General features: G+C 33.0%; 4 protein-coding genes and 2 pseudogenes across 7 annotated transcripts; 4 read left to right on the top strand and 2 right to left on the bottom strand.

The window, feature by feature from the left end:
• Positions 1-8,475: 8,475 nt before the first annotated feature.
• On the bottom strand, positions 8,476-10,251 carry LOC111310071 (basic leucine zipper 23 pseudogene; annotated as a pseudogene). Its single transcript, XR_016330223.1, has 2 exons — positions 9,969-10,251; positions 8,476-9,606 (listed from the first exon to the last, which is right to left on the bottom strand). The product of XR_016330223.1 is annotated as a basic leucine zipper 23 pseudogene (transcript).
• Positions 10,252-13,915: 3,664 nt separating this feature from the next.
• On the top strand, positions 13,916-18,246 carry LOC111310069 (phragmoplastin DRP1E-like). Its single transcript, XM_089748219.1, has 15 exons — positions 13,916-14,205; positions 14,326-14,389; positions 14,473-14,580; positions 14,734-14,835; positions 14,920-14,970; positions 15,064-15,125; positions 15,300-15,390; positions 15,506-15,570; positions 15,699-15,893; positions 15,977-16,096; positions 16,177-16,247; positions 16,665-16,890; positions 16,998-17,048; positions 17,142-17,510; positions 17,863-18,246. The coding sequence occupies exons 1-15, from the start codon at positions 14,065-14,067 to the stop codon at positions 17,989-17,991; spliced, it is 1,845 nt and encodes a 614-aa protein (XP_089604345.1). The 5' UTR covers positions 13,916-14,064; the 3' UTR covers positions 17,992-18,246.
• A 47-nt stretch (positions 18,247-18,293) lies between these two features.
• LOC111310070 (UMP-CMP kinase 3-like) lies at positions 18,294-22,602 on the top strand. 3 transcript variants are annotated; one of them, XM_089748221.1, is made up of 11 exons: positions 18,294-18,432; positions 18,928-19,021; positions 19,387-19,436; positions 19,585-19,636; positions 19,775-19,892; positions 20,458-20,614; positions 20,742-20,822; positions 20,997-21,104; positions 21,186-21,257; positions 22,240-22,294; positions 22,434-22,602. In XM_089748221.1, the coding sequence occupies exons 3-10, from the start codon at positions 19,410-19,412 to the stop codon at positions 22,249-22,251; spliced, it is 627 nt and encodes a 208-aa protein (XP_089604347.1). In that variant the 5' UTR covers positions 18,294-18,432; positions 18,928-19,021; positions 19,387-19,409; the 3' UTR covers positions 22,252-22,294; positions 22,434-22,602. The 3 variants fall into 3 exon arrangements, with proteins under 3 accessions (XP_089604347.1, XP_089604348.1, XP_022764916.2); XM_089748222.1 differs by lacking the exon at positions 18,928-19,021 and having other exon boundaries at positions 18,315-18,432; XM_022909181.2 differs by lacking the exon at positions 18,294-18,432 and having other exon boundaries at positions 18,883-19,021.
• A 1,860-nt stretch (positions 22,603-24,462) lies between these two features.
• On the top strand, positions 24,463-26,683 carry LOC149513280 (putative RING-H2 finger protein ATL49). Its single transcript, XM_089748976.1, has one exon. It carries the CDS (start codon positions 24,627-24,629, stop codon positions 25,095-25,097), a length of 471 nt encoding a protein of 156 aa, XP_089605102.1. The 5' UTR covers positions 24,463-24,626; the 3' UTR covers positions 25,098-26,683.
• Positions 26,684-27,232: 549 nt separating this feature from the next.
• Positions 27,233-43,404, bottom strand: LOC111309702 (very-long-chain aldehyde decarbonylase CER1-like; annotated as a pseudogene).
• Positions 43,405-60,449: 17,045 nt separating this feature from the next.
• Positions 60,450-62,874, top strand: LOC111309701 (endoglucanase 14-like). Its single transcript, XM_089749016.1, is given in 6 exon segments — positions 60,450-60,725; positions 60,847-61,260; positions 61,529-61,615; positions 61,782-61,934; positions 62,175-62,459; positions 62,548-62,874. Coding segments are annotated over 6 exon segments (1,470 nt in total). The 5' UTR covers positions 60,450-60,521.
• The last annotated feature ends 6,255 nt before the right edge of the window (positions 62,875-69,129 follow it).

The raw sequence follows: 69,129 nt of genomic DNA, 5'->3' as shown, positions 1-69,129 counted from the left end.
GGGGCAAAGTGTGAGAGCTCAAAATGATTTTTAAAATCAATGAAACGGATTTTTGAAAAAAAATCCTGGATTAATGTTAAAAATTTGTCTGAATATCCACTATTTGGATATTATTATACCATTCAAACACTTATCCTAGTGACATGCTTTGAATTTGTTCCTTGATCTATTTATTTTTGTACCAGACTTGTTCTTGTATTGATTTTTTTTTTCTCAATTCACCTTACCCTCACTCATTTTTGCATCCCCAAAATAAATCAAAAAAATATATGATTGCATTATGCTTATCATGAATTGAAATGATAATCAATGAATGATTATATTCATAAAAGATTCATGTATTCCTTGGAAAAGAAATCCAAGATGACAAGGGTAAAAAAGTGAAAAAGATGATTTAAAAAGGCAAATGTGGTACCCAGGTGGTGAATATGGTGATGGATTAACCAATATAATATGTGAATTGTGACCAATGCTGGAAATAACATGGATCAGTTAGCGAAATTGGTGAATTGATTTTGAAAATGTTACTATTGAGAAGTTAAAAAAGAAATGGGAAATGGTGGAGTCTTAAGAACCTTATTATCATAATCAATTAGAATGTCATGGTGTTGATTTTAGTGACATTTGCATTACATTGCATTTGCATTATGATTTAATCATGCATTTGCATCATGTAGTGAACATGTGAATCATAGTTTAGAGTTTAGCATTTGCATTGTTGTGAGAATTTGGGTTGTTGCATTCGTATTATTGAGAAAGCATTTGCATCATTATCATACAAAGTTTTGACTTTGATAAGGGAATTTGAACTTTAAAACTTCAAAATTTTTCATGATGAGATTTTCAACAAGGAAAATGTCCCAATTTTTAAAGTTGTGAAACCTTTTAAAGAAACCTTTTCAATGATGAGGATGATTTGTAAAACCTCTAAAAATAATCTCTAATAATTCAAATGAAAATCTTTGAGTTTGAATTTTTTTTTTTTATGAATACCTAGAGTTTTTGAACCAGAATCCTAGAAATTTAGGATGGAATTCTAAAATTTTTGAATGAGAACTTTTGAAATTCTAGTTGTGAATCTCTAGAAGATTTTTCAATTCTTACGAATTTGAAAACTTTACGAATCTCTAATTCTTGCAAATCTGAAAGCCTTACGAATTTTTAATTCTTGCGAATCTAAAAACTTTGTGAGTCTCCAATTCTTGCGAATCTAAAAAGTTTTTACGAATCTTCAATTATTACGAATCTGAAAGCCTTACGAATCTTTAATTTTTATGAATCTAAAAATCTTACGAATCTAAAATTTTTGTGAATATCCAATTGTTACGAATATGAAATTCTTATGAATTTTTGAATCCTATGAATCTTTTAATTGCAAACCTTTGAATTCCAAATTTTTGATTTTTTTTTAACTCAATTGTGAATCTTTGAGTTTCAACTTGCATTGTGAATCTTTGATTATGAAAATTTTGAATGCTTTGAATCGTAAACCTTTGAAGTTTTGAAGTTTCGTAATTATTGTAAAGTCAGACTTTGGTTCTATCCAGGTTATTTTGTTTTGGATTTCAACCTATGCCAGATCCTTCTTTGGTTTAATCCAAGTTAATTATTTCAGACTTCAGTTTAGTTCAAGTTATTTTGTTTTAAATTTTGGCCTATGCTAGATCCTTCTTCAATTCAGTCTAAGTTACTTATCTTAGACTTCGGTTCCATCCAGATTATTTTGTTTTAGATTTTGACCTATGCCAGATTCATCTTTGGGTCATCCTATTTTTAAACTCGATTCAATCTACACCAAAGTGTTTTCTTTCTTGAATAAGGTTATGATGGGTGTTTACGTCTTTGCATAATCTCTATTTCACAAAAAATATACAAAGAGGGGCAACTATAAATATCTACTCTGAAAGTAAATAAAAGGATAAAATAATTTAAAAAAACAAAAAAGATAAAATAGGTGATAAGATTTGGTTTAAAATTCGATTGCTTTTTGAAATTAAAATCCAAATTGAATGGGATAGAATGCTCAGTTTCAAATTGAGATCCTATCCTCATCACCATTATTTAATCTATGGGTAAAGCACCAAAAATGGGGGCACTTGACAAAAGAAAGAAAGGGGAGGAAGAGCCAAACCTAGCTCTCTCGATCATCCTCAAGCTTTAATCGAAAATGTCTCCATCAAGAATAGCCTTCATTTTTCATAGTCTCTTACACCTAAAAATCACCCATAACAGAACTTAAAAACACCACCTCCGCCTCTCTCTATCTCAACCGAATACACTGCCTCCACCACCATCATCTAAACCTCTTTTTTTATTGACCATCATCACCATTTTTTAAAGCTAATACCTAAACTGAATCACTACTCTACACAGCTATTGAAACCACTCTAGCCACAAAGTCTTGATAACAGGAATCGAAACCTGTTGTGAACCCCATTTTCATCTTCACCATCTTGCCCGAAACCCACGCCTGCAAACAGAGAACAAGGAAACCAAGCATCAACCCGCATGCTGACGATGGAAGCACCAATCCTCATTGATGGACGATCTTGTCTTCATCATCAGCCTTTTGTCAAACAGCCATCTCCTGTAAAAAAAAAATCAAAAACAAAAAAAAAAGTTAGAAACATAAAAGTGAAAGGAAGAAAAAGGTTTTTTGAGGTGTCAGTTTAACAATCTTCCTAGAGGCTTCAGCGTTCCAAATTCAACAAAAAGATAGACAAGAGCAAGTGTAAGACCATAGCTTAAAGCAGCGGCCATTGAAACAGTAAAACAAAGATAGAGGTTACGATTTTTGAATGCAGATATACAATGATCTAGACAGTTTTAGAAGAAATCAACTATAGTACAAGACAAAAGAGATCGAGACGAGTTTGTGGTAAAATTTTGGAGTAGTTTTGGTGCCAGTGAATGGTAGTATACGACAACGACGACGGCGATCTTCACCAGATTCTGGGTTTTAAATGGCAGTGTTCATGGTTGTAGATAGAGAGAAAAAACTAGCAAAATGAAAAGAAAAGCTTAAGAGAAGGCTTTTATAGGATCAATAAATTGGTGTCGTTTTGGTTAAAGAAATCGGGTTCCCTTTGACCCATTTCAAGGATCCACACATCAAGCATTAAGTGATCCGATCCTGTCATTCAACCTGACCCAGTCCAACTCCTAGCCACTTTAGCGACTAGTCGAGCCACCCAGCTTTTGAGCTAATCCTGAGTGTGGAACCAAGCTATCTTTCTTGAGTTAAGCCACAAACTTCGGTATATATATATTTTTGCCTTGCTGTTTATTTTCTTTTTCTTGAATAATCCTTATTCTAAAAATAATAACAAAAAAAATAATTTCAAAATTTCAAGGAAAGCTAAAGAATTAATTTTTCTCAAAAACAAAAATTAAAAAAAAAAAGTTTAAGAAAAAGTTAAAAGTATCAAATTTCCTTGAAAATGAAATTTTCAAAAAAATTATTTTTTTAAAAAAGTTGAAAGTGTCAATTTTTCTTAAAAATAAAAACTTCAAAAAAAATATTTTTAAGGAAAAGTTGAAAGTATCAATTTTTCTTAAAAATGAAATTTTCAAAAAGGATATTTTTCAGAAAAGTTGAAGGTATTAATTTTTCTTAAAAATAAAAACTTCAAAAAAAATATTTTTTGAGGAAAAGTTGAAAGTATCAATTTTCCTTAAAAATAAAAACTTCAAAAAATATTTTTTTGAGGAAAAGTTGAAAATATCAATTTTTCTTAAAAATAAAAATTTCAAAAAGAATATTTTCGAGAAAAAGTTGAAAGTATCAATTTTTTTTGAAAATAAAAATTTCAAAAAATACATTTCAAGGAAAAGTTGAAAGTATCAATTTTTCTTGAATAAAGGCATGAATTAAAAAAAAAAACAAAAAATAAGAAAAGTGATATTCGGAATAAGTTGAAGCATTATTTTTTTCCTTTTTCGGAATTCTTTTTTAATGTTAAATAATCCGACAATGGAGCCTTTGCAAGAGAAACAATAGTTTTCTTGAATACTCTTGAGGTGAGAAAATTTTCTTAATTTTCTGCCCAAAGTATTGGAATCAATTAAGAATAATTTTTAATAATTAATTACTTAGTAAGTTTTTTTTAGGCTAATAGGTAACACGAAATCAAGCTGGTACCATCTTTCGATAGGTGTTGTGGGGGTATTATTACCTTCTTCACACGTAATCATACTCCTGGACCTAGTTTTGATTTTGCAGACGTTGAATGTATCTTACAAAGATACCTAAGTCAAACTTAAAATTTCTCTTTAAAAAGAGACAAATTCAATCAGGTGACTAATCGTACATAAATAAAAAAGATTAATAATGACTTCTCAAGTCAATATCTAACGATAAATCTTCATATCTAGATGTTATGACAAGCACCTTTGAAGATTTGGTGGTTAAAATATGGAGTATATTTTGATACTGTTGCTAGCTATGTAGATTAATTGAGAGATCGATATATCTCCTAATTATTCTCTTCCCTTTCCTTTCCTCTTACACTGAAGCAAGTGCGTGCAGTCAAAATGAACATGATCATTGATCATTTGCAACTTTTACAGATATATAGATGCTGTTCCTTTCCCAACTGGGGTCCAAAGCCATAAATGATCATGATTGATCTTACCTGAACTAATCAGGTGGAAATCTGGTGAGAAATATATAGATATATATTTGTATAATTTATAATGACAAAATCGTATTGAACCATGAAATTAATTAAGGAAATATCGTTTCCACTCTTCCCTGCTGAAATCGATCAACTCTAGTTCTAAACTCACTAATTACTAATTAGCATGAAGATGTATTTCACTAACAAAAGAGCAGCACCAATGCACCATACATACTGCTCCTAGCTAGCTAGTAGAAATTTATATACGGGGGACTTTAACCAAACAAAACGAAATCATAAATATTTGGAAGGTTATATTGATTTCCGACAATCGTTGGCTTCCTTTGACTAAAAAATTATAAGGCATTCTTTAATGTTAGTTATCATATTATTTATATAAATATTTTTGTATTAAATGCATAGTTAATAGTTAATGTAATAATTTTAATGCATTGAAAAAAGATATTTTTTAGCTAACATGATTATTATCTTTTAAAGAATGAGCAAAATCTTTAAATCAATAAAGCAAAATTTGCTAGATATTCATACAATAATATGCTTGAAAATAGCTTGTGAAATTAGGACTTGATATTATTCAAGCTATAATGTTATAAACAATTACATGTTGCATCGGATAATTCACATGTTAATTAAGGCATACATTGCTGATTGCTAATGATTTATTAAGCAGTGTTTTCTAAGAAGAGGTAAATTCTAATTATAGAAATAACTTAGCAAAAGGATATTCATGGTTGCTACAGCATTTTAAGATAAGAAGCTTACCTACAAAATTTGATCAATTATGAGAAGGATGAAAAACAACACCCTCAAAATTATGATGCATTAATGCCAGTCACCGACCCCAGAGACAGAGAGAGAGAGAGAGGTAGGTTAATAATTGAAAAATGAAATAGAGAGAAGAGACATGAAATTTTGTGTTCCCTAACTTTGTGCAAATTAAGATGCATTTGGTTGGTTTTGCAACAACTCTATAAATATGGAGATGGGTTAGTGCATGTTGGCCCTGGTCTGCCCCTTACTAATCAATTAATCACCATGCATATATATATATATATATATATATATATATATATCAAGTGCAACCCAAGAAACTAACCTTTTTAATTTGAATTTTCAGGCTTACTCTTACTGCTTGTTTCATTAATTGTTTCCCTGCATGCCTTAATTTCTACGAACTCTATTTTCTAACCTTAATTTGTTTATTGCATTTCTCTCTCACAAGTGATTGATGAAATGAAGAGTTAACAGTGTTGTCTTTCATGCGCTATCAAGATTTCATGGTTTCCAATACCTTCCCGTTGTTGTATCCTCACTTCCCATGTGATGTTAGAAACAGATCATCTCTTTTCTTTCTTTCTTTTTTTTTTTTTTTTTTTTTTTGTTTTATCTGTTCGAAGAAGAAAAAGATCATTTCACACATGCATAAAAGGCACCTTTTTTTTTTTTTTTTTGGTGATTGTAATGAAGTTTTAGTATAATAAGTAGCATAAAATATAAAAAAGCATGTCCTTTAATTAATTACCTTGCTATTTTAATTTGTTTGACTTTTTTTTTTTTTTAGAATGATCAATTATGTATGCATAAAGGTATTGACCCAAATTAAGGTCACGGCTAAACCGTTGCGGATAAACAATAGGTGCTGAATTACTAATGCAGCATGTACAAATGCTAATCATAGACATATAATAAAATGTAAACGTTTTTTTCTTTATTAATTTTTTCCTCCTCCTGAATTCTTATTGAGAGAAATCAGTTACACTTAATTTGCATACCTATTCATATATTATGACATTTTTTAAAATGAATTATCTGTCATTGTAATTCGTAAATATTAGTGTAGAGCAAAACAACAAATAAGTGACGTTTGGGACCCTAAACCCTAAAACATTAAAAAGTTAAAAATTTTTAAAAAAAAACAGTTAATGAAAAAAAATTAAAAAATCGACAGAAAAAAAAAAAAAAACCGACGCATGACCACAGTTCAAACCGTACATATGCAACATTAACATTATAAATATAAATAGCATTTCTCTATTTTAATCGATGATCTTAATTTCATTTTATATAAAAAAGGGGTTTAGGAGTTGGTATCCATCTTCGGAACAATTAAGAGTTAATTACTATACTATTTTCTACTATGATTATACATAGTATATGTATATGTTTATAATTTGAAACTATCCGAAATAAGAGAGGGGAGGGCAGGAAAGGAAAGGAAACATCAAACAACCATACAGCATTGGTTGGAGGGCTAGAGGAATCTTGTCTCTGAATCATGAAAGAATGGTACTAATAATCAAAGCCAATAATCAAGATGTTAAAAATGAGTGAATTGGAATAAAAATAGGGTAAACTAAAGAGAGAGAGAGAGAGAGGAGGTGGAGACCCATGCGGGCCTCTGTGCTGCGTGATTTGTCTGAAACGAAAAGCGAAGAACCAATATTTATTTGTCTTATCTCTCCTACGGGAGCAATGGCGGGAGCAGGGGCAAGCATGAATCATTTGGCATTGCATAGGGTCCTCATTCATCCTCACTCCTGACAGACAGCTCCTTTGCCCAAATTACCCATTCAATATTTATTTGAAGTCACAAAGAGAGAGAGAGAGAGAGAGAGAGAGAGCGGTCGGGACGTGGGGCTGGCTGGGTTGGCTATTCGCTAAGCTTTCCTTTCTCGATGTGACTTTGCACTGTTCAACCTGTCTGCTAACATGCTAGCTCCTTTTGTCTTTCATTTATGTCAATTTTTTTTTCTTTTTAGATATCCTTTATATCATTTTTTTTATCTTTCTTTTATATAGTTTTTTTTATATCCTTTATATTAATTATTTTTTACAAAAAATCAGAATAAATAAATTTTTTAGTTCTAGATCAAAATAAAATATAGTTAAAATAAATGATTATAAATCATATATTTAAAATGATCTTAACAAATAATTATTAATAAAATTTATATCTAAAAACTTTTTATTAAAAAAAATAAATTTTAATTAATTAAATTAATCACTTATTTATTTTTATATCGTATTTTTACATCTTATTATATATTGCTTGTAGGATTATTTTTTATTAAACACTACTCTACTAACAACTAAGAGTTTTTAGGAAGAAATTTGGATTTGGGTCCATATTTTGCCAAAAATAACTTAACTCCAATTTTTTAGGTCTGAAACTTCATTTTAGCCGAAAGCATCTACTGCCATATTTCCTTGATTAAGCTTGAAAGCCAGAGAGTGTTTCGTCCTCCTGATTATTGAGTATTGACTACTGCTCAAGCCCAAGCGATTGATTTCTTTGAATAGGCCTATATAAAAGGTCCAAATACGTTTGCAATTGTAAGGCTCTATCCAAATCCTGCTGCATTTAATGAGGAAAGCTAGGCCTGTATCTATTTTGCGCTACAAAGTAAAAGATGAGATTTTATTGACAGTTTATAATGTGTATCCCACTATAAACTCTTCCCTCTGTTAGTTTATTTATCCATATATATATATATATATATATATATATTGCATGCCCTGTTCTTGACAAAAAGGAAAAATTATCAATTTCATTTGCTAGTAAAAGAACTGTTATTGAATCTTGAATCTTATATGACCTCTGCTTTTACCATCAATTTCCATGCAAGAGGCAGCGTACAATAAGACCTGGTAACAACAACCATCCAGCAAGCAGCCTTATATAAGATAATATTTAACTGTATCATGCTATTCCATTTGATTTCAAAGCAGCAGCACTTGAACCATCTTGAGTATTAACACAAATAAAATAGCAGTAAAGATGCAAATGGGAGATTCTATTTACATACATGCTAGTACTAGCGTACTATATAAGCAGTTAGACGAAAACAAGATGTTATATATGTTCTTGAGTACTTGGTTCTTTCAGACTATAGTTTGTATTCAGGTATATGACATACATATGCATTTACAGTGGCCAACAAAACCTAATAAACACTCTTCGCATCATCATTATTCTATATATACCAGAGCATATAATTTTATGTTTGCATATTAAGCATACTGACATAGACTCGGATAGACTTTTTTAATCGACAAAAGATCAAATATTGGGCGACTTAACAAATAAGTTCTTTCCTTGCAGTTAATCACCATCTTGAGATGCACAAGACACCAAGGTTTCAACTGTGTTCACTTGGTGTCCTTCAACACTTGCCATCTGATTTATGTTAGCTTGGCAATTTACAATGGCAGGCTGGCAGTTTGCTTCCGAGGATATGTTCATTTTCTCACTTCCATCAACGCTAGCCTGTGATGATGAAGCAGCATGTGAATGGAAGCATGGCAAATCCGTCTGACATTGTAGACCGATTGCCTCACCAGTGGACTGCACCCCACAATCGCCTTCCTTCATAATAGTGGCATTGTTACACTGCTTTTGGAAGGGAAAAACACCCAATTCACCATCAATCTTTGCTCTAAGGTCTACTAAAAGGCTTCTCAGCCTCAAAACCTCTGCTTCCAGTATTGTCTGTCCTTGTAATTTTCTGTCAAGTTGCTGGTTCAGTAGGCGCAGTTTCTTTACTTCCTCTTCCAAATCAGCAGTATGTGCCTTCTTTTTCTCTCTATATTTCCGAACTGCTTCTCTATTCCCCAAAGGCCTTCTTGGTTTCAAACTAGAGCTCTCTTTATTAATCTGGTGGTCATCCTCTTCAGATGTAAGAACTAGGGTATGTGTATGGTAGCATGTATGGGAATGTGCCGCATCAGGGCCAGGTGGATTGCAAGTGTGAGTATGGGTACATGTTCTGGTATTTTTTAAGAATTCATCAAGTATTAAATCGACTGATGTTGAATCCAGAAAATTGATAGATGAATCAGAGTTTGATAGTAGAACATGGTCAGAAAGCTCTATCTCCCCATCATCCATGTTTTCTTTCATCGCTTTGCTTGCTCTTAACAGAAGCTATTTACAGCTAAGCATCAGAATTCACAAGCAAGCGCACATCTGCAAGACACAGGTCTAACTTTTCATAAAGAAGCACCACAAATCCAACAAAGCAGCGATCTTTATATGAATTGAAGCTAATTAAAAGTAGTTTATAGAATGATACTACTCATTTGTTGAATCAATTCATAACAAAATTAATTAGTAATCCACATGAAATGAAGGATTCCCCTAATACAATTGATATGACAATTCAAGAATATATGCAAAGACACAAAAGGATTCCAACAAGTTAGATCAATGAATTGGGTCCAGAGCATCAAATGTCACGATAAAGAATATTAAGTGGGAAACAGCTTGAGAGTGAAAAGCAGAGGGAAAACCCTAAACTCTTCCAAAAACTGGGTTTTCAAAAAACATACCAATTAAAACAGCATGCTTTGTTAGCAATGAAAAGAAAACCCAGATAGAAACTCGTCTAGATTAAGTTGTAGTCTAGTAGAAGAGAAAAAAGAAGTTTCGTGCAGAATCAGAGTGGAGGAAAAAAGCAGGGAGATATTTGTGTGGCATCAAAAAAAAAAGAATGGTTTAGCTGATAGAGGATGATTGGTAAGATTTTAGGTGGATGATAGCATTGTGTCAGGTTGTTGTCAACCGAAAGAAGCAATCAGCTTATGTTGTGTGTCAGCCTAGCCTGCCTCAGGTGTAGTTTTCTATGCTTTAATTTTTTTTTTATCTGGGATCGAGTGTACCATAAGCTAATGTCAACCTGCCTGCGTCACGCCTCACACTATCAGACATTCTAGCCTTTTCAAGTTGCCTTTCTTGTCTCGTTCACCTTGTTAAGGAGGTAGCTGTGACCTGTGATTATCATTTCATAACAATTAATAACAGTATAGGTTATATAAAATTTAAGTTATCGTTATATTTTGAAGGTTTATATAAAGTCAAACAAAGAAAAAAAAAGTTAAAGGTGAAATATGGAGAGGGACATTGAATGGTATTTTTGAAACATTCATTCATTTCCCACTTAAATTGGGCGCAAAGGAATGCGTGATTAGCATTTCACATTATAATAATAAAATAATGAGATGAAGAAATTTGGTAATTCACAATCACAATCACAATTCACAAAGGGATCAGAAAAAGCTTAGTATGTAAAAACCAACCGCCTTTCCCTTTTTAACTGATTATCGTATTATTAAGCAGGTGAATAACTAAAATACGAGAAACAAAAACACAGGAAAAAAGACCCACATCTCTAATAGCCTAATTTAACAAAATTTAAAAAAATTAACTTGACAGATTTATTATAAAAAAAGAAAAAAAAACCAAGATTAAATCAAACTGAAGAGGAGGCTCTCAAAGGGGTCATATAACCTTCAATATCAAAGTACGCTATCAGCCCTTTTTTCTTTTTGTTTTTTTTTCTCCTTGGCTCACCTGGTGAATGAAGTTGAGAGCTTTCAATTTAGTGAGTCCTTAGCTAAGTCTAATAATTTTGTTTGTAGGATAAGAGATAAAACAAAGGAGGTAGCGGCAGCAGTGTTGAAGGAAGCTGTAGAAGAGGATCTGGCAGAAGGATATCGTGACATTGATGCTCGAGAGCCCCAAAATTAAAGAAAAAAGAAAAGGGCAGAGGCAGGTAATGTGGCTGTTGATCTGTTGTTAATGTGGGTCTTGCTTAAATTGGAGAACGACATACGTGTTTTTTAGTTATTTGCACGAGGAAGTTATAGAATTATATGTGCAGATGAGCATGTGGAGTATAGTTTATAAGAAGGATTAGTTTTATTCATATTTAATTCAGCCAAAAAGATCCCCCTCAATCATAGATGTTGTGCAGAGCTTGTTGTGGTCAGGTCAGGTGGAAACGAAAGAATTTTATCTTCATAAACTGTCCAGCAAGTCTTCTGATCTATTTTTCAATATTTTTATACTCTTTCTGGCTTGCAATTGAATCCTGCCAAAAGTGAACTTTTCCATGCTAACATTGATAATGCTGAGATTCAGGAAATCAAAGTAAATATTGGTTTTAGATTGAGGAGACTGCCAGTAAAATATTTTGGAGTTCCTCTTTCCTTCAAGAAGTTGAGTGATAGATTCAACCTTTGATAGAGAAAATCACTGCTCTAATCCACATCTAGCCTGCCAGGAGACTCTCGTATGCTGGTAGGCTGCAGTTAATACAATCAGTGTTGTTCAACCTTCAGAATTACTGGTGTAACATGTTCCCACTTCCTAGAATGGTTATCGAGAGGGTAAATCAGATTTGCTCTTCTTTTTTTGGAAAGGGAAGGGAATGAGAACTTGGCTTGAGAGATTTGTTGACCTGGAACAATGCATGCCTTCTAAAACATATTTAGTTACACAGGCGGGTTCTCTTTGGGTGGCATGGGTTAAAGCCAATCGTATAAAGGGAAAAAGTTTTTGGCACCTTGCCTGCCCTCAAGACTGTAGCTGACATTGGAGGAAACTTCTTAAATTGAGGAGCATGGCTATTACACTCTTGAAGCATAAGATCAAGGATGGGCAAAGCCCATATTTCTGGTTTGACAAATGGCTTGACGATGGTCCAATTGTTAATTATGGTAGGGGCATTTCATCACATGTTGCAATTCTGAGAATGCAACTGTGGTTTATGTTCTCTTGAATGAAGATTGGACTCGATCACTCATTACCTCTCTAGAATTGAGGAATGTATATCAAGCTCTGACTGATATACGTATTTTTGCAAAAGAGGATGTTGTTTGGCCAGCGTCAAAGTCAAGCAAGTTTGCACTTTCTGATACTTGGGAATGGATCAACGCTCGACGGTGGCTTGGCAAAACTTGGTGTGGAACTCGCCTTCTCTTCATTCCAAGGCATAGTTTCATCACTTGGCTTGTTGTTCTTGATAGACTTGAGTATCTTTCTCGCATTACAAGTTAGAGTACGTATTCAACTGTCAAAGACGACTTGTTATTTTTGCAATATCATCTTTTCTTCTCTTGTGATTTTTGAAATGAAGTTTGGAGATTGATTTTGGCAAAGTGTGGCTTTAACAGAAGAATTCGAAGTTGGCATGAGGAGCTTAGCTGGGCTATAGACCATTTTACGAGGAAAGCTCTCACAGCTATATATTTAAGAGGTGCATCGACAGCACGCATATATCCCATGTAGGGAGCAATGGATTTACAAAAAATTGGTATTTCTTCTCTATCCATTTATATAACTTTGCAAGTCATAAATTTTAATGTAAAGTTTCGTCTGTCTAAATTTATAAAAAATACAACAAACCCTTTTATTAAATTCTTATATCAAAATTGGGAGATTGTATAAGAACTCCCTACAATACACTTTGAATTGTTTTTTGTAGCAGGTTTTCCTGCTTCTTTCGATAATGAAAGGAAAAAAAAAAAAAAAAAAAGGAAGAATCAAGCATACTAGTAGTACTAGTATGATGGGATGATAGCCGTAGGAGGCAATTTGAATGATGAGTAGTTGTTCCAATTGAATAGATATTTGACTGAGAAACATAGATAAATAGATTTATCTAGATAAAAAGATGGGAAATTAATTTTTTTTTATTAATGCCTGATTAGGCTTTAGTTAGACTTAGACCTTTTCATCTTTGTTTATTTATTTTGATGTAAAAATAGAGTACAGCATGGCAAACACACATAAGGTTGGCAATGAATTTAATTCGGGAGAGTTTTTGTTCGATTTAAATCAAATCTGATTTTATATTCATAAAATTTAAATTTGATATGATTTAAAAAATTTTTTATATTCAAATTAATTTAAAATTAATAAAATATTATTTTTTAAATATAAATATATAGTTATATAAATATATAAATTAAAAATTAAAAAAATAATTTTTATATAATATCAAAATAGATTAGGTTGAATTTGTCTAAATTTTGAATATCATCCCATTTTAATTTATTTTAATATTATTTGATTCGATTTAACGTTAAATTTAATTTTAAAAAAAATTAACTCCAAAAAATCGTTTTGGATCCAAATCTGTCAGAGATGGTTAGGTTGCCAAGCCTGAACACACGCACAAGAAAAAGGTTGATTAATCGCTTTGCTCTGTCTCTCAGCTCAGCCGCCCATTTTGGTATTCCGAACTTCATAATCGTTCCTTCTTCAACCATTCACATTCCTTACATTTCTTAATTCAATAAAACAAACCACAAAAGGGGATCCATATTACGACAACGGTTCTAGGCCTTTGCGTGGGCCCCCAACTTTTTTGAACTTTCAAAAATCTAAACCCAGTGGTAATAAAATACTCCTTTTTTTTAAAAAAAAAATAAAAATAAAAAAGAAAATTACGAAAACATGAACTATAATAATATTTCTTTAGCCGACTGTCTCTGACCGATATTTGTCGATCCAAGTTTCAATTCTCGTTCTTCTCTTTGTTTTCGCTTTTTCTCAAAGCTCATTCCTATTCGTTCTTTTGGCGTCCATTTCAAGTCCAACTTGTCGTCTTTTCTGCAGCTTTTCTAGGGTTCAATATCCAAGATGACCACCATGGAGAGTTTGATCGGCTTGGTTAACAGGATCCAGCGAGCTTGTACGGTTCTCGGTGACTATGGCGGCGCCGATAACGCTTTCTCTTCCCTTTGGGATGCTCTTCCCTCTGTCGCCGTCGTCGGCGGCCAGGTTCTTCATCCTTTTACGTCTTTTTCATTTCTTCTTCATTCACTGAACAACTATCATAATCAAAATCTTCTAATACTAGGTGCGTTTCTTTTCTTTTGTTTCTATTTGTGTTGAAAATAGAGTTCGGGGAAGTCTTCAGTGCTTGAGAGCATAGTCGGCCGTGACTTTCTTCCCAGAGGATCGGGTTAGTTCCCCTTCTTTTCTTTTTTCTTTTTATAAATTTTAATCTCTTTAATGCAACTAATAGTGTTGTGTAATTTTGTGCAGGAATTGTGACGAGACGGCCTCTGGTTTTGCAGCTTCATAAGACAGACCAAGCATCACAAGAATATGCTGAGTTTCTTCACTTGCCCAAGAGAAGATTCACTGATTTTTGTAATCTTTTTCATATTACTTTTCCTTTCAAATTACGAATTTGTTGGACTTGCCATGTTTTAGCTTTCTTTTCTTCAAATTATGTTGCATATTCTGTTTATATGGTCCTAAGTTGAATTTGAAGCTTATTCCTTGCTTCCTATCTTGTTGCAGCGATGGTCCGCCAAGAAATCCAGGATGAAACTGATAGGATAACTGGGAAGACCAAACAGATATCTCCCGTTCCTATCCATCTCAGTATCTACTCTCCAAATGGTTTGTCATCAGCATCACAATTATGTTTCTTTTTTGGTTTCAGTCCGATTCGTTTAACTAACATCATTTATTCTCTTTTCACAGTTGTGAATTTAACCCTGATTGATTTGCCGGGCTTAACAAAAGTTGCAGTCGGTAAGTGTTTTTTAATTGTTACTCATGAATTCCACATGTTCATTTTTTTTCTTTCGTGTTCACTTGATTAAAGAATACCGTTATTCTTTTCAGAGGGACAGCCTGAAAGTGTTGTTGAAGACATTGAAACCATGGTTCGGTCTTTTGTTGAGAAGGTAAGCACCACCCTGGCCTTAACTCTGCTTCATTAAGAGGTGATGATTTTTTGCCCCCCTCCCATCCCCCTTCATCTCTCGTCTCTGGGCTATAGATGTTGGATTATCCCGTTTTCCTGAGATACTAATGTTGTGTTCTATTTGTATTCTAAATCATCATTATGCTTCTTGTAGCCTAATTGTGTCATACTAGCTATATCTCCAGCTAATCAAGATATAGCAACTTCAGATGCTATCAAACTTTCTAGGGAGGTAGATCCCACGGGTATGTAATAACTATTGTTTTACTATAGCATTAGCATAGATGCATATCTTTGCAATGTAATATTTTGCTTGGTTTATTCTTTTTCTTTGACAAAATCTTGTCCTATTTATACCAGGTGAACGGACATTTGGGGTTTTAACTAAGTTGGATCTTATGGACAAAGGGACCAATGCTTTGGATGTGAGTTCTTGTGCTTTCTTTCACTTAAATTTTTAAATTTACTGTATCTATTTGTCTCTCTTCGATGCTTTTCATATTGTCACTGACTTGGTCTGCTAACCTGTTTAATTTACTTTTCTGTTCTTAAGGTTCTTGAAGGAAGGTCTTACCGGCTGCAGCATCCTTGGGTTGGAATTGTGAACCGTTCACAGGCTGATATAAACAAAAATGTGGATATGATTGTGGCTAGACGCAAGGAGCGTGAGTATTTTGCCACTAGTCCTGACTATGGCCACTTAGCGAGTAAAATGGGTTCAGAGTATCTTGCGAAGCTTCTTTCACAGGTTTAATTTTGAGTACATTTTAATTTAGGATTGAATTTGCAATCTTGAAGCGGATCTTTCTGATGATGTGGCCTTGTTTTCAGCATTTAGAATCTGTAATTAGGGCTCGGATTCCAAGCATCACTTCTTTGATAAACAAAAGCATTGATGAACTTGAATCAGAGATGGACCATCTTGGTAGGCCTATTGCTCTTGATGCTGGGGTGAGTAGCTTATATTTTCTATCCCTCTATAATTACAAGTTACTTTTTGTGCTATGTTTTATTGCGATGTTGTATTTTAGGCTCAACTATACACTATATTGGAACTTTGCCGTGCATTTGAACGGATATTCAGGGAGCATCTTGATGGCGGGTAAATACTTCAGCTACTTCTATTTTTTTTTTTTCCTTTTCTTGCTGCATTCTGAGAGTCTAAACCATTTTTCCTTCTCTGGCTTGGTTATTGGTCTGAGTCTGGAAAATCATTCATCCTTGAGTTCATTTCATGCTCTTGATATTTGGACGGATCTCTTTTTTTTTTTTTTTTTTAAATACAAATATCTTTGGTAAAAGTGGGATAAATAGTCTAGTTCAATATAGCCCATAATTTGTATATGGTTATCCTTAATCTAATTTATCTAAATTTAAGTAGATGTTAAGTGTGTACTATTTTTCAGTGAACTGAGTACATTAGTTTTTATCTAAGATCATCTGCATCTTCCATATTAATCACACGCTAAAATAGCTATGATGCTTGCTCTAATAACTTCTTTGGATCATGATATCTTAGGCGACCTGGAGGTGATCGTATTTATGGAGTCTTTGACAACCAGCTACCTGCTGCTTTGAGGAAACTTCCCTTTGATCGGCATCTTTCTCTGCAAAATGTAAGGAGAGTAGTGTCGGAGGCAGATGGTTATCAACCACACTTGATAGCCCCTGAGCAAGGTTACCGTAGGCTGATTGAAGGTGCATTAAATTATTTCAGGGGCCCCGCTGAAGCTTCTGTGGATGCTGTAAGTTGTCATCCTCTATCTTTTATTTTGTAATGCAAGATGCATTTTGAAAGTAGTCCTTTTTTCTGATGTTGTGACAATTTTTAGCTGATGCAATATTTTTGTAGGTTCACTTTGTCCTGAAGGAACTTGTGAGGAAATCTATAGGAGAAACTCAGGTAAAAGTTTGGGAAATTAATCTGATATCTTATATAGTTTAGGTTTTTCTAGTGTCCTTCCAAAGATGACAACCAATTGATGTGTATTAACAGGAACTAAAACGCTTTCCCACTGTGCAAGCTGAAATAGCAGCAGCTGCTAACGAGGCATTGGACAGGTTTCGGGATGAAAGTAAGAAAACAGTTGTCCGATTGGTAGATATGGAATCTTCATATTTGACAGTAGATTTCTTCCGGAGGCTTCCCCAGGAAGTAGATAAAGGAGGAAATCCTGCAGCTACAACTACTGACCGGTATGGTGAGGGCCATTTTCGGAGGATAGGGTCAAACGTTTCTTCGTATGTTGGTATGGTGTCAGAGACGGTAAAGAACACTATTCCAAAGGCTGTAGTTTACTGTCAAGTTAGGGAGGCAAAACAATCATTGCTAAACCACTTCTACACACAGCTAGGAAAGAAAGAGGTAACATCTTTCTCTCTTTCTCTCTCTCTCTCTATATATTTTAGGGAATATTTGTCATTTGAGGTTGAGTTAACTTGCAAAATATTCTAATCATTCAAGATGATAGGAAGTTAATAATCTTTTGGTAAACGTGGGCAAGACACTGCTCTGTGCACGGGCATATGCTAAGGTGTATCATGTGATGGCATTGTGATTGAAGTAGTTATGTTGTGGTTCTGGTTTGTTGAACAAAACAGTGGTTTTGATTTGTGCATTAGGATCTACCGGTTGAATTGAAAAGAAAAAAAACGTGGTAGTAGTATGCATTGCAGACATGGTTAATGGGTGGTTTTGTTGCATGTGTATGTTTCAGGGGAAGCAGCTTTCACAAATGTTAGATGAGGATCCAGCGTTGATGGAGAGGAGACAACAGTGTGCTAAAAGGCTTGAATTATATAAGGCTGCGAGGGAGGAGATTGATTCTGTATCATGGGCCCGATGATACCTGTGTACTATTACTTATTACAGATATAATTCAGGAGATGAATCATCCATCCTCTACTCATTCATACTAGTAGAATTAATTTTGTTAATTCGGTTGGACCGCTTAGATTCTTTCGTAGATATGTTTTTATTTTGCTCTATTGTTGTACCATTATATTGTTTATGACAGTGGATAGTTGATTATTTAGGGATTTTTTTTTGTTGTTAATACATGGTCTGTAATGATGGATAGTTTGTTGATTCATTTTCTTCATATCAACGCCTTTTTTTTTTTTAATTTTTTGGTTGTGTCCTGATTGGGTTTTGGTGATTGCAGATCCAACTGCAAACTAGCATTGGTTTGGAAATTGGGAGGGGGGGGGGGCTTAACAATGTATAAGAAAGGAGCCGAAGCTTGTTTTACGACCCATTCATTCAAGAAAATCAGTTTAGTGAATTGGTAAGGAATGGTAATTAGGAGCTAAAATCTGATTATTTTAATTCCTTAGGAAGGAATCAATTAGTTTGACATGTTTTAAACACTGATTGATTGATTCATAGATTGATGTTACGTTTGAATCTGAAGGAGTTTCCAGTTTTTCCATTTTTTTAGTTGTACGTCTTTTGTTATTATTGTTGGATGGGATGGGTTGAAGATGGTTTTCAGAGATATGAAGTGGAAGTGAAAGAAGTACCAAGAAAAAAAAATAATGAAAGCAAAAGCAGAAAAAACATGGAAATATGTTGGTTGATGATGTTGGGTTAGGTTCAGTAACCGAGAAGAAACAGCCTGCCTAGCCGTTACTATTACGCAAACAACCACTTTTTCATACCATATTCCAAATATGCCCTTTTGCAAATCAAACCCCCCCCCCTCCCTCCCCAAAAAAAAAGAAAAAAGAAAACGCTCATTTTCTGCACAGCCAAAAGTATTTAAAACCCTCCTCATTCCCAGGTCCAGACCATTTCACTCTGACATTCTCCATTCTTTCGCACGTTGAGTGAGAAGAACAAATCTCCTCCCTTTCCTCCCTCACCTAATAATTCAGGTAAATTCTTTCTTTTTTTCTTTCCATCTGCATTTTTCCATGTTTACCAATTCTACTCTTCACTCTAATTTCTCATTCCATCTGTGTAAAATTTACTTCATTTTTTTCAATTTCTCTGCTTCTTCCTTGATATTTGGAAACTGAAAATTCATGGATCGCGTTCCCATCTGAATGTAGATGTGATCTGTTTCCTTTTGTTTCTTGCCTTTCCCCACTTTACATCTCCTGCTGCTGCTATAGCTGCCCTGGACATCCCCCTTCAGATCTCTTCTTCAACTTGTTTGCAAAATTAACAACATGTTTCTATTTTATCTCGATCTCTTGCTTTTCTTTTTCTTGAATGTTTTCCTTTTCCATTTATGCAGGTTTCTAAGCTAAATTCTCTCTCATGGGAACCGTTGACTCTGCAAACAAGGTATTTGCCAAAATGGAATTTATTCTGTTGATCCAATTGTTTCTCATAAAAAAAGAAAAAGACTTTTGGGAAAGCAAGTGTTATCCTTTATCATGGATTCGCATTTTTCCCACCCCCATCAACTTATGACATAATCTTCTAACTACAGGATGTCACTTTTAGCCTGGCCGACAAAAAGCCAATAGTTGTTTTTGTTTTGGGTAAGCCACTTCTTCCTCTCTATGTTTTTGTCTCTCCTTAGTTTTACGTTTATCTTTACCTCATGTTAATTTTCTTCTTGTTAGTAAATGCCTACAGACTCTAGAGTGTTTTTTTTTTTTTTTTTGTTGATTGATCAGGTGGCCCCGGCAGTGGAAAAGGTACCCAGTGTGCAAAAATTGTCCAACAATTCCATTACAACCATTTCAGCGCTGGAGATCTTCTCCGAGCAGAAATTAAGTCTGGCTCTGAAAATGGGTATAGCACATATGCCTGCAAAAATTAGCCGGCCTTGCATAGAATTTTAGCTAACTCTAGACGTTGCATTTACAGATTGATCATTATACATGATTCAGATCTGGAACCAATTTTGAAAAGTATCAAACTTTTGGATTATCGTTTGAGAAAAATCCTCTGAATTATCGTTGTTATCTTCCTTTTGAGATCTGTTCAATTTCTATTTTAGGATGTTTTAATTGGAGATAATAAGCATTGCTACCATCAACTATTGAGAATTTAAGAAAATAAAGTTTATTCTTTCAGATTTTCTAGGTCTCCCATCTATTCCCTGCATAGCTAGATAAGCTATTTGCATACTCTGTTCTGGTTAAATTCTGAGGATAACACTGGATATGTTTTCCGTGTCTGTCGCATACAGACATTGAGTTAAGGGCAGAAGTGGTGGGTGCATGTTCATATACTAATCCAGTTGTGTATATTGAACCTTTTATATGTGTTCTTTCTTTTTGCATTTGAATCATTTTCCCCATGCGCCCATTTTCTGCTATATCATATTTGACATATGTTGTCTTTTGATCTGCAGAACCATGATTCAGAACATGATCAAAGAAGGAAAGATTGTACCTTCTGAGGTTACAATTAAGCTTCTTGAAAAAGCAATGCTGGAAAGTGGTAATGACAAGTTCCTTATCGATGGTTTTCCTCGTAATGAGGAAAACCGTGCAGCATTTGAAGCTGTTGTAAGTCTTTATCATTCTTTGTTTCCATATTTATTTTTTCAATGTACATGCTGTTGGGCTTTTCTTTTACCTAGTTTTCTCAGCATCATTTAGTCAGGTACTTGATTGCCTTGAATTTGTCCTGCAGACAAAAATCGAGCCAGAATTTGTCCTGTTTTTTAATTGCCCTGAAGAAGACATGGAGAGGCGTCTTCTGAGTAGGAATCAGGTTTCTTGATTCTCTCTCTCTCTCTCTCTTTCTAACACACACACACACACACACACACACACACACACATTTGGGTCATTAATATGATTTTTCATTTGAAGATTTCGTTGTCTCTTTTTGTCTTGTGGCATTTTATGTGTTTTAAACTATTTTTCTTTTTTCTTCATGATCAAGGGAAGAGAAGATGATAATATTGAAACGATAAGGAAGCGATTCAAGGTGTTTTTAGAGTCAAGCCTTCCTGTAATTGAGTACTATAAGGCCAAGGGGAAGGTCCAAGAGGTAAAATTCTGTCTGAATTGTTTGGTTCTTTACTAGATGATTGGTCACCTCAACTTCAAATGTTGTTGCTTTGACCTTTAGATTGATGCTGCAAAGCCCATTGAAGAGGTGTTTGAGGCGGTTAAAGTTGTGTTCACCCCAAAAGATGAAAAGGTAAATAGTCATTGGTTCGCCCTATTTTTTTTGTTAGAAAACAAAACTAAGAAAATGGATATTACTGCATTTGTGAAGATAATGTAAGAGTATCCTATCCAATCATAGTTGTATATGTAATAGGTACATTATTGTTTTTCTTTGAAGCAGTGATGGGTACATTATTAAATGAATGTATTTGTTCTTGGAAGAAAAGAGAAGAGGATACCTATGTGATTGCGAGATGAACAACATGGTATTTTCAAAGTTGGGATGTGAAGAAAAACAAGGAGCTTGTCCAGTGCTTGAACTTTGTGTCTCTGAGATATTAAAATTATAATCTTAGGAACATTATTATTTGGATGAAATTATCATACGAAAAAAGAGAACACTATTTCATAGAAAAAAGGTGCTGGATGATTGACACTTTGAGACATGAAACAAGGAAAAGTACGGATTAATAGGCAGAACTTTGCCTTGTAGGATTTAGGACGAGAAATTTTATGTTAACAAATTTAGAGATCCAATAGAAGATCTGGGTTATGGGCTTCTCTAAATTAGGAAATAGAAAGTATCTCTCCTAGTTCTACCTCTAGAGGTATAATAATAGGGAAGAAAGAGGGGATGTATTGAACCCGGAAAAGGAGTTGGACCTGTCTATGGCCTGAATTTTGCATCACAGTATTCAACTTGAAATTCTTTCTGAAGTATATATCCAGGTCTGCAAGAACTTGGAAAATGTATTTTGCTCAAAATAATATCGTCCTGGGCAATTGATCTTTAAAGTTCACAAATAAATTATTAGTTTTTTAGGATAGATTGGGGTATACTTAGGAAACCCAGGAGAGTACTTTCAATACGTTAAGTTTGAACAATTAACTAGATTTTATATAATACTCTTAAAGCACCAAGAATTTTGATTACTTAACATGGCTGGATCAACATGCAGAAACCATCTTGGTTTGCATCTTCCTCGCTTGACTGATATATGTGGCATATGCAGGTCACTGCCTAGGCTTTCCAACTCTGCCAGTGATGAAAGAGCATATTCAGTCCAGGTAATATACTTGTATCTGTGAATTTTTCAGTCTTAAATATTTGGTCACAATTATCTGCCAATTTTTTGGTTACAAGAATCTTTGATCACTTGTTTATTAAGCACACTTCTAGTCACTGATATCATTTTCTTTCATACAGGTTATGCCACAGTTTGTTGCACATTACTATATTCTAATTGGGGAGGTTTTTGTATCACATAGCGTTTATAATTACATGATAATATTCATACCTCTATATTCTTGATATTGTAATGCTTCTAATAAAATTATTAATACTGATAATCACAATAAATGCTCCCATTTCTCCAGTTCTTATTTGGGTGATTCTTATTCTTTGCATGTAAATTAAGTTGCTACTCTCAATGCTTCAAATGTGAGTATAGTATCATTGTAGGAAGTTAACCCTTTAACAGTTCAACATCTGCATCCAATGTGTATTTTGGCAATGCAATTGAAATCACTTTGATTGTACTTGTCAAATACAATAGCAACTTAGAAACACTTATTTAACTGTTACCCATGGAACATTGATGACGTTTATTTTTCTTTAAGGGCAACTAGCAACTGTGATTGTCATTGGTATTGCTACTAAATTCAAAGCAAACTACTCGTTTCCCCAAAACAAGAAACATAGGTTTCACAAAAATATAATCCCGCTCTCCTTAATAGTGCTGAGGACTCGATTCTTTAATTCTTTCGGGGTACATAAAACATGGTAAATACATCAGCTTCCATTGACCTATCAGCAATTAGCTTTCTTATAACCCGACAGCCATTGTTCTCGATCGGTGAGTGATGGAAATGTGTACCTCAGATCCTTAGCGTTTGAGCTAGCTACAGATTTCACTTTGCTTGTATTCCTATGCATCACTTTGAATCGCTTTGAAAAGAAAACGTTTAGTAGAAATGGTCTCATGTACATGTCGGTTCTTTGCTTCCATCACTTCCTGTCAAGCCTTTTTGCAAGTTCAACAAAATTTTCTACAATGATGTACTAAAACTTACAACATTAAGTTTATTACTGAAATGGTGACCATTGCTTATGAAAACACCCTTTAGACAAAATTACAGGAGGTGTAAGTCATTATTATCGTCTCATCAACTTGCTTATTAAAAACCCCCATTATAGTTAGGACCATATATAGTGTTTTGGACAAGCTCATAAAGAGGTAAGGCAAAGATCCCACAATTGCTTAGAATGGGAAACAAAAAGTTCAATAAGGAGGAAAAGTTTATAAAAGATTCCAACATTTCTAAAATTGTGTCATCAATTAGAATGGCTTCGAGATTTAAGTTGACATGCAAATTGGAGAAACTAGATGGTTGCTTCTATATATTGCTAATATTATTTCAGTAGACATTGATAATGATGAGTTGGTTACCGAATACTAACACTTATGATAATTGCGTCTTGAGAATTGCTCAATGCATTCACTGACAAACTCATCATCAGGTTAGTATTTAGGAACTTTTATCAGAACAATCAACCTATGCATATCTTACAGTTTCTTACAATTTATTGACTTCAATTATAAACGGTAACCCTGCTCTTTCTCTCCCTCAAAAATCTGTAACGTGTACAACCGTGTGCAACTTATAGTTTGAAATAAATATGAGGTTAGCATTTGACACTGCGAAGCAGTCCTTCCTGCGGTTGGTACACCTGTTTTCTGCTTCTTCAAAGTTCAAACCAGGGCTGTTGAAACTTGATTAATTGGACTTTGTAGCCGTAGTTTCCACTCTCTGCCAAAACAACAACCACGTTTATATTTGCAACCAATTCTACTAATTAAGCAAACTAACCTATTCAATTAGTCATTCATATTAATTAAATTGCTTCTTACATGTTTACTAATGAGGGAAATGGAAACATTTGAAATAACCATTCCATTTTCTGGCAGGCAGGCAGCACTACTCTCTAAAACATCGTCTTCTTAGCAAGTATTCTTAAAAGGAAATGAGATTTGATTGTTGAAATATATAATTATTAAGTTATGTGGGGATGCCACGTTTCTAGGATATTAGCTATAAATTTGGTTAGGTACTGAAGTATACTTTATGTTATGCTTGGACGCCACATATGACATAAATAAGTCAAGTACATTTTATTTATTTTAGTTTAATAATGTTATGGGTGGACGCTATCTTTCTGTACCATATATATATTTATATATTTATATTTATATATGGATATAGATGTTGTGGTACAGAAAAATACAAGTAAATGTAAACAAGAAGGAATCAACCCAAGTCCAACATGAAAACTATTCAATATTCCTTTCATTTGCTGAATTGTTGAGAGAAAGAGGGGAGCAGAGAGGTGAGCTTTTCCATGAAACCATCAGCCATGATTAAAGATGAGTTGGAATTGATTAGCGAGATGGCCGCTAGTTGGTTGGCTTCTACAAGTAGCTGGAAAAAAACCCTTGTTCTCAGTACCTTCATCTTCTTTGCCATTCGCCTCATTTATGCAAAGTTTGTATGGTTCAAGGATCGCCTACCTGTATTCACCTTCCATTACAAATACAATCCCACCAAAAGTAAGGTTGGTGCGGCAGCAACAGTACCCTATTGTTGTGTGTGTCTTTATGAAGCTGAAGAAGGGGAGAGGCTCCGGCGGCTACCCAGATGCAACCACTGCTTCCATGTTGATTGCATAGATGCGTGGTTCCATTATCGTTCCACTTGCCCTCTTTGCAGAAATGAGGTTTCTATCCGCCGCCCACAAAATCAACGTGGTCTTCTCTCTTCCATTCTTCTTTCTTTTTTGGGCAATCTTTTTAGGAAAATGCATGAGTATTAGTCCTCCTCCCCTCTCAAACTTACAAATCCCTTATTGGTGTAGAATGGAAACCAGGTATACCTTTGAAGATAGAATTTTTATTTTTTTTTCTTGAAAGCTAGCTCTTCCATTCTCGTTTAATTTCCTCAATGTGCCATGTCCTAACACATTCTTCAGTAGTGCACGCATTCATCTGAATAAATAGTTAACTCAGCCACGAGTTCATCGAAACCTTTTCTTTTTATTGATCATTGGCTGCTGGACCGAGTATACAAGTGCGGCTTACGACAAAAATTAGCTGCACGTACTTTGTTTGGATGGCAAAAGGCACGTTTGAATTCTTTAACCAAACCATCAAAAGTGTCCTTAGAAATTATCATTAAACAAAGGAATAATGAATGGCCATATACGAGCCGAGAGCACTTGAGACTCTTGGACGCTTAGGTCAATGGAAGGGTGGGGGTTTAATTAAGAAAGTAAATGAGATTCAAGTTGTTTGAGCACTGCAATGTGCAACCCTATTCCTATTTCCTAATCCTACCAACCCATTAATCAATATTTAAAGTGGGAAGTGGGAAGCTACACAGGGACAGCCACAATTTAAAAGAGAAATAATTCTTCATCCCCATAATGAACATGTCAATCAAGATGAGGTACGATTTGGCATTTTGGAATGGGAGCCACTAGTCTTTGCTTTTAGTACAAGACCTAGATGAATATTTGTTTAGGTTAAGTGAACTGTTGGTACTTACACAACCTCCCCCATGCCATTATATAATTATACTGTTCACCTTAATTATTATTCATAATTTGTTGCAACTAGTAAGCACTAATGGTATGGTAGGTAGCCAAGAATTCTTTCTTCTTTTTTTCTTTTTGTTGAAGTTCTTGTAGTGCGTCGGTTGGCTATTGCTCTTCAACTCAACCACCCCGGACCCATTTGAACAAGATACATATATATATATATATATATATATATATGAAATCTGCATGATCGGACGAAGCAGTTCTGTGCGTTTACCGGCAAAAACAAATTACAAAGACTTGTTTGTGGCAAATGACAATGCAGTGAAGGGCAGCCTTATATATAGGATTTGATTCTGACTGTCTTAATTACCATATCTACATATGTACTTCTGTAATGTTTCACTAATCATTCTTGTCATCCTTCAAAGTTATCTAACATCAATATTTCCTCTATACTCCAAGCACTCGCCCAACTGAAGTGAGGTAATATGGCCCAAGAGTGGCATAGTTTGGCCCAATATCACCATATGGCTTTGTTAGGTAGATTTGAAGTATGATTTTGGCCCATTTGAGGCCTAATTAAAGTAGGCTTAACTGTGCCTTTTAGGCCCATTAGGAATGGGCTCTATTGTCTACTGAGGCCCAACTGAAATGATTTAAACAACCTTTATTTCCATCAAGCCCCAACTATTAAATTATTGTTAGATACAACTCAAGTGGGCTTATGCGACTAAATGGTCTCACTCGGCCCATATAAACTAACTATTGGTCTAGATCATCCCATTGAGGCTCAAAGACCAATGAGATAAAAAAAAAAAAAAAAAAAAACAAAAGTCTCCCTCATGTTTTAAATCAGCGATGCCCAGTCTGATTTATAGGCTGGTCAAGGTATTCTTACGGCGAATTATCAGAAAATTACATAAAAGAAGAGAAATAATCAAAAAATAATTTTGATTTTGAGATGTAAAAAATATTTTTTAAAAATAATTATGTTTTTAAGATATAATAATATTTTAAAAATTTTCAAGCAAAAATAATACAAATAATTATATTAAAATATTTATTTATGAATGAACAGATATAAATTTTATTTAAATGATTATAATATTTTGTATAATTATAATTTTTATGAATAAAACTTTATTTATATTTAAATAATTATAACTATTTGTAATATGATAATTATTTTTTTTAAATATAATTATTTTATATTAATTTTATTTATTAATAATTAAATTTTTGTATCTAATGTGAAATATAGTATAGTCTAAACTTGTTGATAGGCCAACAAAATAATACCAGAGCAGAAATTAATATAATATAATAAACAATAAAGCAATTATAGTCACCAACGGTTTAAAAGTTAAAAGGGACTTGTTTATTTGAAAACTATAATACGTACTATGGAGGCATATATGGGGTCTATAATTCGAACGATATCTTAATGCTTTCTACATAGAAAACATAGATATGCTAAACACGATACCATATACTATATATATAGGTTGCCAAGTATTTAGGATTTTGATCGAGTTGGGACCCTCAGAGGCTGAAATCCATGTTTGAGACTTGCTTCCCAAACTTTCTCAATGTTTGACATGGTGAAACAACATTCATGCTCCTCCAATCCTTTCGGTGCATGTGTCACGCCTTAGGCGGGCGCATCAGGCACACCAGCATGCGAACCAGAGGTTGAGGCTCGCATTCCAGGCGAGTTGGCGAGTATTTACGTGCAAGGCCTAGGAGACAAGGCCAGAACGCTCGCCTAGCTTGTAGGCCAGCCCGTGAGGCCAAGGCCTGGCTTGTAGGATGCCCGCACCACATCCAAGGGACCCAAGGGGGGAGATACGCAAGTTCTTCTAAAAACCTGCAGGATCAGCAGGAGTCTCCTGACAGATTTGGTTGATCATAGAATTCAGGAGTTAGAATCTTGATTGATTGTAATCTTTGTAATTCTTTGATTTTAGTCTTTATTCTAGGGATATTGCCATTAAGTGTAGCTGAAGCCTCAACTATAAATAAAGGGCTGCTCCACCCTCATTTGTACACCATCAAACACTTATGTTTCAGTGAATACAGAGCATATTTCTAGCATTCTGCCTTGTTATCTATTTTTCTTTAACTTGCGTAATCAACCCTTCCCATTGTTCTAGTGCCCGCACGCTTGTGTTTTAGGCTGACTTAGGCATAAAGGAGGAGATTCCAAGCCTAAGGCTATAAGGATTCGGAGTCTAAGGTCGGAGCCTGTGATAGTTGTTATCAGAGCCAGCCTTAAACCGTTCGATCTAAGTCAAACGCCTTGAAAGAGGTAGGCAAGGTGGCCAGCCTTTGTGACGAGGGCGTCACGAGGTTGGGTGGAGGAGAATGTCACGAACCTAAGAAAGAGTCTTGAATTCCACATCGAACATAATAGAAGGGTCACTGGGGTATAAAAGGTTTCACACCACCTTTTCCTTGTGAGGCACCTTTTGTAGGATAAAACCGTAAAGCCAGGGGGCTAGAGCGGACAATACCTCACAAGGGTGTGAATCGTGACAGTTAGGCTAATCTGGGACACCGAATGAGTGGATACCCGGGTTCTAGAGCCACGCGGGTTCAGAGTTTAAGTTTCGACTTGTGACAAGAGTTTGTATCAGAGCAAGTTTGGTTCTGTGTGTTTATGTTGCGCAGGTTAGATCGTGATTGAGGAAATGACATCCCAAAGTGATGTTGCTAGCCAACAACCAGAGGCCCAAGAGCAGGGGAGTGGAAGAGGCAAGAAAGCCAGTTTAAGAGATATATCGTCTACCATAGATAGTAGGCTGGCCAATGTGGAGGTGACCATGGGCGATACAGGGGAGAAGCTTGAGGAAGTGGAGACTCACATTGCATCGTTAGACTCCATGGGGGAGATGATCTAAGGTGAGCTACAAGCTGCTCTCAATAAAGGCATGAACGCAATCACCTAAAGGAATGAGGCCTTGGAGGCTGAAGTGGTGACCTTGAGCGATGACATGGAGGCCATGCACCAACGAATGGAGGAGCTAGCCAGTGAGCTCGTTGCATGCAAGACTGTCATTGGGAATGGCATGTTTGTTGGAGCGTTTAAGGCTTGTGCGGATGTCCCCAAGCCTAAGGAGTTCAAGGGGACTAGGGCAGCCAAGGAAGTAGACAACTACCTATGGGGTATGGAGTAGTACTTCCAGGCCATGGGCATGCAGGACGAGACAATAAAGGTAAGCACCGCTGCTATGTATCTCACTGATGTAGCCTTATTATGGTGGAGGTGCAGGTATGATGACGTTAGGCGTGGGAGCATCAAGATTGAAACCTGGGCAGAGTTTCAAAAAGAGTTCAGAGAGTAATTTTACTTGGAGTATATCGATGATGAGGCGCAGGCAAAGTTAAACAGGCTGAGCCAACAAGGGGACATAAGGGAGTATGTTCAAAAATTCTCTAAACTGATGCTACAAATCTTGGATCTAGGTGAGAATGATGTCTTATTTACTTTCATGGATGGGCTAAAGCCGTGGGTGAAGCATGAGCTACAATGGAAGGGAGTTCATGACTTGGTTAAAGCTATGACTACTACTGAGTCCTTGATAGAGTTTAAGCCTATGAACAAGTTTGAGTCTTTCAAGCCCAAGGGTAAGGGTAGGGACGAGAGGGACCGAAAGAAACAGTCCAAAGAGAAGGACCATGATCGGAAGTCCAAGGATGGGGACCAAGATCGTTTAACCAAGGATGGCGAGAAGAAGCCACCAGCAAGCAAGTGGAAAGCAAAGGGGGATCGAGAGCCACTAGCATGCTACCTATGTGGAGGGAGCCATATAGCTCGTAATTACCCACCAAAAGGTAAGTTGGCTGCTGTAGACAAAGAGTCTAATGAGGAGCCAGAGTTAGAGGCAGCAAAGCTTGGGTCATTGGTGCTCAATGCTATCCAGAGTAAGGAGAGTCGTAAGTCAAAGGGCTTGATGTTTAAGGATCTGATGGTTACGGGTCAAAAGGTGAGTACACTGGTAGACACAGGTGCCTTACATTTTTTTATTTCAGGTGATGAAGCCCAGAAGCTCGGACTAAAAATACAAAAAGGGATTGGTACCATTAAAACGGTGAACTCTAAATAGGTTCTAGTCGTTGGAGTAACGCAAGGAATGGAGTTACAGCTTGGAGACTGGAAAGGCAAAAAGATCATAGAGGTAATACCCCTTGACAACTTTGAGTTTGTAATTGGGTTAGATTTTCTTATTCGAATTAACGCCCTTCTTGTGCCCTTTGCCAATTGCATTTGCATCTTGGATGCACGGTGCCAATGCCTAGTACCATTGAGGAGAGGGTCTGGAGTTAGGTCACAGGTGGTGTCAACCATCTAATTTGCCAAGGCGATAAGCAGAGAAGAAGACACCTTCTTGGCAGTCCTGAAGTATGAAGAGCCAAAGAAGAAGAGATCGAGTCACCCTTGAAGGTGTTAAAGGTGCTGAAGACCTTTAGCGATGTGATGCTCGTAAAGTTGCCTAACTAGCTACCATTTAAAAAGAAGATGGACCACAAGATCGAGCTGGTGTCCGAGGCTAAGCCACCAGCTAAAGCCCCTTACCGAATGTCTCCACTAAAGTTGGAAGAGTTAAGGAAGTAGCTTAAAGAGTTAGTTATTGCTTGCTTCATTAGGCCATCGAAGGCACATATGGTGCATCGGTTCTATTTCAGCACAAGCATGATGGGTTGTTGTGGCTGTACATAGACTATCGAGCTTTGAACAAGCTGACCATCAAGAACAAGTACCTTATCCCACTCACTGTGAACTTGTTCGACCAACTTGGGAATACAAGGTGGTTCACTAAGCTGAATTTGAGGTCAGGCTACTACCAAGTCAGGATTACGGAGGAAGGTGAGCCAAAGACAGCATGTGTCACTCGGTATAGTTTGTATGAGTTTCTGGTCATGCCATTCGAACTCACGAATGCCCAGTAACATTCTACACCCTTATGAACAAGGTACTTCAGTCATTCCTTGATTGATTTGTTGTGGTTTATTTGGATGACATTGTGATCTACAGCCAGACTTTGAGAGAGCATGTAAACCACTTGAGACAGGTGTTCGAGGTGTTACGGGCGCACAAGCTATTTGTCAAGAGGGAGAAGTGCTCATTCGCCCAACAGGAGATCCTGTTCTTACGGGAAGTGGTAGGATACGTATGGATGAAGGTAAGGTGCACGCCATCATGGAGTGGGAACCGCCAGCCAAGGTCACTGAGTTGAGGTTATTCCTTAGGTTGGTCAACTACTTCAGGCACTTCATCAAAGGTCACTCAGCAATAGCCACGCCATTGACTGACTTGCTCAAGAAAGGGAGAGCATGGGAGTGGAGCTCAGGATGCCAGGAAGCCTTTGATAGGTTGAAACGGGCTGTAACCGAGGAGCCAGTCTTGGCCTTACCAGACCATGTAAAGCAGTATGAGGTGCATACGAATAGATCAGACTTTACCATAGGGGACGTGTTAATACAGGAAAGACATCCAGTCGCATTCGAGAACAAGAAGCTGAACGAGATTGAGAGCAAGTATACTGTCCAAGAGAAAGAGATGATTGCAGTGGTGCACTGCTTACGCATTTAGTGTCATTACCTGTTCGGGTCAAGGTTCATGGTTAGGACGGACAATGTTGCAACCAGCTACTTTCAGACTCAGAAGAAACTGTCCCTCAAGCAAGCAAGATGGTAAGATTTTTTTACAAAATTTGATTTCCTGATGGAGTACAAGCCAGGACGGACAAACTTGGTGGTAGACGCCCTGAACAAGAAGGCTAACCTTGCTACCATTAGCTACCCAGATGGGTCACTGGTGCCACGCATCAAGGAGGGACTTGCACATGATCCTACAGCCAAGGCTCTTATGGAATATGCCTAACAAGGTAAGACTAGGTGGTTTTGGGTGTAGGATAATTTGTTGTACACCAGGGGCAGTAGACTATTTGTGCCACAGCACAAGAAGCTCCGTAAGAAAGTTTTACAAGAGTACCATGATTCAAGGTGGGCTAGACACCCAGAAGTGAGCTACACCTTAGCGTTGCTAGAGGACCAGTACTATTGGCCACACATAAGGGATGATGTAGAGGCCTATATGAAGACTTGTCTTGTGTGCCAACAGGACAAGGTGGAGCTCAAAAAACCATGCGGTTTCTTGAAGCCATTGCTAGTGCCAGAACGACCATGGAAGAGTGTTTCTCCAGACTTTATAGTCGATTTACCCAAGACAGAGGGGTTTGGAAGCATCATGATAGTGGTGGACAGGTTTTTCAAGTATGAAATCTTCATTCCAGTAACCAAGGAGTGCCCAGTCGAAGAGGCAACTGATTGTTCCTGAAGAACATAGTTAAGTACTGAGGAATGCCGAAGACCATTGTTAGTGATCAAGATGAGCATTTCACGAGCAGGTTTTGAACTAAGTTGTTCAAGCTATTGGGGTCAGACTTGAACTTTTCCACCAGCATGCATCCACAGACCGATGGGTAGACTGAGCATGTGAATAAACTATTGGAGGTCTACTTCAGGCACTATGTGGTGCCATACAAAGGGACTGGTCAAAGCTGCTAGATGTTGTATAGTTTTTTTACAACTTGCAAAGGAATGAGGCAACGAACCAGAGCCCATTTGAGGTTGTAGGGCAACAACCACTAACACCCGGTTCGATTACTACAGGTTATACAGGGCCAAATCTAGCAGCATACAAGTTTGCTAAGGCATGGCATGGGCAAACTAACTTGGTTAGAGTCTGTCTACACAAGGCAACAAAGAGGTTGAAGAAGTGGGCAAACCAGAATATGTGAGACGTGCAGTTCCAGGTTGGAGACTTGGTGTTGGTGAAGCTACATGCCATTGTTTGCCACAGCGGGCTACACAAAGGCCTAGTCTAGAGGTATAGGGGACCTTTTCAAGTAGTCAAGAGAGTAAGCAAGGTTGCCTACAAGCTGGATATGTCACCCAAGTTGAAGGTACATTCGGTGTTCCATGTAAGCATGCTCAAATCATTTCATGAGGATAAGAAAGATCCAAGATGAGCAAAGTCAAAACGTGCACCATTGGGAGCAAAGGCCTTATATGAGAAGAAAGTCCACAGCATCATAGCTGACTGAGAGGTGAGACAAAAAAACTACCAACCAAGACAAGAGTACTTGGTGCACTGGAAGGGATTTCCAGACAGTGAGACGAGCTAGGAACCAGTAGAGGACTTATGGCAATTTAGGGACTAGATCAGGTAGTACCATACAGAGGACGTAACGAGGGCATTACGCAATCAGGTGAGAGAGAATGTCACACCCTGAGCAGGTGCGCTAGGCACATCAGGAGCACCAGCAAGCAAGCTAAAGGTTGAGGCCCGCACTCCAGGCGCACTGACGGGTATTTGAGTGTAAGGCCTAGGAGACAAGGCCAGAACGCCTGCCCAACTTGCAGGCCAGCCCGTGAGGCCAAGGCCTGACTTGCAGGATGCTCTTACCACATCCAGAAGGGCTCAAGGGGGGAGATACGTAAGTTCTTCTAGAAGCCTGCAGGATCAGCAGGAGCCTTTTGGTAGATTTGGTTAAACTTAGAATTCAGGAGTTAGAATCCTGATTGATTGTAATCCTTGTAATTCTTTGATTTTAGCCTTTATTCTAGGGATATTGCCATTAAGTGTAGCTGGAGCCTCAACTATAAATAGAGGGCTGCTCCACCCTTATTTGTACACCATCAAACATTTCTGTTTCAGTGAATATAGAGCATATTTCGAGCATTCTACCTTGTTATCCTATTTTTTTTTAACTTGCGTAATCAACCCTTTCCATTGTTCTAGTGCCCGTAGACTTGTGTTTTAGGCTGACTTAGGCATAAAGGAGGAGATTCCAAGCCTAAGGCCGCACGGATTCTGAGTCTAAGGTCGAAGCCTGTGACACATGCACTAACCTAGCCATGCGCCATACGCTCATCACCCTCATTGGTAGCCAGTTCTGTCACATTCAAATGGTAAGCATATTTTATCAACAAAGTAGAACCAAAATATTGCAAATTTTAATTTCAGTGATGCAGGAATGCATGCGCATCAATAATGAAATAATGTGGGAAATGGAGTATGTTCATGGCCAACCTCACAAGAATCCACATTCGTAAGGGCCAACGAAGTCTGCATAGCTGGTGTGGTGTGATAAAAGCAGTCTTTACGTAATTTTTTTGGTGGAAATTACGAAAAGAGAATAAATAGTGTTTCTTTAATTGCCTGCCTTTGTTTTGCTTCAATCAATTCATCTCTAACTAACCATGCCTACAACATATTCATCATGATTTATCAGCCATTTCGTTATTATTAATTGTATAGGGCCTAGACTTGAAGTGATAATTGTGAAAAATAGTGTGAATCGACTTGATTACCTTGTAAGAGTAACTATTCGAGAGAACTAATTTACCCTTTGTAGACATCAAATTTGTCCCGCCTTGATCAAATTTATTATTTTTATTAAATAATATATATTAATAAGATAATAATATCATTATTAAATACAATAATAAAAATTAAACAAAATATAAAAAAATGAAAAAAAAACAAATAAAAAAATACAATAGAAGGAAGAAACAAAGGAAATTGGGCTGGTGCCTGGTGCTGTGCACAGCACCACTAGCACCACCGCCTATGCTAGGATGCGAGGCCCTGTGCCACTTACTTAGGCACGAGCCAAGACTAGACAATACAAAATAATGAGGCAAAAAGAGAGCTAGTGCTTTAGGTGCCATATACGGCACCCCTCCCTCTGCCAAGCTAGACACGGGGCATGGTCATAGCTCTATAAATAAAGCTCCGTGCCAAGCCAAAAAGAGAAGAGGAGATCTTGCAAAAAAAAAAGTTTCCAAAATAAAAAAAAAAACTTTTTGCCAAAAAAAAAAACCATTTAAACAAAAATCACAGTCATCGCTAAATTGGCGAGGAACCCAACGCCAAGCAAAACCTACAAAAATAAAAAAAAATAGTTAGTTTTAGTTTAAAAAAAAAAGAGGGTTTGGCCAAAGCTTTGAAAGCCAATCTAGGTCGTTTGAGGTATTTTCACGTGAAACCAAGCTCAAATCTATATTTAGGGGGAAAAGAAAAAATTTTTAAGAATTTTTAGGATTTTTTGGAAACCAACGACAGCGCCGATGACCGACGATCAGTGGCCAGTGATCAGTCGACCAATCTAGAGAGAGAAGCTCTCTGAGAGAGAGAGGTGTAGAGAAAGAAAGGGAGAAGAGAAAATAAGAGAAATTTTTTTTTGGCATTTATAGAAAGTCAAAATGATGCCGTTTCATTAAAAGCCTAAAACAAAGTCGTTTTAACATCAAGAGGATTCACGCGTCAGCCCTAACTCGACCCAAGATCCGCGCACCCGACCTGCAACCCGCTTCTGCCCTAAACTCAGATCGATCCAGTTGAATTGACCTAGATCGAACTGGATCGACCCCGAATCGTTGAATCGACCCAGACTGCTGAACTGTCCGGATCAACGTTGACCAGTCCGATTTAGGTGATTTTTTTTAATTTTTTTGATTTTTTAAAAATATTATTTTTTTGATTTTTAATTTTATTATTAATATTTATGCATATTAAAATGTTTAAATTTGCTAGAATAAAATTTTGTTGTTTTATAATAATAATTAATAAAAATAAATAATGAAATATGTAGTAAAAATTTGTGATAATTTTGCTATTTTAAAAATAAATCTTATATAATAATATAAATTAATAAAAAATGTAAAAAAAGAAAAATTTTTATCCGATGATGAGATTCAAAAGTACTCCGAGTAGTGATATTTACGAAATCTCTATGTGAGAAGATTTTTTTAAAATATTATCAGTATATTGGAGTATTTATAAAAAATTTTTAATACAATGAAAATTTTCTTTTCTTGGTTATGAAAGAGTAAATAAAAATTAATTAATAAATTAAGAATAAGTAATAAAAAATGACGAAAAAAAAAATTTTATCTAATGATGGGATTCTAAAAGTATTCCGAGTAGAGATGCTTTAAAAAATCCCTAGACGAGAAGATTTTTTTAAAATATTATTAGTGTATTAAAATATTTATAGAAAATCTTCAATATAATAAAAATTTCTTTTTTTTTATTTTTTAAATGAAAATAATGATAAAAATTAATTAAAATTAATAAAATTTTTAAATAAAAAATAAAATGTGTGCATTAACATATTATCATTTGTACTACATGCATGGTATAGTTTTTTGAAAAAATAAATTTGAACATCCGAAGATGAGATTCTAAGATATTCCGAGAAGCGATGTCTAAGAAATCTCTATATGAGAAAGAGTTCTTCTAATGTTACCGATGTACTGAAACATTTTAAGAATTATTTCGATAAAATGATTCTAATTTATTTTTCTTGAATAAAATTTGAACACTAAAAAATAATAAAATAAAGATTAAAAAAATTTTCCAATAAATAAAAAACAAGAAAATTATTTTTCAAACATCGAAATAAGATTGTTTTTATCAAAATTAATGGATAACACATAGTTAATTGGTATCGTTTTTAAATAGGTGTTGTGGTGGTGCTAATCCTTTCCCACATGTAACCGACTCCCGAACCGAAACTGTTTGGTAAACCATAAAATTATCTTTTTAATAAATTTTAAATAATTTTAAAATCTTATTAAAAGGATAAATTTTAATAAATGGTCAATCACACCTAGCAAAAAAAGATTGGTGGTGACTCTTTTTCTTTTTATTTTCGTTTTTAACTTCATCGGGTGGCTTCTAAGCTTTGACAACTCGGTGACTCCGCTATGGATACCATTCGGGAGTCAAGCCAAAATTAACTGTGTTATCCTTAAATTTGGATTTAAAATAATCTTAATTATTTTTTAAAATTTTTATTTTTTTACTTTCAATAAGAAAAAAGTAAAAAAAAAAACAAATCGAAAACAAAAAGAAAATTTCACACATGTTTCTTTTACTATGCCTCTTATGCTTTATTTTTTTGTATATATTACTCTTGATAAATTAGGAAACATATAGACACACAATGACACAATGCATCTTATGCATGAGCTCTATACATGCAGAGAGGGAGCTAGTGCTTGGGGTGTCGTACATGGCACCCCTCACTTTGCCAAGCCAGGCATGGGGCATGGCCAGAGCTCTATGCTAGACCAAAAATAGAAGAGGAGATCCTGCAAAAAAAAGTTTTCAGAATAAAAAAATTCTTTCTACAAAAAAGAAACCATTCAAACAAAAATCACAGTCTTCGCCTATTTGGCGAGGAACCTAGTGCCAAGCAAAACCTGCAAAAATAAAAAAAATATAATTAGTTTTAGTTAAAAAAAAAAGAGAAAGGGTTTGACCGAAGCTTTAAAAGTCGATCTAGGCCGTTTAAGATATTTTCATGTGAAACCAAGCTCAGATCTGTGCTCAGAGGGAAAAGAGGAATTTTTTAAGAATTTTTAAGATTTTTCGATAACCGATGTGGCACCAACGATTGACGATCGACGACTGACATGGAGGTAAGTGATTGACTAATCGATCTAAAGAGAAAAGCTCTATGAGATGGAGAGGTGTAGAGAGAAAGAGGGAGAAGAGAAAATGATAGAAAATGTTTTTGGCTTTTATAGAAAGCTGAAAGCCAAAATGACGTCGTTTCATTAAAAGCCTAAAACGACATCGTTTTGACACCAAGAAGATCCGTGCATTAGCCTTGACCTGACCTAGGATTTATGCACCTGAACCCACAACCCGCCTCTACCCCACACCCAGATTGATCTAGCTAAATCGACCCAGACTAAGATAGACCAACCCCGAACTGCTGAACAAACCCAGACTATCGAACCACTCGGACCAACGTTGACCGAACAGTTGACCGGTCTGATTCGAATGAATTTTTTTTTGAATTTTTTTTATTTTTTTAAAATGTTATTTTTGTTATTTTAAATTTTATTATTAATATTTATGCATATTAAAATGTTTAAATTTGCTGGAATAAATTTTTGTTGTTTTATAATAATAATTAATAAAAATAAATAATGAAATATATAGTGAAAATTTGTGATAATTTTTCTTTTTTAAAAATAAATCTTATATAATAATATAAATTAATAAAAAATGTAATAAAATTTTTTTTTATCCGAGTATGAGATTCAAAGGTACTCCGAGTAGTGATACTTACGAAATCTCTATGTGAGAAGATTTTTTTAAATACTACTAGTGTATTGAAGTATTTATAAAAAATTTTTAATACAATGAAAATTTTCTTTTCTTGGTTATAAAATAGTAAAAAAAATTAATTAATAAATTAAGAATAATTAATAAAAAATAAGAAAAAAAGAAATTTTATCCGATAATGGGATTCTAAAAGTATTTTGAGTAGAGATCCTTTAAGAAATCCCTAGGTGAAAAGATTTTTTTTTAAATATTATCAATGTATTAGAATATTTATAGAAAATCTTCAATATAATAAAATTTCTTCTTTTTTTCATTTTCTAAATGAAAATAATGATAAAAATTAAATAAAATTAATAAAATTTCTAAATAAAAAATAAAATGTGTGTATTAACATATTATCATTTGCATTACATGCATGGCATAATTTTTTTAAAAAATAAATTTGAGCCTCCGAATATGAGATTTTAAGGTATTTCGAGAAACGATACCTAAGAAATCTTTATGTGAGAAAGGGTTTTTTTAATGTTACCGATATATTAGAACATTTTAATAATTATTTTGATAAAAAGGGTTCTAATTTATTTTTTTTGGATAAAATTTGAACACTAAAAAATAATAAAATAAAGATTAAAAAAAACAATTTCCAATAAATAAAAAACAAGAAAATTATTTTTCAAACATCTAAATAAGACTGTTTTTATAAAAATCAATCGATAACACATAGTTAATTTGTACCATTTTTAAATGAACATTGTGGAGGTGTTAATCTTTTTTTACATGTAATCGACTCCTAAACTCAAACTATTTCACAGATCATAAAATTATTATTTTAATAAATTTTAATTAATTTTAAAATTTTAATAAAAAAAATAAATTTTAATAAATAACTAATCGTATCTAACAAAAAAAAATTGATAATAACTTTTTATTTATTTATTTTGTTTTCAACTTTATCGGACGACTCCTAAACCATTACAACACCTTCAAACTTGGTGCCAAATGATTTATCAATCTTCTTGTAATCATCCTCATACAATACAGCGACCTACAGCAAATTAAAGTCATGTCAGGAAATTTGTAAGAAAGAGTCCCAAAACAATGCCGTATAGAGTTAGAGCTTCAAATTTCCTTAGGCAGGCGAAAAAGAGAAAAATTAGGCCTAGTTGGTCTGTTTTCGGGACCACCTAAGGAGATGTCCTAGTACCTGAATGCCCTTCTGGCATAGGGCAAAGGCAACAGCATAAGAAACTTTAGTTAGGTTGCCTCTAAGGAGTACTTGGGTTGTTCCCTCTGGTATGCTATTTAGCAGAACTGCCACAGCCAAGCTACTCCCATCTACCAACTTCACTTTAAGCTGGGGATGCTTGTGCACATACAGCCCACCATACCTATTCAGCTCTTCACCCTACACATTTTACCACAAAGTTTTCTGTTAGAAAAGTTTTTAAGTTTCATTTTTTTTTGAAAAGTAATTATCCTGAAAGTAGTACTTTGTTTACTAACTGCTTATGAGCTATGTGAAGAGGGGAAAAACTTTGCCTGATTCATGAGGCCTAGACTCAACACAGTAGCACCTTTTTCCTCTGCCTCTAATATGGCTTCATCAATCAGGCTATTGATGGATTCTTTTTGCCATTGCAAGCGGTACTGCAAATTAACGGCAATGTCAAGCGTAAAGATTATACATATACGTATGTATGGTTATACTAGTTATGATGAATTAGACAAGAAATAGTTTCGACTAAATTTTGACTTGTATTTGGTTGCATTGCACCACCTTGCAACTGCAGCATTTTTATTTTTTTTTGAGGAAATAAAATAAATAAAGCCTCCTTACCTGTATTTTGTATTTGGGTATGGCCCAGATCTGTAGTCTGATTTTATCAAATTGATTCCTTTCAACAACGAAAGTGCGACAATAAATCCAGGTAAGCATCATGGACGACAATGTAACAGGCCAGAGCAGCCAGAAGTACCAAGAAGATGAGTATGGTTTAGAGGCCAAGGAGGCAAATCCAACGCGGAGATGATAGATTGACTCAGGTGTGGTTAGGTGCGTTAGATGCACCACGTTGGGTGATTTTTCTTTTCTTTTGAGTGAATTTTCATACAAGGTATCAGAAGATATGTACATTGTGCCATAGATGTAATCATAGATTGGCATAAACAGCGAGTAGTTGGTTCTGAACTGTGTGTGGTTCAGCGAGTGAAACCTGCCATTGACAAATATTTTAGTGTGTCAATGATAAGTAGACATTTTAGTACTATAATATGCTTAGAAAACGTGCTATGGATATAAAGCTGTAACTGTAAGCATATTGGTTTATGATAATTAATACAATTACTTTATCAGTTAGGAGAATGAGAAATTCGTGAAGATTTTCAACTGTCCAGGAGCAAACGAAAATGACGAGGCGACAAACAAGACTGATTGAGGAGTAATTAATGGAAGGACAAGGAAGAAAAGCAGATGAGAGATTAGTTGTGAAATGAGACACATGGCAATTGAATGCAAACCAAGTGTTCAATACCAGAACTTGAATTGGAGTGTTAAATTATTACGCCGAAAGCGACCTTGAATGTCAAAAGCTGTTAGACGGTTGTTCAAAAGTGCTTAACTGCTTTGAAACATAGCTAACACATATCTTTGTACTAATAAATAATCCTACTAATCACTGGGCTCCAATCAGCAACATGATGAAATATCTACGTTCCACATGCAGTCAAACTAGTTAGCTGAGAGCCTGAGCCTGAGCCTGAGCCTGAGACTGAGAGAGGCCTTGGGATGAGCAATGAACATTGAGCACAGCTATTCACTACGACTACCGACTAACTTGGAGGATAGCAGACAGCAAGGCCCACAGCCCTCTCATTTTTTTAAAACTCCTTAGTCTTCTTCTTGGCGTTAAATATATGGTTACTAGTATTCCTGTTCCTATGGCAAGGCAGATTTCAATCATAATTGAATATAGAAACTAGAAAAGTTTATCAACGCCAAGTAAAAAGGTTCGAGTAGCATTAATTGATGATTTTATTGTAGATAGAGAAACACGGGCCATTGGATCGGGGAGTGGTGAAAGCAGTAGTAAACTGTAAAAGAAACTAGGGCAGACAGCAATAGGTAGGTCTTCTCCAGAGTTACCCTTTCCTTGGCACTAATAATATTGTTGTACTTAAAGCATCCAAATTAAAGAATAAAGAGCTTTGAAAATGAAATACTTGTGTAGGCAAGGATTTTTTTTTTTTAAATTTAAAGAGAGACTTACGAAGGAGTGTACATGAGGTACTTGAGAGGGGGGAAAAGGGAGAAGACCTGGTTGGGAATGAGCTCGAAGTTGCGGTGGCCTATGTTGTTCATCATGTGGACGTAAGTGATGTAGGCAGCAAAGGCGACGATGGACCCAGCTCCATTGAGCAACATTGTGAACAATGGTATTGCAAACAGGGCGACGTATGCTATGTGCTCTGCAAATGGATGAACCACAGCTGCCACAGCCAGAGCCATCATTCTTAATTACTCGTTGCCTGTCAGAACCGGATCGACTGAACTTTGCTTTCATAATTTACGTAACATATATAAGAAAATTATTAACAGCAATTACTAAGTAGAATTTCCCCCTAATTACATGTAGATTAAATATTATATATCGCAGGTAGATCTCATCTCAGAATATACATGACTTTCTTTCTTTCTTTATTTCTTTCATTCTATATCACAATTACAGTCACAAGCAGAAGGAGAAGATGCACGTTTCATCACCTACCCCCGGTATACGTGTTGTTTCTTACTAGTATAAATATATTTATATGTAAATTGTAACCAAGGCATATATTCTGAATGTGAGGTCCGGGGCGGAGTAATTAATAATAGTTTGGAAAGCATTTCATGTTATTATATACATAATGGTTTGCTTTGAAGTTTAAACTGTTTGTTAGCCCCAAAACAGAATACCTTAGGTGATGCCACTTTGCTTTTAATTTGCCCGCAGTTAGACATAGACAGACACACTCAACAATTTCTATTGAATTTGCTTAGACTAGTCCTATATGGCAAAGGGGCTAACTGCCTGACTTAACCAAACAATTAATGGAACTTATACTACATACTATGCGCTATGTAGAAAGATAAATTAATAAATAACACAACAGCAAAGGAAGAATTAATTCATTCTGTAAATATTACTATCACACAATATTTTATCTCCATTTAATACGGTGCTTGCATCATGACTCGTCAAAGTTCTTCATCAATTTTTATTTTTTAAAAATTCCTTTTGTTTAAATTGTTTTTCCACATTTGATTTTTTAAAATTTTGGTTGTTGTTGTTCTTAAAAAAGACTGCTATCAAATTAAACACACACACGCACACACGCGACTACTCGTATTGTTTATGATTGTTATTTTATTGTAATATCAGGTGAAAATAATCATTTTAAAAACCAAAATTTAAGTTGATGTGATATTTTAAAAAATTTTAAATTAAAAAGAGAGAGAGAGAGAGAGAGAGAGAGAGAGAGAGAGAGAGAGAGAGAAATTAAATTTGCAAAAAATGGATGTGGGATATGAAGCTGATCAGTTGGGTCTTACAAGTAATAGGCTCCGTGCCAATGGAGGAATGGTGATGAGAATGGTAGCGAGAGTAAAGATAATGGTGGTGCAGCGCTCTATGAAGCCAGTAGTAAAGGAACTCCACGGGGCCCGCATGGAGCAACACGGTTATAATCAAACCGTCCATTCTCCAAAAGGGTAAGTGGGGAAGCTCCAGGAACATATTTGCTCCCTAAGTAAAACAGGATTGCATTGAACAAAATTTGATCGTCCCTGCCCAAAACAGAACTCCCCTAGATCACTGAATTTGCAAATTAAAAGAAGAAACCGAAGTTTACAATGAACTAATAACGAGTGAGGTAAATATGGGGTGTAGACATCTGCTCTTATCATTACATTACATTAAATGTTCCTAATAATAATTTTATTAATTTTTGTCACTGACCAGTTCCTTTCTCTGTCGACTTGGTCAAATTCAATACCCTTGTCGACAATCCTGTTGCTGCCTTTGGCATTTCGATAACGAGAAAGGCTAATCCAGAGCTGGTTTTGAAGCATTCTCAATAACATGAATGGGAATATGACAAAGTTGGAAACGTCCCTCTCCTTTTCATCCTTTACTACAAACGAGTAAATGCTCTCCGTAAGCCAAGGAACCAGGATTATGTACCGTAAAAATCCATCGAACAACAAAACTAAAGAGTTAGTTAGAGGCCAAAGATGAAACAAGCACATATCTATCCATGCATCTTGCATGAAAACGAGACATATGAGAATTAAGGATATATATGAAAGGAAAATTAAAAGTTAAGGATCCAGACCTTAAAGCTTCCAAGAGGCGTCCATGGCCAGTCAGTCAGAATTCCTGGTTTAGATGCCATGCTCAACTTGCTAACTTCTGTTAGTAGATTTAAGAAAAACAGAAATTGTAAGAAAGAAGAAAATATGGCTTTGAGATGTGAATAACATTGTCTTAAAGACAATTATGCCTATAGGATACAACAAAGCTTTAAAACTCTCTAAATCAGAAGTAGTGAAATTGATCAGACAAAAAGATCTATTTATAATAAATAAACAGTCATTAATCAAACAAATTCAAAAAATCATGACATTTTGTATAGTCATATTTTATTGTTTAAATAAACTTTATTTAAACAATCATGTCTTTTACTGTTCAAGCATATTTATTTGGAATCAATAATATTTCAAAACAAATAAATATAATAATAAAGATTTAAAAATTAAATCTATTTGCCAAACAAGCCCAAGTGCCCAAAGTGCCCAAGTGCCTATATTTGACTTTTAAAATTGTCCAACCCACTAGGTAAACTCCTAGCAAGCCCAAATGACTTGGTCCACTCCAACACTTAGCTCAATTACTTAAATAATATAAGTATTTTCTTTTAAACCATTTATAAGTGATCTTTCTACTCAATGTGAGATACACCACATTCTAAACTACCAACAATCCCCTACTAGTTTGGAATGTTGGTGCTTAATCTTTAACCTTTCACACAAATAAATATTATGAATACAAGAAGGTATCTTTTGATTTAAACCTTCAATTAGCGTATATAACTTAGAATTCTAAAAAAGTTTATGGTGTTCGCAGATTAAATCTCAACTTCTAATGTTAAAATTGAAGATATAACACACATAATATTTATTTAATATTTTGTTAGAGGTTTATAATCGCTTTAGCACTATTATGGCCATGTGCTTATCCTTATTCATAGACATTTACAAGAAAGTTTTCAATTTTTTTGTTGAAGCGACACCACTTCAATGTTTATATAGGTGGAGTTTCTTATTTATGTCTCCATTACTATAGACATTTAATTATTAACTCCATTAAGAGTTCAATCTCATCCTCCATTTACGTAATGGCTTACACTAGTATTCCAAATATATAGAATGGGTTGACTAGTGTTTACAGACACATAACAATAATTTGTTATTACCTATTAAACTTTGCAATTAGAGGTTACTAATTCAAAGTTAGGTTCCCATTATTAGTGTCTAAAAAGATTTTTTAAACCCATTCCACTTGTGGTGCTTCTTACCAAATTTTTAGGTAGCGTCTTGGTAAGCGGATATGCTAAGTTTTTAGCAGATTTAACATATATGATGGTAATTACCCCATTTTTTTTTATCAATTTTCTGATATAATCATATCTTAGACTAATATGTCTAGATTTTCCATTATAAATTTCACTATAAGCTCTAGACATAGTAGCTTCACTATCACAGTACAAGGAAATGGCTGTCATTGGTTGTGGCCACAACTCTATATCCATTAATAAATTTCTTAGCCATTCAGCTTCCTTGCCTGCTGCAGCTAAAGCTATAAATTTAGATTCCATAGTTGAATGTGAAATGCAAGTTTGTTTCTTGGATGCCTAACTAATTGCACAACCTTCAAGGGTAAACATCCATCCTGAAGTGGATTTATTGTTACTTATACTAGTGATTCAACTTGCATCTGAATATCCTTCCAAAATAGCCAGACCTCCGAAATAAAATAAGCCAAAATCTTTAGTTCTTTTAAGATAACCTAGAACTCTTCCTATGGCTTTCCAATGACTTATACTAGGCTTACTTGTATATCTCGATAACTTGCAAATAGCAAAAGCTATATCCGGCCTAGTACAATGCATAGCATACATAATACTTCCAATAGCACTAGCATATTCAAGTTGCGCAATTACAATATCTTGATTTTCTGTTAATTTTATATTTGTATCATATGGAGTATTGGTTTCTTTTAAATTGAGATACTTAAACTTATTAAGCAGTTTCTCAATATAATAACTTTGATTAAGAATGAAACCCTTATTATATCTCTTAACTTTAATTTCCAAAATGGTATCAACTTCATTTAAATCTTTCATTTTGAAAGTAAAAAATCAGATACCTTTTGGTTTCATTCATGCCAATCATATTAGTACAAAAAATTAGCATATCATCCACATAGAGACATATTATAACACCATATTCTTTAGTAAATTTTGAATAAATGCACTTATCTGCTCCATTATATTTAAAACCATTGGCTATTATGATTAAATCAAACTTTTTATGCCATTGTTTAAGAGCTTGCTTTAGCCCATAAAGTGACTTAATTAATTTACAAACTTTATTCTTATTACCTAGAAGAATAAAACCTTCTGGTTGTTTCATGTATATTTCTTCCTTTAAGTCACCATTTAAAAAGGCTATTTTAACATCCATTTGATGCACATGCAGTTTATGAATGGAAGCCAAAGCTATAAGAACTCTAATGGATGTTATTCTAGCTACTGTAGCATATGTATCAAAATAATCTATGCCTTCCTTTTGTTTAAAACCTTTTGCAACTAATCTTGCTTTAAAGGTCTGTATAGAACCATCTGTATTATATTTCTTTCTAAACACCCATTTACATCCTATAGGTTTAGAACCTGGAGGTAAATCTACCAAGACCCATGTATTATTGGACATGATTGAGTCTATTTCATTATTAATAGCTTCTTTCCAAAAAGCAATATCTCTTGAAGTCATAGCTTCATTAAATATTTTAGGGTCTTCATCTACATTTAGTAGAATTGGTGTTTTCTTAAGCACTTTGGTTCTATTCCCTTCTACTAGGAATACTATAGAATCTAAAAAAACAAAATCAGAAAGCAAAAGATTATCTTTTTTAACTCTTTTGCTCCTTCTAATTTCAACAAAATCATTACTTTCTTTTCTTTTATTTTCATTCGTAGGAATCATTTCAATTTGTTTCTCCATATCAATTTTGGTATCACATATAAATTTATTTTCAAAAAATTCTACATGAATAGATTCAACAATAACATTAGTATTTAAATTAAGAAGTCTATATGCTTTTGAATTCTATGCATAACCGACAAAAATACTTTTAATACCTCTAGGTCCTAATTTTGATTTATGAGGATGAGGTATTTTATAAAAGGCAATGCACCCCCAACCTTTAAAATAATCCAAATTTGGTTTTCTACCATGATTCCAAAGTTCATATGGTGTCTTTAAGAATTTCTTTGAAAGAATTCTATTATATATGTGGCAGGTTGTTAAAAGTGCCTCTCTCCAAAGATTTAGAGATAATTTAGCATTTAACAACATACTATTTACCATATCAACCAAGGTTCTATTTTTCCTTTCGACTAAACCATTTTGTTGGGGTGTATAAGAGGCTGTCTTTTGATGAATAATTCCATTACCTTCACAAAAAAGAGAAAATGAATCTGGAAAATATTCGCCACCCCTATCTGTTCGAAAAATTTTGATTTTCTTCTCCTTTTGATTTTCAACAACTGATTTATATTCTGTGAATTTATCAAAGGCTTCATCTTTTGTTTTTATTAGATACACAAAAGTATAACGAGAACTATAATCTATAAATATTATAAAATACTTTTTTCTCTCCTTGTTAATAAACCATTTAGCTCACAAATATCAGAATGTATAAGTTCTAATAATTCTATATTTCTTTCAGCTTTAGGAAAAGGTTTCTTAGTCATTTTTTATTTGACACAGATTTCACATTTAATGTCATGATTTTTTCGGTATGTTATATAACCATGCTTAGTCATATGATTCATATAATGATAATTTAAATGTCTTAATCTAGCATGCCATAAAGAAGAAGAATGTTCAATAATATAAGCAAAAACATTATTTATTTCATCAATGCTTAGTTTAAACATACCATTATTGGAATATCCTTTTCAAATGAATACATCATTTTTGGAGACTATAACTTTATCAGACTCTAGTATAATCTTAAAGCCTTTTTTACATAATAGATTTGCAGATACAAAGTTCTTTCTAATCTCAGGAACATGAAAAACATTAATTAAAGTTAGTTTCTGTCTTGAGGTAAATTTCAATTGAACCATTCCTTTTCCAATCACTTTAGCAGAAACATGATTTTCTGTATGGATGTTTTTTGGTTTCTTGTATTCTTCATAAGTCTTGAACTTCTTTTTGTTGTTGCAAACATGAATTGTTGCACTAAAATCTAACCACCAATCAGATGACTTATTTGTAGTAGCCATATGAACTTCGGTGATCATTCCAATTTGCATGTCAGTCACCATTGCAACAAGTTCATTAATTTCTTGCTCAACCAGATTTACCTTGCTTTCAGAACTAGAACCAATCTTAATTCCATTGTTTTTAAATCTGAAATCTTTAATCAAATGTCCTTTATTTCCGCAATGGAAACACATTTTGTTCTTGTTAAATTTGGACTTCTTAAATCCATTTTTTTTTACTTTAAAATTGTTTTGAAATTTACCAAAAGACTTGTGACTTTTTCCAGAATTTTGTCCACTAACGTAATTCACGTTGGAACCTCCAAGGAAGAGTGCATTTCTTGCACGATTTTCTACTTCAATCTGTATGTGAGTTTGAAATTCTTCAATAGTGAAAGTATACGTTGAATACAGAACTTTCTTCCTGTATCTATTCCATGAAGGAAGAAGTTTAGACAAAATAGCTCCAACTTGAAGTGAATCAGGAACCTTAATTTCCAGCTCACTTAACTTAGAGACCAGAATTTGCAACTTGTGCACTTGGTCCATGATTGGTTTATCATCAGTTATTGAAAATTCAAAGTATTTCAAAGCCAAAAACTTATCCGTACCTTTCTTTTCGTTCATGTATTTGTGCTCAAGAGCAGTCCATATCTCTTTTGGTGTTTTCATATTTCTATATAGGTCATATAGACGGTCAGATAATGAATTCAAAATATAACCTTGACAGACTAGTTCATCTTCTTCACGTTTGCTTCTTGTTGCCTTAATAGTATCAGAATCTTCAGGAGTTGGTTTTGGAATTGGTTTCAAATTTGAATCAAGTACATAAAACATCTTCAATGCTATTAATAGAAAAACCATTTTATCCTTCCACCTAGTGTAGTTTGATCCATTAAAACAATCAAGTTTGATTACATCTTGATTTTGAAAATGAACCTTCATGCTTGATTCCAAATCCATAGTAGTAATAGGGACAATAGTAGATGTAGTATCTATAATTACCTTTAAATTGTTAGTAGATTTAAGAGAAACAAAAATAGTAAGAAAGAAGAAAATATGACTTTGAGGAGTGAATAACACTGTCTTAAAGGCAATTATGCCTATAGGATACAACAAAGCCTTAAAACTCTCTAAATCAGAAGTATTGAAATTGGTCAGAAAGATCTATTTATAATAAATAAACAGTCATTAATCAAACCAATTCAAAAAGTCATGACATTTTGTATAGTCATATTTTATTATTTAAATAAACTTTATTTAAACAATTATGTCTTTTACTGTTCAAGTATATTTATTCGGAATCAATAATATTTTGAAATAAATAAAAAAATAATAAAGATTTAAAAATTAAATCTATTTGTCAAAGAAGCCCAAGTTCCCCTTGTGTTCAAGTGCCTATCTTTGACTTTTAAAATTGTCCAACCCACTAAAAAAACTTCTAGCAAGCCCAAATGACTTGATCCACTCCAACACTTAACTCAATTACTTAAATAATATAAGTAATTTCTTTTAAACCATTTATAAGTGATCTTTCTACTCAATGTGAAATACACCACATTCTAAACTACCAACAACTTCTTTGCAAATGGCTTTGGAAGGGGGTCTTGTTCTATAGTAGTGCTACTAGCATAAGGTTTGTATGTGTAGGGTGATGGGTGTATCCAAGCTGTCAAGGGGTAGATCAGAAATCTTTCCAAACCAACAAGGACACGTGATGATGCTTCTTTCTTTATTATGATTTAATTCTTGTTGCAGAAAACCAGAATCAAATTCCGAGTGGTGAGACCAATCAATGTGAGATCACCAGATCAACCTATGTATGCGAAAGATGCCTGTCACTTTGCTATTATCACCAACTATTTTAACTCTCGTATTTATTGTTCTCAACTGCTTCAGCTGGTTCATTATATTAAAGCCAAACATGACGTTCAACTCATCATGTTTTTTCCTTCTAATATCTGACGAACTGAGTTGCTGAACCTGCATGCCTCTAACTGTGCCAGCAAATGTGCTGCTTGCAAGTTCACGCAAATACAATGTTTAGGCCTTTGGTTTCCTCCGAACCTTCTGTTGACAGGTTAATCTCATGATTTCACATTTTTATAATTTTTAATTAACAAATGAGAGTTTAAATCATTTTTTACTATATTTAATTAACATGTTAGAGCTCCCATCGTAAGCGCTAAACCAGCCATTTGCAAGAATAATGACTCGGAAATACCTAACATTTCTGCAAGCAGAAAACATGGTGCCATCATAAAAGCAATATGTATAGTTTGGCGCGTGATAGATTCAATTAATTATGCGCAAGCGATTGCATCATGGAATAATAAATTTTTAACATAAAAAATAACAATTTAACATAATTTCACATTCAATTTGGATACATTTTTTTTATAAAAAAAAATATCATTAACTATAAAGAATTTTAAACATACCAAATAAATTATCAATTCTAAAACACTTACAAATTAATTTCAAAATCAAAAAATCAATTCACATCAAACAAACAATAACTAAAATTAAATATTCACACTTATGAACACCTTCAATCTTCTTTAATTTATAAAGTGTTTATACAGCAAACATTCAAACACAAATTAATAGATATTCTCAATCTCATTTAGCTCAACAGGATTCTATAAGATGTTTATCCCGTAAAATCATATAAATTTTTTTTTTTTTTTACATTTTTCTTCTATATATAACTAATCTATTGAGATTTTTACTGTTTATAAATCTATTAATTTACCAAGTAATTTTTTTTTTTCAAATTCTTACCTTTCATATTTTCTTATCAATCAAATAATATATAATCAATCCCAACAAAATCTCGAATAAATCTCTTAACTTAAAATTTGAATTAATATTTCATCAAAGTTTTAGCAAATGGTTTAGACTTTGAATTGAACTATTGATTTGATTGGTTTAGCAAAAGAACATATCAATGAAAATTCAATTATAAATTCAAATAAAAAAGGAATTTTTTACTCATATATTCAAATATTTGTATGCATAATCATCTCTCAATCAAATTTTTTATTAATTCTATTTTTATTGCCTTTTATTTTAATGAGTTTATAGATTAAATGAGTATTATTACTAATTTGAATCTTTCTGATATAATTACTTCTAATCTATTTTTATTGTTAGTCAATTATTAGTATTTAATTTTCATTTTATTTTATTTTAAAATTATTATAAATTAAAATATTCATCCTTTCATTGCACGAGCTTAAATTTAGTATTTCATAATAATATATGTTAGAGTGTTTAGAAGGAAAAAATATATTTTTGTGTTTTAATTAGAAGATATGAAAAATATATTCATGAATAATTTGCTTTCTATTTAATTTTTTATTTTACTTTTATTATAGGCCAAAGTAATTGCAAATAAGATAAGAATATTGGGTTTTTAAAAGGAAATAAATAGAATTAATTTAATCTAATTAATTATTTTTAAGTAAAAAAATATTTCAAATAAATGAAATACATTTATTAGAGACAAATTTTAATTTTTTAAACTTGTTTACATGTCAAAAATATAAACTATCCATGTAAGATTATTTTTAATTTTACTAAAAGTTTTGACTTTTATATATATTAGTTTTAAATTTGTGTGATACACATATATGCAATTACATATAAAAAACTCAATTATATATAATATAACTAATAAATTTTATATAAGAAAAGAAAATTTTCGATGTAAAATAATGAAAAAATAAAAATATTATAGATCAATATGTACGTATTTCATCTAATAGTGATATTTATATAAAATTAAATAATGTTTATTCTAAACCATATAAATTTATTCCACTTAAAATCAATTTTTTGTATAAACTTTTGCTTTGTGCTACCTCTTACTTTGGTGCAAGACATCTAAAACTCACAATAACAACAGCAAACCCTTGGCTAGGTGTTGTCCATCCTTACATTGTATTCATAAAAGTAAAATTAGTTCAAATTGAAGTTACATTTTTTGGTAAATGAGATTGAAACCATATATTACATATTAAACATGGATGAAATTTTAAATGAAAGGTAAATAGGAGAGCAAAAACTTGTGCCAAATTCAAATAAACTCCACATTTAACTAAAAAATCTTACCTTGTTCACATCCATTATTAGTTATGAAGAAAAATCTGACAAAATCTCTAAGGACTAATAACTAAAAAGAGATAAAACATATAAAATTATTTCATTCAAAAGTAAAAAAAAAAAAAATAATAATAATATTGAAAATAAATAGATAAATAGAGTATGAACATGTATAAAAAAGTGAATAAAAGAGAAATAAAATCAACCAACAAACATGATAAAGAAAAAAGTTTATGACCATAAAAAAAATATGTAGCTTGATGATCAAAATTTTCTTAATAATAATGAAATCAATAAATTTGGAGGGTTTTGAAGAATAACCTCCTAGTACATTTAACATACAAAATTCTTTATTTATAACAAGAATTTGAGATATTTTTATAAATTGAGTGTAATATATGCAAAAAATTTATAATTAATTATTAATTATTTATTAGTTCGTGGCCTGCATGATGCACGAATTACTATTTATATATATATATATAATTATGCACATAAAAAGTATTTCTAATTAAAAAAACAAATTTTACATATACATATATCTATGTGACATCTAAGAAAATAAAACTTTTAAAATATCCAATGAGAAATATTGTTAAAGAAAAGAAAGTGATATTTTATAGAAAAAATTTTGAATTAACTCAAGATTGCTTCATTAATTTTGCATTATTTATGTTTATTCCAATTTAAGATAAGTTAATATTCTTTTGAAAAATAAACTTAGATATATATTCGAATACTAATGAATAATACCAATTTGGATAACAAAAGACTTTATCACATTATGTTTTTATATATAGCAATAAACACAACAATTAATAAAAAAGATAAATATAAATTCTTTTCTTTCTCCCTTTCTTTTTGGTTGCATAGAAATAGGTAGAAGATAGATACAAAAGATAAGTGTTTTTATATATAATAATGCTCTTTGACTTAATTAAAGAAATTACAAAAAAAGTATAATATAATATAAAAGTATACAATTAAATATTCATATGTATATATTTTCAATTAAGAAAAAACTACCCACTTTAAAAAAAAATGCACACTTTTTAAAGTATTATTCTCTTTCAATATACAAAATTTCTTATATATGGAAGATAATAGATATTATTTATAAACAATTATTCATAAAAAAAAAACTGTTAAGAAAAAAGAGATAATAAAGTTTAAAAAATAAAATCATTTACAATACCACTAATATAGAGATATTAATAACAAAACAAACTTACTAAATACTAAAATAAGTTAATGAAAAAGTAAAATATGTCAATGGACCTGCTAAAAAATTGTATGGTATCCAAAGTAATATAAATAATATAATAACTTGATAAATCAAAATAATGTAAAAAAATAAAACATAAAATATATAAAACCAAGCAAGTATACTATAAAATATACTACAAAAAAATAAATTAAGGTAGCACAAAGATTAAATTGTGCTAAAAAAACATGAAAGAAAAATCTTAACACCTATTGGTTATTGTATAAAAATAAAAAACAAAAAGTTAGTCGGTAAAATTTAAAATCCATGTCTACAATCACCTTCATAAGATGGTATTTATCGGCAAAATAAACTATTTTATGGCAAAAGGAAAATTTCTATGATTTTGGGTGAAAAGTCAAAATTTTAAAATTTGATTAATTTAATTATTTCCATAGCAAAAAAAGCAAATAAATGCTAGCCTTCATTGTCAGATTCCATTCTTGACATATATATACGAACGGTGTACTTTAAATTGTCTTAATTTGCAACCAATTAAAAACTTATAGTATAAAAGAAAACTTTTTCATGTCTAATTTATTTAATTTAATTTGATTGACAGTAATTTAATGTATTTAATAGTAATTTATTTATTGAAAGCAAAAACATTAGTTATTTAGAAGTGAATAATTGTAATTAATTTTTTAAAAATATTATTTGTTAAATTAAGAATATATATTTATTAAATGATGAACACATGGTAATTGTTTAAGATTGTCCACATGTTAAACAATAAAAATTACACATTCGACTTTTTCCTTATTTTATCAAAGGTTTTGGATTTTATATATTTATATAATATTTATTTTAGTCAATTAGTCATTTAATTGTAAATAAGATTCTTTCCTTACATGTTAATAAAAATAATTGAATGTGTTTTATAATAATGGAAATAAAAGATTTGAAATTAAATTTATTTTATCTTTAAATTTTAAGTTTTAAATTTTAAATGTATAATTAATTCTGAACACATGTTAATTTTTTAAACTGTCCACATATTAAAAGTATAAACTATCCACATCAGATTATTTCTTTTTCTTATAAAGGCTTTGATTTTTATATATTTATATACAATAAAATGTAATATATCTTTTATTTTGAAAAGTTTACGCTTAATATTTCAAAAAATTCTTGTAAGAAAATAAATTATACTAATTGTAATTAAAACTTATATAGAAAGAAATATGAAAATATGTTTCCAACTATTTAGAATTTTATTTTAGGTTTAAATTTTTAGCATTAAATGTCTTATATATTCATTTAGGTTAATAAATACATAGATTATTTCTAAATTAAATACTAAAATCACGAGTTATTAAATAGTAAATGCTTTTTATTTATAGTATACATGACGTTTAAAATTCGGAAGCAAATTTCGTTGAAAATGATTTAAGATACTTTAATGTAATACCTTTATAAAATGCAAGAATATTGGATATATATAAGAAAATAAATAATCTAATTTAGCCAAATAAATATCTTTTAAATTAATAAAATATATTTGAAGTCAAATCAAAGTAATTAAATACAAGATACATTGCGATTCTTCAAAATAATTTACATGTCAAAAAAAATTTCTACATTGATTTTTTTTTCCTTCTTTATCAAAGTTTTAATTTTTATATATTTGTAAAAAATGAGATGCACAACTTATTGATCACAACTCTACAAAAAATCTAATATTATAATGTACGATTGATTTTATAACAAAAACAAAAATCTAACATTATAATGTATCATTAATCTTATATGAATATATAAAATCATTATATTATTTTTTTATATATTTATTTACGAATAACATATATTACTCAATTGAATATCATGTTCAAACAAATATACATATATCAAATAATTGATTAAAGAATAAACTATTAACTATAATTATAGTGGTTATTAAATTTTTTATAATATTTCTAATTAAATTTCAATAGAAGTTCTTTGAATAATTAAAAAAATATTTAATGACTGTAATTATAATATTCATTAATTCTATGAATCATTAAGAAGTTTTTTGATTATAATGTATGGTTGATTTAACTTTGATATATAATTTAGGATATTTTATTGAAAATAAAAGGTAAGTCAATTGTTGATTTAAAAGATAATAAATATAATTAATACATTAAAATATTTTAAAATTTTTATGAAATCAAATGAATTCATATAAATTTAAAGAGAAATAAATATGAATAAATATAATTAATATAGGACACAAAGCAATTGATAAAGATTTTCTGCATGTGGATATTATAAATTATCCACGTCGGATATTTTCCTTTTGACAGACTCGATGACTTGTCTTCTAATTCTTTTCTCTTTGTCCTTTCAAAAACTCCAATTTTATTAAATTAGTAATTAATTATGAGACAATTAACAAGATATCTTGTGCCCCATCACTGCAAATATTCTTTTGACATACATAGAGATGTCAATTTCACACATACTTAATTAGAAATTCAACTTTTTATTTGAACGAGGATGTGGATGACAATTACATTTTAGGGACGGGGATGATGACTTTTTATCTTTTTTAATTTTTTCTCATTTTTAAATTTAAAAAAAATATTTAATAAAGAATTTTAAAAATTTTTATTTTTAGAATCCACTTGATATCAATGGTATCTCACATTTTTTTTTTTTTACTTTTTCTTTTTTTTTTATTTTTAATACTTTTAGAATTTACAAAAAAATATGTTTTTTTTAAAAGATTGTATTTTATGTGTGAGATTTATTTTTACCAAATTTTTTTTTATGTTTCCTTTTTTTACTCCTTTTAATATTTTCCTTTTTTAAAAATATTTAATAAAGAGTTTTTAAAGAATTTTTTGTAGGACCCACTTGAGAAATATATGACCAACGGTTTCGTTTCCTTTGGCTATTGTGTGTCATTTTCCAGTTTTTTATTTTGTTTTTTTTTCTTTGAAATTATTTAATAAATATTTTTTAAAATTATAAAATATATTTTTTAAAAGATTTTATTTCTCATGTTTGGGACTCACTTGTACCAAACTTTCTTTTTTACTTCTTTTTTTTTACCCTTTTAACTTTAACTTTATGAAATTAAAAAAAAATTTAATAAAAATTGTTTCAGATTTTATTTTATTTTTATCAAATTCACTTGATACTAATGTTATGCTAAGTGTTCATTTTTTTTCTTTGTACCTTTTTCATTCTTTTTTTATATATATTTAACAAATAATTTTTTATATTTTTTAAGTCCCACTTGATATCAAGAGTGTGCTATTACGCCATATGTTAAGTTATTTGACTCTTTTTTTTTTCTTTTTTTTTTATGTTATTTACTTTTTTCTTTTTTTAAAAATATTTAAAAAATTAAAAAATATATTTAAAAATTTTTAATATTGGGTCATTTGATATGATTATTTAAAATATATATTTTCAATTTTTTGATTTTTTTAATTTAATGAATTTTACAAAAAAAATTAACAGATGTATCGATGTTACACTCAAATTTATAAATTTTCAAGAAAAATTTATCATTGCAAATGTTGTGTAGTAACTTAATTTTCTTCCATTTTTCTTTTTGTCTCTTTTTTTTTCCTTTCTTTTAGTTTTTTTTTTAAAAACTAAAATCATTTTTTGAAAAAAAAAAGAATGTGTACGTGACATCTTATTTCTTCTTTATTGTTATTATTTTTTAATTAATCAAATTATTATTTAAAATTTAATTAAAAAATTAATATTTTAAACTCAATTAATATTTTTATAAGACATGACATTGAGGTGAAATTGTGCTTATGATGATTTGTCCAAACTCATTTCATGGTATATATAAAAAATATATATTATTTTTAATTAAATTTTATATTTATATATATTATATTAATAAATTTATTATTTAATACTTTATGGATATCCATGCGGTACATTCTATGAACTTTTTTTTTGTTGTTTTTTCCTTTTGTTCTTTTTTGTAATTTCTTTTGTTTTAAATTTTAAAATTTTAATTAAATATATTTTGTGATAATAAGATATCATTTTAGGTATCCATGTGTCACCATTATTTGGATTTTTTTTATTTTCTTTGTTTTAACTAGATAAATTTAAAAAAATGAATAAAGATGGCAAAAAAAAAAAAGTTAACCCGTTATGTTTTTGTTTGATAAAAAATTAGTATTCAATAGGTTTTAATTTATATCAATTGATATTGCAATTTTGTAAAAATCGATATTGCATCAAGTCGAGTATTATGTTTTTATAAAAAAGAAAGGATGAATCAGAACGGATTTAGGATATTCTGTTCTAAACCACTCTATCGTATATATTTTGTATCTATTTAATTTTATCTAAATTTTGTAATAAAATGTTAATGGAGCCAGCATGTAGTAATCCTATTGGTTTATTTTCTTTCGTATTTTTTATTTTTTTAATTAGATCAATTTTATAATAAAATGAAATGATTGATAAGATAATAAAATAATTAGTACTAAATAAGTTTCATTCGATGAGGGCATTTAAAAAAATTAATATCAAATTAATTCAAGATAAAAAATCAATTTGTATATTCACATATCACCATCGTTTGGGTTTTTACCTTTTGCCATTTTTTCTTTTTTTTTTTGCTAAAAATTTTTTTTGAACAAAAAATTATACATACGAATGACAAAACAAAAAATTTTTGATCCGCAGCATCGCAAAAGGTGTTGGCCTAGTATAAATGAAAGATGGTCTTTTCCCTTTTCTTTGCAATAACACACATTTAAGCAAAAGTCACTGTTATACCATAACAGTCATGTCATCAATACTTACACTTGATTTTGCAATTGATTTTAAGGCAAGTACACTTGTATAAATAGTCATATCATCACTCATGAGGTATCAAAAGGGAGTTGGCACAGATGTTATCAAACATGCTGAATTTACCCTTTACTTCTTTTTTTTTTTTTTTTTCCAATCCTCACTAAATTGCTCTCTCTCATTTTTTATGATATTTTACTGACTTCGAATATTGAAATACATTTTGAAATTTTAATTAAGCGTCGAAATGGGTTTCAAAATTTTAATTTTGATGTCCCATGATCTTTTTTTTCTTTCAGACAGCTTTAATAGACTCACCAGCCAGGCTTCCAACGGGTCCTAGTCTTATCAAATTCAGAAATACCTTAATAAATTGGTGTCGCTTGTGGGATCATAAAAAGGCGTTTGGTTTGCAGATTTTTAAATATCAAAAGGGTAAGTGACTCAAGGATAAATGATAGTTAAAGATAACGAGTGATTGTTTTGTTTTGTTGATTTTAGGAAAAGTATGATTTTTGTGTTTGGTTCATAAAATTTAAAATTATTTAGTAAAATTTTTTAATTATATTATTCTTAATAACATATAAATAATACATGACATTTATATAATCATTTATTTAATATTTTCATAATACATTTATTTAATACATAAATAATTTAAAATAATAATATGATATTTGAATAATATAAATTAATTTTAAAATAAAAGATTTAATACCTCACATTTGATCAAAACTATTTCGATTGATGCTTTATTAAAATTTTTAGTGTTTCCTTTTTACATTTTTATTCATTTTTTATTCCCTAACTAAAAATTAAACATAATACGTCATTTAGATTATTGTTTCTAAATATTTAGTACTTTTATTAACAAAATTGTTGTTTTTTTAGTTGAAAAAACAAATTTAGTATATAGCATTTACTCTTTTTAAATCAAGTGATATTTTGTTAGTATAAAATTAGTGCATTTGTCACTATCAATTATTTATTTATTTTATTATCAATTAATTATTAATTAATTATTTGTGCCTTAAACATAATATATACTTTTAATTTATTTTATAAAATAGATGACGGATATTTATAATAACGTAATCTTTTATGGAATAGATGACTGTTGTTATCATTTATTCATAAAAAGATCAATAAATAAATAAGTAAAGATGCAAAGTATTTATATTCTATATTTATTTGATGTGTAAAGTGTCACAAATTTATTTAATATGTCAAACAACTTGTACATGTTAAATAAATAAGTAATTTAACATGTAAAAAGCTCTTGACATGATATACATAACATAATAATTTTTTATCAATTAAAAATAAATATTTTATTACAAACATTTGTTTCGTTCCAAATAATTAGAATATTATTAGCATATATATATGTTAATAATTTTTATTATTATATTTTTTATTAAATAAAATAAAATTAATTGTAAGGCACTTAATTAAAAAGTAAATTAAAATAACTGAATTAATTCTTTTTTATAAAATAATATTTCTCATGCATGATTCCAATTGTCAAATATTAAAGCTTATCTTTCATACTTTACAATCGATTATATGAAAAATCAAATAAAAAAAATGATCGAGGATATAATAGATTCTAAATTTCAAATATTGAAGGCAAAAATGAAATAAACTTTGTATTTCATAAAAAATTAAAAAAAAAAAAAAAAGAGATGAGGATTTTTAATTTTGGCCTATTTTTTAAAAAATCTTAAAAATTGCCAACAAAACGAATCACATCATTAACAGTTAGACGTGTTTTTACTTACAGAATCAAGACAAATCACGCCACTTGTACGGATAACCATGTTACCACTCATGAAGTATAAAAAGTACCGAGTCCCACAAACGCCTCCTTTTAAATCTTATTCTCGCCGAACCCTGGAATACCTCGACATACAAAAACAAATTAAGTCTCTAGTTATGCTAAACGGAGACATGATGCAATCGCTTAGATCTTTCCATATCATGGAAACAGATCATCTAAGCTACGATGATCTGTTAAAGTGGTTACTGCTAATGAATGATTGGTACATATTCCTTAAAATACAATCCTCAAATTGGATTGATTTCTTTTGCTTAAACAGTCATGTATCATTTAAGGAAAACAATGTATGTCGTTTGGAGATTGCTGAATGGTGTGAGGTTGTAAGCCTTTAGTTTCTGGCGGTTGAGTTTGAGTGTTCATGGGCAATCTGATATCCTCCATGTCAGAGTGGTGTTTGAACGGCAACTTTCTGGCGCAGTTTATGGAACATCTAGGTTTTGATCGTTTAGGTAGTTTTTATCGCTCAACAGAACATGCGTGCATGTTACTCGTATGCCATGCATGTTATCCTTGGCTCATGCTTGTTCCTTTATAAATGAAATAAAACTAAACCTAAGTGATATAATTGGCCCTTCGTGCAGAAACTCAAATCCCAGAAGTCTACTGCTCCTCGGATTTTACTAAATCATTTGACATATATAACACAAGGCCAAACAATAATTATTCTTCTTCAATATCTTCAAATTAAAAGAATTCCGATTTTTATTCCTTCTCAAGAGGGTGGGTAACCTAACGGTAAAAATATAAATAGCAAATATTTAAAGAAGAATAAATTTTCCTTTTGCCAAATCAATGCAAGATTGATTGTTGGGATTCTGCATTAATCAAGTGTGTGTGTGTGTGTGTGGGTGTGTGTATAAATGCCCGCTGCTCCTATTGATCAGCTTTGCCTATAAAGAAGAGGTCCCATTCCCCAATACTCAAATCAAATTATCATTGCATTTATATTCGCTCTTTTCTCTGGAGATATTCTCTTCCAAGTTAATAATGTCCTGCAAAAGCAGGAACATCCTATGTTTAGTTTGTTTCTCAACATTTCTGTTGTTTTATGGGGCTGTTTCAGTAGACTATGGAACAGCACTTACCAAGTCCTTGTTGTATTACTAGGCTCAGCGCTCTGGAAAGTTGCCTTCCAACCAGCGAGTTAAATGGCGTGGTGATTCTGCACTTAATGATGGCAGTGATGCCAACGTAAGCTCTATCTTCACGTTTCTGAATATCCTAGCTCTTTGCTGGTATATATATTGAATATGATGTTTCTTTTTTAAACCTCCCTACTTATTGCTATAAGTTTCTTTACGTATATAACTAGATTGATCTCACGGGAGGATGTTATGATGGGGGGGACAATATGAAGTTTGGATTTCCCAAGGCATTCACCATAACAATGCTTGCCTGGAGCGCCATTGATTTTAATTCGGAACTTACAGCCATGAAGGCCATAACCAATGCATTGAGTGCCATCAAATGGGGCACAGATTACTTGCTCAAAGCGCATCCAGAGCCAGACGTCCTTTATGGAGAATTGGGTGATGGAGACACAGACCATGTCCGTTGGATGAGACCAGAGGACATGACCACACCGCGAACCAGCTTTAAGATTGATGACAAGCACCCTGGGTCTGATCTTGCAGCAGAAACTGCTGCTGCTTTGGCTGCCGCATTCATTACTTTTAGGGCCAGCGACACTTCGTACTCTAACCAGCTTCTAGAACATGCTAAACAGGTTTGTACAATTTATATGAAGTTCATCTTTCAGCTAACAAGTAAAATAACTAATTAGCCATAGAGCATGTGCCTGGTCATATCGCAGTTTCTTTGGTAGGGTACCTATATCTATATATTCACGTCATAGACATGGATTGGACAGTTTTGAAGGCCATAAATTTCTCATTTATTAAAAGCAAAATGAATCATTTTAAGGATTTGATGATAAGAAATTAATGTTCATAATTGCAGTCAATACTAATATCTGATTAACTTGTTCGATCTAGCTCTTTGATTTCGCCCGCAATTATCAAGGTGTATATCAAAGCAGCATCCCTGTGGCAGGAAAATTCTACTCCAGCAGTGGTTATGGGGTAACAATGCCAGTGTCAATGCAAAGGAGTTTACTGACGTATTTAATGCAAATAAATGACGCAATAAATATAATTCATTTTGTTATTTTAATGCATAAATAAACACATTAATTAACCAAAGCCATTACTGAATAAGTTTGGTAATCAAAGATTATATGTATGGCAGGATGAACTTTTGTGGGCCGCGGCGTGGCTTCATCGTGCAACCAATGAACAATCATACCTGGATTTTCTTAGTGGAACAGGAAATACAGGGAGCACCAGAACCAAGTTCTCCTGGGATGACAAATATGTTGGCGCACAGGTCTTGGCTGCCAAGGTACGTAATCTTCCGCACCTTTCTTAATTAATTCCTCGTTTGGTTCTAAAATCATTGATCAAAATTTCGTCCATGAGGGCGAGATAGTGAAAGAAGGTGAATTTGTTCTTGATGTTAATATCAAATATAATAATAAAGGATATCTAATGCGAAAAGGAAACAGAAAATCTCTGATAGTTCCATGCACATAGGAGGAAACTAAGAGAATTACCTTTAAAATCTCTGACTAGTCGAATGCAGCTAGTGTTGAAAGGCAATGCGGGCATTAATTCAGAAAGAATGGCTGAATTCAAGAGCCAGACAGAGCAGTTCTTTTGTTCCTGCGCTCAAAAGGGCAACAACAAAGTGATGAAATCACCTGGGGGTTTGTTATGGTTTCAACCATGGAATAATCTCCAATACACCACAACGGCTGCATTTATTGCCATCGTCTATTCAAAATATCTCTCTCATTCCAAGGCCTCCATCCAATGTCCTGGAGGCGCCCTTGAGCCCTCTGACCTTGTTGATCTTGCAAGATATCAGGTATGGTTTTTGTTTATTTTTTCAAAATTTCTTTTGCCTACCGAAGGTTAGTACGCGGTTGAATTTATACTGTTTATATGTAGTGTACGTGGACTATATCTTGGGTTCAAACCCAAAGAAAATGAGCTACATTGTTGGATTTGGGTCAAGCTATCCTACCCAAGTCCGTCACAGAGGAGCAACCATGGTATCAATCAAGTTGGACCCTACAACAGTATCGTTCCAAGATGGTATGAATAAGTGGTTCAACAAGAACGAGCCCAACCCCAATGTGTTGGATGGAGCCGTGGTAGGAGGCCCAGATGCAAATGATCAGTACACCGACTCAAGGTCGAATTACCAAATGGCAGAACCCGCTACTGTCACGGTTGCACCATTGGTTGGAGTCCTGGCTTTCTTTGCCTCGTTAAACTGAAGAATCAGGGATCCAAAATTACTACTAATAAAGAATTGTTTTTAGTTAGATACATGGTGCAGCCATTAACCGTTAGCCATTAGCCATTAGCCATTAGCCATTAGCCAAAGCCAATGCAATCAGATCCACAAATGCTTTGCTAGAGGAGTGACTAAATTATTTTATTGCTCAATTTCCGGCACAACATATGTAGTCATTATTAATTCTGATCATTGATTTCTTAATTAGCTCGTCACAACGACCATAATTCCCCAACTAGCTAGCTACATCTTTTGAGACCTTAAAACCTAAACGTATACACAATCATGACTCATATGGTACTAGTACTAGTACTACTAAGCTATTTCATTTGACTTTCCATTCTTAAGTATTTCCGAATCGAGCCGCAGCAATTACTGTGCTGCAACACAAGTATCTAAGATGCATTATTAAAAACAAATATATTAAGCAGTACTAGTACATACTAATTAATGCAGTAGAGAACAATTTTTGATAAAATAGCTACGCAGATACTTAATAAACTAGCTAGATATGTTGATTATGAATGATTAATTTATATATATATATATATGATTAGGAATTTACTTGTACAATAAAAATTTAAAAAATTTTACATATTTTTTTAATTATTAATTTGATCTAAGAACGAAATTAAAATCATTTTTTTTTACCTTTATTTGTTTCTTTTATCTTTTAAATCTATTAAAATTAATGATTAAAAAAATATGTAAAACTTTTTAAGTTTTACATTGTCTAAGTTAATTCTTTATATATATATATATATAATCTATCTTTTATCATCTATTATCTATATTTATACACACAGCGGCAGGTAGTACGGTCAAGGCTCTGGCAACTGACACGGCTTCAGTTTCGAGCTCTCCGGGTGGTAGAGTCCTGACAATACTATCTGGTACTATGACAACAGTGTGAAGATCGATCAAACTTGACAAGATAATACCAACGATAAGCTTTCCATAGATCAGACATATAACCAAGGTATTCTAGCCGGTGTTCAAGACTCTAGCGCCTTCTTGGCTTAACGTCGAACTGGGGGCCTGACTTTTATGGAGATATGTCTTTCACTATAGTAACTTATTATTAGTAGGATCTTGAGGCGGTATGACTTTTCTTTAGCTGAGGAAAAAGGGATCAATGATCTGTTTAACAGATTAACAATAGTTTCTGTTGCAGAGGATCCATAATAATATGGCAACTGCAGAGCATACTTAACTTGTATCACTGTAAACTTTTGAATAGATTGAAGAGAAGGATGAAGCTGAAAAGATATAACTATGAAAAAAGGAAGATGGAATCACCAAAAGAGAAGAGAGATTTTTAGCCAAACATATTTTATAAAGGAAGGTTTTTCTTACAAGAGAGAGGTTTGATTTTTTCTCGATGATTACTTCCTAGAGAAGTATCATTCTATTTATACATGAAAAAGTAAAGGACTAGTAGCCTAATAAGACAAGACTAGGACAAAGTAACTTTACAAGTGGCTTAGGATAAGACTAAAGGACTGTGAGTCATAACTAAGGTACAATGACTCATAACTAAGGTACAAAGGTCCATTATTATGGTATAGTGACTCATCACTTAAGGTACAGTGACTAAGCACTATGACTCATACTAAAATACAAAAATACATTATGACTTGACTAAGACATAAAGGTGATGAAGACTTGACATAAGGTTGTCTTGATGTGAAGGCATCATTATCAACTTCTGTGGAGTCTTCTGGAGAAAACTGAAATTAACACGTGTAATTATACAATATTTGGACTGGAGAGGGAATCTTTTATCTTGTAGCACCATCATTTGAGAGAACGTTGAGTGTGTTCTGGAGAGAGGTTGAGGTGTGAATTATCTGCGCCTGGGGTGAAATCATAGCCGAGGTTGACTAACCATTGGTCTGGATCAAAATCATCAAGTGGGTCTTGAGAATCTTGTTGCCATTCCATTTGTGGGAGAACTTCAGGAGGTTTCCAATAAGGATTCCATTCTACTGGGCCTGCATGGTCAAGTTCAAATCTGGTAGTTTCAGAAAGAGGTTCTGTCCAAGTACCATCAAGGCGAGTTTCATAAATCTTTTTATCAATGTTGAGCTGGTAAGTGTACTCTGAAGGATAGTTTCCCCATGGAACTTCATCTTGGATCTTTGGCCAATTTTACTTTGGAAACTTGTGATTCATTTCATAAATTTGTAGCTGGAATTCAGTGTATTCAGCTGGGTGATCAAACTGAGAATCAAACAGCGAATATCCTTGAGAGCTGTAAATTGCTGCATAGGGGAAGTACTGAGGGTTTTTTGTCAAACTGCTGCAAGATCTGTGAAAGATTAAAATAATATGAGGATCAGGAAGAACTTTTGTATATCTCTCATAGGTTTCAATCCATTGGATCCAAATAGGAATGGGTCTGAACCAGGTGAAGAAAATCTTGAGATGTTGTTGACTAGGGTCCAACTGGTGTTTAGAAGGGTTGATGGTTGACCGGTGAAAAAGGTGAAGAAGAGTTTTGAGCTTTGGAAGGGGGAATTCTATACCAATATAGTAAAGGTGACAAAGGTACCATATAAAGCAAACTGTTTCTTTTGGGAAACAAAGAGGTTCAGGGAATTTAAAGGGATGGATAAAGGGATAATCAGGGTGTATACCAAGAGATTGAAAAGAGGTGTCTCCAAACTTTCTGAGTGTTTTGGACTGATATTTGAGCAAAAGGTGTGAGGCTTTTTGGTCAAGGGTTTGAGTGGCAAGAAGTCTGGGTAACTCTAGAGGGAGATTTTCTACTGGAAGGTTAAGGAATTCATCAGGGAGATCAAATTCATCATCAAGGTGAGGTTTCTGAGAAGAGGGGAAAAGAGGGTTGGTTGAAGAAGAAGCTTGTGAAGAAGAAGGTGTTGGGTGCATCATGGAAATGACTGGAATAACCTGGAAAGTGTTTGAAAGAGGTTTCGAAAGAGGTCTTGTGAGCAAGTCTGGGATGAGGTTATCTTTTCCTTTTATATGCCTGGTGGTGAAGGAGTACTGTGAGAACCATTGTGATAGCCTGAGTAACTGTACATTTGGCATTTTTTTCTTTTTGAAATTGAGCATCTGATCAAAGGCTGACATATCTAATTCCACGAGAAAGTGAAATCGAATGAGGTGAAATTCAAATCTTTGGATACCATACTTTACAGCTAAAATCTCTTTTAGTGTAGAGTGATAATGGAGTTCTGAATCTTTGAATTTTCCGCTTTTGTAACCACAGATTTGTCTGGTTCCATCTTTTTCTTCAAGAAGAATTGCTGACCAGAATTGTTTATTAGCATCTGTCTGCAATATTCTTTTTCCATCTGAGGGAATCTTTAAAGTGGAAAGTGACTTTGCTTTTATCTTCAAGGCTTGTACTGCTTTTGTCTGAATCTGAGACCACGTGGGAGGTTCTTTTTTGAGCATTTGTCTGAGTGGATATGTGAGCTGGACAATATCTGGGAGAAATTCATTTATGTAGTTGACTATACCGAGAAATTACTGGATCTGCTTCTTTGAGAGATTTGCATCAGAAAAATCTGCAAGTGACTGAGCAATATGAGGTTGAGCAATGTACTGACCATCTTTGAGATGCATGCCTAGAAAATCAATTTCTGTAGCACCAATGAGCATCTTTTGTTTTCTGAAAGCATTATCCCATACTGTTGAACTATGCGCTGGAACTTATCCAATAACTGTGCATGAGATGTATCATCAGAAGAGAACAGTAAGATATCATCGATGTAAATCAAGGCATTATCAAGAATTAGAGCAAATATCTTGGTCATGGCTTTTTGGAACAGTGAAGGAGCAACTTTTAAACCAAAAGGCATTACGGTCCACTGAAAGTGGTGTTGAGGAATGCAAAACGCCGTTTTGTATCTGTCCTGTGGATGTATACCTAGTTGCCAAAATCCTGCCTTGAGATCAAACTTTGAGAAGACTTTTGCATTTGCTAAATTTGCGAACAAAGTTTTTTTGTCTGGAAGAGGGAACTTATCATCTGCAAGGAAAATGTTAAGAGGCTTGTAGTTGATTACCAATATGAGTTTTTCACGAACTTGTTCTGAACGTTTGTTGACATAAAATGCTTCACACGCCCATGGAGAGGAGATTGGTTCAATTAATCCTTGAGCCTGGAGAAGGGAACATTCTTGGATTGCTTGCTTGAAATGATCTGGGTTCATGCCTGAATGACTAGCTTTTGTAAGATTGGCATTTTCATCTTTCTTGAAGGGAAGGGAAATGAAAAATTCAGGGTTTTGCCAAAGGGGGTGATCACATTTCTGGAGGAAATCTGAGTGAGTTTCTGCACATGAAAAGTGAATGAACTTGTGTTTGAAATCTTGAAAAACATCTAGTTGAAGGGTTAGGGTAAAGAGGTTGGGAAGGTTTTTCCAAGGTCTGAAATAACTTTCAAACTTGATACCATTTCCACTAAGCTTTAAACCTGGTATACTGGTTATTATATTGAAACCAATAACAAGGTCTTTCTGGGGAAGTGGAGATCCTAAAATCTTTTGAGTTATTCGACAGCCTGGAAGGATTTGAAGGGTAACAGGGTTGCTGATAAAGTCTGTAAAAAATACATTTTCATCAGCGATTTTGAAGAAGGTTTTCTGTTTTGTCCAAAAGTGTTTGGGTAAGATAAGAGGGTTTGCTATGGTTTGGGCTGCACCAGTATCAAAGAAAGCTGTGACTGTTATAGGAGGGGAATGTTTGTGAGTGAAAATCTGAACTGGAGCTAGGGGTAATTTTGGAGATTGAATGGTTTGGATTTTTTGGAGTTCTTGAACTGACATATACTCATAACATTGATCATCTGTGAAATCATCTGAGTATTCTGAGGAATCTGAATCTGTATACTCATCATCATCAAACTGCTTAATCATAAACAGGGATCTTTCATTCTGCTCATCATCAAGGGAGAAAATTGATTCAAGATCATCATCTGAGAGATTGATACCTGAGATAGTAGCAATATCTTGGATCATCTTGACTGACTTTTTGTCTGACTTTGGGCAGTTCTTTGAGAAATGTCCTGGTTTTCCACAGAGAAAATATTTTGAGCTTTTGATCTTTGGGTCTTTCTTCTTTCTTGCAAATTTGAATCTTTGAAATCTTCTGGGTTTGTCAGCATATCTGAAATATTTCTTGTGTCTGGGTCTTTTGGATGGAGAGAACAACATTTGAGTCTGAAGAATTGCTCTCTGATCTTTTCTAATCTGTGAGTTTCTCCCTTGATGATGAGCAGAATGAAAGATCCCTGTTTATGATTAAGCAGTTTGATGATGATGAGTATGCAGATTCAGATTCCTCAGAATACTCAGATGATTTCACAGATGATCAATGTTATGAGTATATGTCAGTTCAAGAACTCCAAAAAATCCAAACCATTCAACCTCCAAAATTACCCCTAGCTCCAGTTCAGATTTTCACTCACAAACATTCCCCTCCTATAACAGTCACAGCTTTCTTTGATACTGGTGCAGCCCAAACCATAGCAAACCCTCTTGTCTTACCCAAACACTTTTGGACAAAACAAAAAACCTTCTTCAAAACCGCTAATGAAAATGTATTTTCTACAGACTTTATCAGCAACCCTGTTACCCTTCAAATCCTTCCAGGCTGTCGAATAACTCAAAAGATTTTAGGATCTCTCTTGTAAGAAAAACCTTCCTTTATAAAATATGTTTGGCTAAAAACCTCCCTTCTCTTTTGGTGATTCCATCTTCCTTTTTTCATAGTTACATCTTTTCAGCTTCATCCTTCTCTTCAATCTATTCAAAAGTTTATAGTGATACAAGTTAAGTATGCTCTGCAGTTGCCATATTATTATGGATCCTCTGCAACAGAAACTCTTGTTAATCTGTTAAACAGATCATTGATCCCTTTTTCCTCAGCTAAAGAAAAGTCATACCGCCTCAAGATCCTACTAATAATAAGTTACTATAGTGAAAGACATATCTCTATAAAGTCAGGCCCCCAGTTCGATGTTAAGCCAAGAAGGCGTCAGAGTCTTGAACACCGACTAGAATACCTTGGTTATATGTCTGATCTATGGAAAGCTTATCGTTGGTGTTATCTTGTCAAGTTTGATCGATCTTCACGCTGTTGTCATAATACCAGATAGTATTGTCAGGACTCTACCACCTGAAGAGCCCGGAACTGAAGCCGTGTCAGTTGCCAGAGCCTTGGCCGTACTACCTGCCGCTGTGTGTATAAATGGTATCAGGCC

This window comes from Durio zibethinus, chromosome 19 (genome assembly GCF_047325235.1).
Source record: "Durio zibethinus cultivar Kanyao isolate XHJ-2024 chromosome 19, ASM4732523v1, whole genome shotgun sequence".
NCBI lineage: Eukaryota > Viridiplantae > Streptophyta > Magnoliopsida > Malvales > Malvaceae > Durio > Durio zibethinus.
The sequence above is the reverse complement of the archived record's forward strand: the minus strand, read 5'-3'. Positions and strand labels throughout refer to the sequence as shown.

Excerpts from the sequence above, each read along its gene's own strand:
- LOC111310070 (XM_089748221.1), top strand. The coding sequence starts at position 19,410 with ATGGGAACCGTTGACTCTGCAAACAAG. Across the intron at positions 19,637-19,774 it reads AATAGTTGTTTTTGTTTTGG|GTGGCCCCGGCAGTGGAAAA; the intron begins GTAAGCCACTTC and ends TTGATTGATCAG. Across the intron at positions 21,105-21,185 it reads CCAAGGGGAAGGTCCAAGAG|ATTGATGCTGCAAAGCCCAT; the intron begins GTAAAATTCTGT and ends TTTGACCTTTAG.
- LOC149513280 (XM_089748976.1), top strand. The coding sequence starts at position 24,627 with ATGAAACCATCAGCCATGATTAAAGATGAGTTGGAATTGATTAGCGAG.
- LOC111310069 (XM_089748219.1), top strand. The coding sequence starts at position 14,065 with ATGACCACCATGGAGAGTTTGATCGGCTTGGTTAACAGGATCCAGCGA. Across the intron at positions 15,391-15,505 it reads TAGGGAGGTAGATCCCACGG|GTGAACGGACATTTGGGGTT; the intron begins GTATGTAATAAC and ends TATTTATACCAG. Across the intron at positions 16,891-16,997 it reads CTGAAGCTTCTGTGGATGCT|GTTCACTTTGTCCTGAAGGA; the intron begins GTAAGTTGTCAT and ends ATATTTTTGTAG.